Here is a 72,089-nt window from a genome sequence, read left to right as displayed (position 1 = left end):
TTAGTATGGTTTCTTATAATTATGAGAATGGAGTTGTTAATGTGTAGATTGTTGGTGTAGTTTATGAATTTGGAAGGAAAGGAAATGCGTTGTTATTGTGCTTGTCGAATTTGGAAGGTTTCGGGTGAAGTGGTATGTTGGTTGGGTTGTTTTGAATATTGTGTGAATTGTTTGAAGTGTTCTTGAATCATGTTAGAATGATTTCGGATTAATACTTGAATGTGAGATCATTGGTGTTAGCTTGACTATATGTGATTGAATTGAATATAAATGAAATGTCGTGGAATTGTGTGACAAGGGTTGTTAATGTTAGAATATATTTTGGATTGATTGTTGAAGTTGTTAGTATGATTGTTGGTATTGTTGTTGATAAATTGGCCGAGTTGAATTCTCAGATTGTTGGGTATTTTGTTATAGTTAGAACTTCCGCATTTATTTTAGTATTTATGGCATGCCTTATCTTGTTTATTTGATGCTTGAATGAATAATAACTGATTAACTTAGTTAATATAAAATCGGACTTTGTTAGATAGATGACTTTTGTGTTGGTTCGCCCACAAGATTTAGTTGGGTGTTAGTCATGGCGGGTTGGGTCGTGACAGTTTCATAGCAAGTTTCCCTTCTTTTATTCAGCCAACCAATTTCCATAAAACTATATCAAATTGCAAAAAATTCAGAGAAAAGAACTCAGAGGTGCATAGTCTTTATTGTAAGGTCAAAAGAGGAAAATGAGCACATGAAAATTTGTACAAAATCAGGATACACAAATTCACCTTTTCAGATTTTTATAAGTAAAGATAGGCAAAACTACAATCCAGTAGGATTTTCCTTTACTTAGAAGTCATGTTCTTACTCAGTAAGGTCTATTTATGCAAATTCCTGAAGAGGAACAAGTTACTTTTGAAGCCAAGGGCCAACTAAGTCATCTGGAGGGAAATTAAGTTATAAGGAGAAACAACTTCACACACAAAAAAAAAAAAAGAAAAAAAAAAGACAATAATTATCTTACAATCTTGAGGTTTCATAACCATTATGACACCAACTTACACCTTTTATGCTCTCTTTTGAAAACCAGATTCACTTCCAAAGACTACATAGCTTAGATAATTTTAAACAGTATGAAAATCCAAATGAAAAGGGATTTCCAATCTTGCTCTATTGCTTAGCTTTCAAGGTTTCAAATAAGCACAAATATAGGTCTATGTAGACTAATGGGATTCCATTTATCAGGAAAGATCCCAACTTCTTAACTAACTCACTTATACAATTTCTAGATTTTCAAGTTTTTACAAGATTCATAATAAATCCACTTTTCTTGTTCTTATTAAGCAACTTAGACAAGAAGAAAATCAACAAAGCCATCCAGTTTACACTTCTTAAAATAGCATGAACATTTAGATAGTTTTCAAAGTCCTAAGTTTACAGGCCAAGCTCTAACATGTTTTTGAAACCCTTTGAAATCTCTTTCCCTTTTACAGAAAACTGAGAATGCATAGTCCACAGATTAAGTCATTAAACACTTAGCAGAGTTTTGGTATCATGTTTTACCAGTTTAAATAGCAATAGAGTGTTAAGCTTTAAATCTTAAACCCAAACATTCAAGGTATTAGGCTGTGTTCACAAGAAGCTCGATTAATCCTAACAAGTGATTCCAACATTAATTTTGAAGGCAGAATCTCATCAAGCTGAGACAGTTTTCACACATAGAACAAATATATCACTAATGTTATACCCCGTATTTTTGCATATTCGGAAAACTCGAAATAATTACGATTTGTAAGGAATAAGGTCATATGTGGATTTGAACTTATATATGTATGTTGTTCATGAAAAATATTGGTGTGGAAGTGTGGAAGAAGGCCAAGGGCAAAAAATTGGAATTTTGGAAATTTGTTTCGGGAATTTTGAAATAAGAATTTGGACCAATGGGGCTCAAAAAAAAATAATGAAGAATTGAGGCCCAATTTGAGGGGGCTTGGCCGGCCACTTCATGGCCCAAGTCCATGGATTTTAATTAATCCATGTGATTAATTATATAAGAGAGGTTGGGTTCAAGAAACTTCAAGAAAGACAAAGTAAAAACAAGAACAAAAAAAAAAAAAAAAAGAGAGAGAAGAGAGAACAACAGCCAGGAGAGAAAAGAAAGAAAAAAAATTCCAAGTCTCCAATTTTGATCCAAAAATTATAACTTTCTTGTAATCTTACTAAGTTCAAGATTCTCTTCAAGGTGGTATAATTTTTAATCAAGAAAGTGCTTGTGTTGGCAAGGAGAATTCATTGGAAGAAGGTAAGAATTTCAAGTTTTCTTTCATGTTATGGAAGATTTATAAATGTGGTGATAAGTGGAATTGAATGAAAATCATGGAATTGGGGTGTATGTAGTGTGAGCCGTGTATATATGTATGTATATATATATATATATATATATATATATATATATATATATATGTGGCCGTGTACATGCATTGCTATGTAGTTAGGATGAGTTAAATTTTTATGTTGAATTCTAGTTGTAGATATGGTGTAATTCATATTAGAAATGAAAGTGGAATGAAATTTATGGAAGTTGGAAAAATAGATGTTGGCCGTGTGGTATGGGAATTGAAATGAAAATGAATTAACTTTGTTTGATATGTTAATTGTGTTGTTATGGCCTTGTGAAGTGGATGGAAGAATAATGGTTTAAGCTAATATGAAGAATTTGTTGTTAAGTTGTTGTCGTAAAGTATGTCGTTTTAGTATGATCTTATGAAATTAAGAAAATGAAGCGGTTAAGGTACAAATTATGATTAATGTTGATGAACTTGGAAGATGGAAATGTGTTATGAACTTGTATGTTAAAGATTAGGAGAATTGGATAAATTATGGCTTTGATGGAAAGTTTGCATGTTTTGTATATCTTGTGTATATCTTGTGTATATATTGTAGAAATGTTATGATATGCTTCCGAATGGCATTGTAATGACCTTGATTAATAATGAAGGTGAAAATATTGAGATGGAGTTGGAAATGTGAAGTTCGAAATGAGAGTTATTGTACTAGGTTGGAAGGAGGACTAGTTATGCCTTATTGCGTTTTGTAGTTGTTGTTGGTATTGTTGTTGGGTTGGTTGTTGCTATTCTGAGCCGAGTTATATTCTCGGGGTGTCGCATTTATAGGGGAAGTGCTGCCGAAATTTCGGTAGGCAATCATTGGTTAAGATTGAAATTTTAAGTCTCATGAATAGTAATTGGTAACTGTGACCAATTGCAGCTTTTGGACGAAATGAGAATTGAGATTGGACGAGCGTAAGGCACGACTAAGGTATGTAAAGTTTTTCCCTTCATTCTTAGGCATGTTTTAAACGTAACAGGCTCGGTCGCGAGCCTTAGATATGACTCAGTCTCTCGGAATCCGAAATTGAAATTGGCCTCATTTCATTCAGTAAGATTGAATTAGTTTCCTTACAAATTGTCGTCAAAATAACTTATGTGTATGAAACCTTCCCAACTGAAGTCGAATGGCTCCAAAACTCTCAGGAATAACTCTATAAGGTCTATGATTCATAACTTGAATTTACCACCTCGATTGACCCGAGGTGGGCCCGTAGATTCCGAGACCTCCTACTATTGCCTTATTTGTCTTATATCTATACAGTGCTTAAAGGAAACTTTGGATTATTGTTCTGTTTATCAAATAATAAATGTGAATAATCTGTATTATACTTTGATACGTGCTATGATTCTAGAAACATGATTTGATATAATGAATCGTGCCATCCCCAAAAAGGGCATACATGTACACTATGACTAACGTCCGTCTTCTTTCAAATGGTTTGTCATTTGAACTGTTCCATTCGTCAAAGAACGACCATTCTGACTATCCTGTTGAACCCCATGGTATATTTGTTATGTACGAACAATCTCAGAAATTCTGCTCGACATAATCCGTCACAAATTACGAAAGGTACATTCTATGATTTATGGTTTGGTTTGTCTAGTGAGTCTGGATTTATATGCATATGTTTCTGCACTACTCTGTTCGTGCAAGTTATAGTATGTCTTTTCACTGAGCCCGGGCCAGGACATGATCTCGTGCGCACTCCTCTGCATTACTCACCGAGTCCCTCGTACTTGCGGGCCGGGACACGTTATTTATATATGCTTATGATATGATGATATGGGGATGGCGGCCAGGATGACACATGATGATTATTCACCGAGACTCGCAGTAGAGGACCGGGACACGTTATGTATACACAGTACATGATTCTGACATGCATGATTTCACCACCGAGTCCCTTAACAAAGGGCCGGGACACGCTATTTGCATATATGGTATATGATTTTGTTATACATGATTTCATCCACCGAGTCCCTTATCAGAGGGCCGGGACACGTTATATGTGTTTATATGATGTTATATGATTTGGCATGCACCATCTATGCTTTGACATTACTTTTCTGAGGTCTCGGATAAGGTATTCACCTTTTGTACTTCGGACTCTGACTATAGCTCCGTCTGTTTTATTTTTGGATCTTCGACTCCGAGTATGATTCTGCTACCTATATCTTTGTACCTCCGGCTCTGACTGTGGTTCTGACAGTTATAATTCTGTACTTCTGTTCTTAACTATGATTTTATTTGTTACATTTCTGCTTTACATACTTGGTACATTTTCCGTACTGACCCCCTGTTCTTCGGGGGCTGCGCTACATGCCCGCAGGTACAGACGCTCCTTTTGATACGCCACCAGCTTAGGACACCTGTTCCGCTACTTGGGAGTGCTCCTGTTGATCCGGAGCTTATATTTTGGTATATATATCTTCTGTTGTTTTCATCTTCTGTACATATGGTCATTTGGGGTACGGCGGGGCCTTGTCCCGTCATATGATTCTGTTATGTCTGTTAGAGGCCTGTAGACATGTTTGTGGGTTGTGGGTTGTCACTGTTCTGGTAGGTATGTGTAAGATTGCGACTTAAATGACCCTGCTTGCTATGATAGCCTCAACGGCTTATGTATAATGTAAAAGTCTATGTGTGCACATATATTTTGTGCGATGTATGCTATATCCGTATGAACCTATATATGTCGAATTTGATTAGTAGGTTAGTACGCTAATTCTGTCAAGTAGGTAAGTATGGGTGCCCAGTTAGGACACCAGTCGCGGCCCACGGGGTTGGGTCGTGACAACTAAAATGAAAAAAGAAGACCAAAAAAGATCACATTTGGCTAAGTTAAAGGCCAAACGAAGTCCAATATCAAAAAATCCATTTCACTGTTTCATTAAAAAAGGTCTCAAACATAAAAAATTCAAAAAAAAAAAAAAGAAGGCACAGCACAGAACTGAGACTAATACCCTACTTTTTTAAACCTATTTCTTCACATTTTTAAACCTAACAGGTTTTAACACCTATTTAGTTATAATAAGCACACGTTTAATTAATTCCATATCCTAAATAATCAAAACATGGACAAGATCATCATTGTAAGTAAGAAATTATCAGTTATAACATTTTACATAATATATAAGCTAGAGTAGTAAATATTCAAAACTGAAAATAAACTTTGGGATTGGGAAAGGATTTACCTTCTGTAGGGGCAACCAAAAGATCAAAAGGAGGGGTTGGATCAAAACACTTCAAAACCAACACTTGTCCTTTTAAAAAAAACAAAGATTGGTTTTTTATTTTTGGCTGGTATATCAATAGTACAATATAGTATATTGGTATATTGTAGTATTTCTTGGTATAGTGATGGTATATTGATAGTATTTTTAGTAATAGAAGGCTTAAATTTTCAGAGAACCCTTTTCAAATCCTCCAAAAAATTTCTGAAAAAAGGTTCCCGCAAATGGCAACCAAACTCTTCTATTTATAGCACTAGAATAGGGTTTAGGGATAGAAATGGAATGAATTTCAGGCCAATAACCGAGTTTCCCCGCAATTCTTAAACCTTAATTCAAAAAATCTCAAAATTCAGTAAAAGACAAACAAATTTTCCAGCAAATTGTACTAATTCGTGCCATATCTAACAAAACTTCATATAAATCACATAAGACAACTATAATCTTACTAATTGTACCCTAAAATTTCAAATAAAAATCAGAAAAAAATAGGATAGTACGCCTCGTCACTAATAAAACAAAATGCTACATTCTTACGGTATAATAGTACTAGAATTGTACAAAACAAGATAAAATCCCCAAAGCAAGGTACTCAACTTTAACGGACTCATGGGAAATTATCCCTAGTTCTTTCATTTGTTGTGTGTAGTGCACAAGATGGCTAAGAGCTTCAATTCTCCGCCCATGGCAACCACATACATGAAGAAACCGAGCAACATTCCAATTCGAGTCAATTTCAAGATCAAAACAAATGAGTTATACAAAAATAAACATGGTAACCATAAGAAAACATGGTAGAGGACAGAAACCCTAAAAAATCTGGCGTACAACAGCCATGAAACACGACTAATTGGACTGATAAAGTAAACCCTAATGTCGTCGCCATTTCGCCTCAAAGAGGAGAAGAGGAGTCAGGCAACTGAAAACAAAAGAGTGGGGTGGAAGTTTAATAAACTCCCCCCCCCCCCCCCCCTTCAATTTTTAAGAAATTTAAATCAGCCCTCCTTCCAATTTAAATAAAATAATGATTAAGTAATATAAATAACATATATAACTAAAGAAAATAGTTATTTGTGTTAACTAAAATTTAAAACATTAGCTTCAAAACGAGCCTAATATTGATATAGTTCCAGAGGATATTTAAGAATGTGAAAAATGCGGTAAAAAATAAGTCATAATTCATACGTCGTCTTGATTAAAAAACATTCTGAGCTAAACGGAGCGGCATACCTATTTTCTTTCTGAATTATATTTATGAAAGTAAATAACTCGCAATTTCTTGTAATTGCTAATTTTTAGGAAAAAAATAACTAAACGTCAATCTTTGCAATTTTCTCGAGATTTTTAAATTTTTTAAGGGCATCCTTACTCCGTCTTGGACTCGAGAAAACTAAAATACGCATTTTATGAGGTTAAAATTTGGTGTCAACACCATGCCAAGAATCACTGAATCAACCTATGTGCTATACCCCATAAATGTGACATTACAAGGTCGATATACTCTATCTACAACCACAGTGTCTCCAATTGGAGTAGATACATGAATGGGGGCATCAAGAAGCTCACAAATCATATCAAGACCCATAGAGAAATATGTAGACACATAAGATTATGTAGAACCTGAATCAAACAACAAAGAAGCCCGGTAATCGACTGAGAGGTTACCTGTAATGACTGCATCTAAACCCTCGACCTTTTATCTACCAGGAAAGCTAGCCTGCGAACCTGCACGATCACCCTATCCTGTCTGAGCTCTTCCCCTACCCGGCTGATGTACACCTCTGCCTGACTAGGATCCGCCTCGGTTGTGCTTGGTGCCACTTCAGCCAGCTTTGTGGCTACCACGCCCAGTCTGAGTTCGGTCCCTACCATACAATCCTCCCCCTCTAGCTACTAAAACTAGAGCCCTGGAAGGCTGATACTGAGCACCCAGTCCACCCTGTCTAAGTGTGGGATAGTTCCTCTGGAAATGCCCAGCTCATCGCACTCAAAACATGCACAGTCTAGCGTAGGCCACTGAACAGAAACAAATTAAGCCGAATAACCACCATAGTCTGAAAATTGGGGTTGTGAACCGCTTGGCTAGCTAGAACAGTAACAACTGGTCCCTGATGGGCCTCTAGCAGAAACCTGCATAGCTGGCTGAATAGGACGTCCCAAATAAACCTGGGAACTCTGTCCTCAGCATAATGAACCACTGAAACTACCACCCTTGTGGGCCTTCTTCTATGCATACTTTATATAACCATCCTGCCTAACACCTTCAACGGTCGTAACATGATCCACCACCTCCTGGAAAGAAGAACCGGAAGCCATAAGCTGAAGAGTTGACAACTGAAGAGCAGTGTTCAACCCTTTCACAAATCACCTAACTCTCTTCTCCTCAGTAGGTAATAGCTGGAGAGCATAACGAGACGAATAATGGGGTTGGGCCTAATAAGCAGTAACTGACGAATTACCATGCTCAATGTTACAGAAATCATCATGTCTCCCATCCCTCAAAGTACGCGAAACGTACTTCTCCAAGAAGACTGAATAGAACTGAGTCCAAGTCAATGGAGGCAACCCAGCTGGTCTACACTCCACATAAGCCTTCAACCATACCTTGGCATCACCCGAGAGCTGGAAGGTCACAAACCCAACCCTATGCTTATCAACTGCCCCCAACTTATGGAGCCTGTCAGGACAATCAATATTAAACTCATAAGCATCCTGAGACTCAGTGCCATAGAAAACTTGAGGCTTCATCTTAGTAAACCTCCAAAATAAATCATGCTCCTCACGGGTAATCATCGACCCTTCCACTGGTCTAGAAAATACCTTAGGTCCTCAAGCCTCATCTAAACGTGAGGCCACAGCTGCGGCGTGCTGAGACCATTGACCACGGACTCTGTTTGGAGCTGGATCACCTAATCACATACCATGGCTAGCTGGAGCGGCTGTTAACACACCTGTCTCAGTCAAATCGTTCAATAGGTTCAACACTCGGCCCATAAAATCGGTCAACACTGGAGAAGCTACAACGTCTGGCTGAGTTGGTACCGCTGCAAACTCTACTGCCTCATCGTGAACTACCTGAGGCTCGAGGGATCCAGCGCGAGCCTGACCAGCTACGGAACCCTGCCCCTTGCTGGTGCTACTTCCCGGCCTCTACCTCAACCACCGCCTCTAACCCGACCTCTGCCATGAGCTGCCGCCCCAGCGGCCTACTCGAGTACCTCATCTACTGCTACCCTCGCATGACTCCTCACCATCTGTGAGAGAATAAAATGAAAAGTCAGATACCAATTTAAATCATCTAGATACCAATTGGAATCAAGTAGCACAAAAGAAAGAAAGAAAGAAAGAAAGAAAGAACTTGAATTTTCCTATTGTCCTATAGCCTCTCGAAGATAAGTATAGACGTCCGTACTGATCTGCAAGAATCTAATAGACATGTCCTTGTACAATGAGATCGAAGAACCTAGGGGTTAGATACCCACTTTGTCATGACCCAACCTATCGTGATGGTACCCACACTAACCCCCTGGAGGGCGAACCATCCCCTTAACCAAATTCTCATTCATTTAACCCATTTATAAATCAATAACTAGAATATAATCATAAAACTGTCTAGTCATGCCATAATAAAGTAAAAGTGTGGAATTCTAAACTATAACAACCCTAAGTATCCAACAGTCATCATACAAGGACTCTGAAACATAAAGCTGTCTAAAGAATAAATAAATCTTTGAAATCGCATAAGTTTCTAGAAATGAGATATACATCAATAAGGAAAGATCTTCAGGCAGCATGGCCTGTATAGGAGCTCACCCTCTGATCTAAACGGGAAATGGCCTTAGGCTAAAGGTGAGGTCTGGACGAAGTGTCTGGCACACAATTAGTACTCAAAAAGGATGTAGCACGGTAGTATCAGTACAAACACTATGTGCTAGTAGGCCGACTAAGATTAATATCATGCATACGTTCATAAAATCAATAGAATTGGCAGATAGGCACAACAGTACAACAATCAAATAGTATCAACAACAAGTCATCTGCCAATCACAAAAATAAGGTAAGACATAATGCAATGAAATGCAACCAATGATAGTATCTCAATCGTACATGCATGCTAATGGAAGTTTTCGCACAATAATCATGACCTGCAGAGGACCCATGATGTCCATGTACCACTCGCTTCAGAACTGACCTCGGATTTTAAGCCCATAACTAGGCCACATCCTCACCCCTTGTCAAATGTGCCTTATATATATATTTCTATATCTGATCACCAGATGAATCTCAACGTACTTCCAGTTCAACACTCATATGAAGCATGGTTAGTCAATAATATCAATGTCAAGGAATACAGGGCATCATGCCACAAGTCACAACAAGACTTAGATAAATCAACTCAACAACAACATAAATGTATAAGTCATCTAAATCAACAAGAAGTGTATATATGTCAATTCCTTCCTTCCCATATTACAACACATACACCTCGATTTCAGTACATAAAGTAATGGCGGCAAGCCCACATAATCAGCAATCATACCAACCTAAGTAATATCCAACCAGATGTCATGTCCAAAGACCTAATCATGGTTTCTCCCGTCAATTACACTACATATACAATTAACTAATCAAAGTATAACTCAAGTAAACCATAACCTACCTCATATGCAAAATTGGAACAATGCAAGCTACTCCATTAGAGCTTTCCCCTTTCGTAACGCCTCGGAACACTCAAAGTATAGCAGTATAAAGCTACTAGACCATCCAATCAACATAGAAATCAATATTGGGAAAGAATACCCCAAACCACCCATGACCATTCGAATGGGCGAAACCAGTATTTAAGGGTGAATTTATCCTACCCTCAGTCCAAACAATTAGAATCCTCCAACCTATAGGTTCCTAATCAATTTAACCCTTTCAAGTAAGATTGTAGGAAAAAATCTCAATTTTGTGTTGAACCCTAAGTCTCAATATATAATTTTCACAATAATTAAGGAGTTCCCATCTTATAAAGTGGTAACCTACACTTCTAGATGATAGAGCAGTAATAAAACCAACAATTCACAATTTATTCAAGTGTTTCCTGATTCTAGGGTTCTTGGACTTTCATCCATCATTAAAGAAGCTTAAACTAGTCATAGAGCTTAAAGGAGGAATGGAAGTGAACAAGATGATAGTTAGAACTTACCCTCAAAGAAGAGTCCACTAAAGCTTTAGAATAATTGCCCTTTTTCTCTCTTGAAAACTATTTTTTGAGTTATGTGACTAATGGTTCGTACTTAGCACTATTAAATTGGGTTTCTCCCTCCTATCGATCACTGCAGTGGTCACTAGGTGTGCTGTAGCTATCGCACTGAAGCGGCTAGACCCTCCACTGCGGCGGAGTTCATTAAATGCTCCCACTTGCTGTAGCGGTCAATACATCGTCGTATAGGTCCCGCTATAGAGGTCCACTATCCACCATGGCAGAAGCTCCCTAAACTCGATCTCCCACAAGGGTGGCCAAATTTCTACTGTGGTGAACCCCTTGTGGCGGCCCCTTTCCCGCTGCTGCGGTCACACCAGAACCAGAATCCTCTTATTTTTCACCAAGTTTTCCCAAAATCTCGACATCAATCTGAGGCCTTACATACATAAACCAGATCTATACACATATGTAAAAACACGCTACGGACTCACCCATTTCATTAGAGTTCCCACCAGAGGTCTAATTTTCTAAGTCAAACCCCAAATAGAATAAAACAAGTTCTCAACCAAGTGCACAAAATACAATCAAATGCCTTCGTTTTAGAATTCTAAATTTTTAAGTTTTCACTAGACTCGCTCCTAGTCTCGAAATTGAACCGATAGGGGTAAAATGGTCAAAACTCACATAACGACCTAGCGCGTCATTACAGAGAATTTACAGGGATAATTATGGGACTATAGACCATCATTTACGGTAAATGTTTTCTTATGGCTAATGTCCAAGTAAACGTTGCAGGATGTAGAGTGTAATGTAAAGTGAAACATACTGATGATATTCAGGTGCCACTATTGAGCCATAGAGCATCTTTAAGGATGAGCCATATTAATATAAAAATAAGTGAATCGGTATTCCTATATGATGTTTTCATTTTAGGGTCAAGCTCCTAATTTGGCATGAGGAGGTTAATATATCTAATTAAGGTGAATTTTATTGATGACTCTTTACTAATGTTGATGGGTGGTAGATCGTCACTTAGGATGAAATGAGACTGATGGTTTCGGAGGTGTGGCCAAAGGGATTATAGGTTGTTGTTTAAGATGAACATGTTGATAGTTTTATGTGATAAAAAATGAGATGTAGCAGCTCGCTTAAGGTAAACTACGATGATAGCGTCTAAATAGAGTTAAGAAAGGATATAAGGATACATAGGAGGAATCATATGGCTAGTATTCAAGTGATTGCTAAGGGATTATATATTGTACGTAGGATGAATTGTATAAATGGTTTAAGGATTACCGTCATCAGGGTTTTAGTTAAAAACATGAGGTGAATGGTATCCGAATATTTATGCCAAGCTTTCATGGGAATAAGATTGTCGACTAACAGGATGGTTTCTAAGTTATCGTTAATGGATTATAGTTCCTAATTTAGATGAATCATATAGATATCTTATGGTTTACCATTATGGGATTAGAGTATCCTACTTAAGATGGATTATGGTCCCTATCGAGGATGAATTATGGAAATAGCGTGCAAAAGGTCGTTACTTAAGTGGAATCATCTGACTAGCACGATTGTTAAAGGGTTATAGATTGTAAGGTAAGATGAATTCTGTAAAGAGCTCGAGGGGGTTCATCGATAGACTTTATATTCTATTAAGGTTTAATTATATGGTTGAGTTAGAGTATTGTTGATGTATTCTAGATGACCACTTCAGGTAAATAAGATTGACGGTGTTAGATGGTTGTTATTAACTTATTGACCTTAATTTAAAATGAACCAAGTGGGCAGTACTAAGGTTACCATTATTGAGGTGTAGAACGCCTTATAAAGATGAATCATAGTGACATATATGGACATATTTCTTTCCGTAAGAAGATTCTTTAACGACCCGTTAGGTCGTTATTGCATTTTTGACCATTTTCCCACCGTTGACCCATCCCCGAGCCTTATTATTACCATTTTGAGCTGTGGGGATAAGTGGCACAGTTCCCTAGGCATTGGAGTGAGTTTTGATATGACTTTCGGAAAATTTGACTTTTAAGTGAAAATCATTTAACTCATAGTTGAATCTCAGGTAAACGGAACTTTTTCAAATATCCATCGATTCCGAGAGGTCCACACAGTCATTTAGAACTTCTGTGTATATTCGGTTTGGTTCAAATGCACTCGGGTGCATTTTTGGACTTGGGTTGGAAAGTTAGTTTTGAGGTATCAGGGGTTGACTTGGTCAACGAGATATCTGATGGGAATTCCTAGGCCACGAGTGCGTTCGTAGCGAATTTTTATGTGAATATGCATATTTGGTTTGTGTTCGGGAGGTTCCGGGATAGTTTCGAGTGTCGATTCAAGGTTTGGAAGACACCAGAAAAATTCTGGTATCTGGTGACCGCAAAAGCAGTCGGGTGCCCTGAAAAGCGACGACGGGCAGTTTTTTGATTTAAATGCCTTTGGAAACCTTTATTTCCTTCAATTCCTTATATTACATTTCCTTAGAATCTTGGAGGCAATTTTAAGAGGGTTTGATGAGATTTCTCTTGAGGGTAAGTTCTGTAATCTCAATCTCTTTCATTACCTTTCCTAAATAAGAATTCATACTACTAACTCAATAGAACTTGGAGAATAAGCGAGGGTTTTTGGGTTTCTTTCTTGAATAAATTGTTATAAAACATTGAGTTGTTGGTGGACTAAGCTTGATTAAGTAAATAATTGAAGAGTAGTATGTCACGACCCAACCCCGTGGGCCGCGACCAGTGCCCTAGCTTGGCACCTATACGTACCCGATACCCAAATTAGCATATTATCAGAATAATAATATAGTAATAACATTAGTGGATGCTACAGAATTTAGCAGAAGAGCAGACTTGGCACACAGAAGCCGATAAGGCTATCATAAAACAAAACATCCCAAACATATGTACAGAACCCACACAGATGTATCCACAGACCTCTACAGAACATATCATAATCATAAGACGGGACAGGGCCCCGTCATACCCAGAACAAAGTACATATCCAGATAGCAGTGACAGACTGTACCAAAAGATGGGCTCTGAAGAAGAGAGCGCCCCAAAATAGCAGAAATGGGATCCTAAACGTGTGGATCAGTGAACCTGTCGTCTGTACCTGCGCGGCATGAAAACGCAGCCCCCGAAGGAAGGGGGTCAGTACGAAATATGTAAAGCGGAATCACAGAAGTCAAATCATAATGGTTACAGAAAATGAGTACAAAATCCAGAGTGTCAAATGCATATTTCCCAAAACAGACAGAATGTGTACAGAAACATATGTCATATCATATCCGACCCCTGCCACGGGACTCGGCAGATAGAACGTGGTCACCCTCCCGACACTGGTGCCACAATACAGAGGAATCAGAAAAAGGGGCGTGGCCCCGTATCATATAATGTCATATCAAAATGGCCATAACAGATCAGATCAGAATAGGCGGACATGGCACATCATACTCCACAGACCCATGTACGCGTATACCTGCCCCCTCACATCGGGACGCGGCGAACAATGCAGAGAATTACGCTTGACAACATATCCTGGCCCGGGCTCAGTGTGGGAAACATTGGGACATCCACGAATGGAGTAGTGAGAGACTAATGCAATTTAAAAATATCATAAATGTTTTCAAAGACTCGATGAAGCGTAGCAAAGACAAACAAATCAAATGGAGTCGGACGGAATCATAATAAATGTATTTCGGATATCATAATAAATTACAGAAGTATAACTTTCCCGAAGTCATTCCGAGTGTCAAAATAATTTATAATATTTAACAGAATATTTAAAATAATATTCGTTAAGCGATTAGTAGGGTAATTAAAACATTTCTTTCAAAAATCGCTTAAAAAGGAAGCTTTAGCATATTAGGGGAAAAACCGTAAATAGCGGGCCCGCCTTGGGACAAACAAGACGGCGGGCTCAAATTGTGCCCTCTAAGCATATAGTATCACCTAAAAAGGTTATACAGACATTCTATGACTTTCTGAATCATTTAGAGCAAAATTGCATAGTTTCAGAAAAAGCGTATCAAAATGGTTCAATTCTACTGAAGGAAAAACTGAAATTTTGTCTTGCGGATTCCGAGGGCCAAGAGGTCCTTCGAGGCCCGGATCCGACCCTAACACACTAGGGGCATGCCAAGGGAAGAATTGGGTTTGCTTTACATACCTTTCACGCTCCTTAAGCCTTTCCAAACTCACTTCCCGTTTCGTCAAAAAACTGCAATTGGTCAAGTTTACCAATTGTAAGCTATGAATACCAAAGTTCCAACTTAATGCATATTTGGCTACCGAAATTTCGGCAGCACTTCCCCTATACATATAGCACCCCGAGAATTCAACTCGGCTATAAATCATCAACAACAACCCAAACGACAACAACAATATCAACAATGAACATTAAAAACACAAATATCCTTCAACTAGTCATTTTTCTCACAAGTTGACATAATCTTCAATTCAACCCAAACTTTCGAACTAACATCATGATTTCACATCCATTATCACTCAAGATCATCACAATATAGATTTAGAGACATTTCATATCATTTTCCTTAAGATATACACTCGATATACATAATATACAACTTTCCGCCAAAATCATAACTTATGCAAAACACCAAATCTTTGGCATACAACTTCATAACAAGTTTCCAACTTCCAAATTCATCAATGATCATCTTAATTCACAACCAAACAACTTCATTTCCTTAATGTCGGAAAATCATACTAAAACGACATAAGTGTTTACATTCCAATTCAATACAAACTTATATCATTCTAACTTCATTTCCATGCCAAGCATTACAACAACACTCCAATACACTAAACAAACTTAATCCATTTCATTCCCAAGCCAAATATACCACACGGCCATATGCTTATTTTTCCATATCAACTAAATTCATCCAACTTTCAATTCCCATATGCATTTCATCACAATTACAACTAGAATATAACATAAATTCAACACAACTTGGCTATACAACATATATATACACACGGCTACAAGCCATATACCAAACCCACATTGCAAACTTCCATTTTTCCATACAATCAACACATTTCTATATACTACAACACAATCAAAACTTCATAACACAATAAAAAGGTAGAAATTCTTACCTTTTCTTCAAGTCTTCTTCACTTGAACTTGTGTTCACTTTGAGGAATCTAATGCTTCCCACTCCAAACCAACTATACCAAGATGCAAAGGAACCTTGACTTAGTAGGAAAACAACAAGAATTGAATTTTTAGAACAATATTTATGGTGGCTATTTTTGCACCTCAAACCCGAAATGGTCTTCTTTCTCTCCTTCTATTTTCTTTGTTGTTCTTATCTCTAATTTCTTAAGTCTTCTATGGTATATGTAGTTGAAGTGCTTGGTCACATGACCAAGCACATGACCAACTAAAATTGGGCTTAGATCATGGCCTAATGTGGCCGGCCATACACCCCTTTTTGGGCCTCACTTACAATTCAATTTTTGAGCCCAATAACTTATGGATCGTATTTTATAATTCCCGAAACTAATTTCCAAAATTCCAAAATTACCCTTAACCTTGTCCCACACTTTCATGACTCTATTCTTTCATGCATAACTCCTACGTTCAACAAAATATCAAATTTGACCTCGTATCTCAAGAATCCATTATTTATCAAATTTTTCCAAACGTGTGAAAACACGGGATATAACATCCTCCCCCCTTTTTAGAACATTCGTCCTCGAATGTAAAATTAATCTTATAGGGATGGAAAATACTTTGGGGGAGTTCATGCTTATAAACGACACATGTGACATACGATTGATATTGAAATGAAATTAAGCAGGAATTTAAGGTTACTTGTGGGCATAGGGAACAGATGAGGATATTTCTTCTTCATTTCCTCTTCGGCCTCCCATGTCATTTCCTCCCTATTCTCGTTCCGCCACAGTACCTTAACAGAGGCTACATCTTTATTCCGGAGCCTCCTTACCTGACGATCCAAAATAGATACGGGTTGCTCCTCGTACGATAGTTGCTCCGACACCTGAATATCATCCGCAGGGAAAATTCTGGAAGGGTCACCAATGCATCTGCGGAGCATAGAGACATGGAACACCGGATGTACCGCTTCCAAATCAGATGGCAAATCTAACTCATAGGCGACATTTCCAACCTTCCGAACAATCTGATAAGGCCCAATATAACGCGGACTGAGCTTACCCTTTCTGCCGAACCACATCACGCCTTTCATAGGCGATACCTTCAGAAATACCCAATCGCCTACCCGAAACTCCAACGGTCGACGCCGTTTATCCGCGTATGACTTCTGTCGACTCTGGGCTGCCAACAGTCGCTCTCGAATAAGTTTCACCTTGTCCACGGCCTGCTGGACCATATCTGGGCCAATCAACTCTGTCTCGCCAATATCAAACCAGCCGATCGGCGATCTGCACTTCCTGCCATATAAAGCCTCGTACGGAGCCATCTGGATGCTAGAATGGTAACTGTTATTATATGCAAACTCAATCAACGGCAAGTGATCATCCCAGCTGCCTCTGAAATCAATAACGCAGGCCCGCAACATATCCTCCAGCGTCTGTATAGTGCGCTCGGCCTGTCCGTCGCTCTGAGGATGAAAGGCTGTGCTCAGACTCACCTGAGTCCCTAGACCCTCCTGAAAAGACCTCCAGAAATGCGCCGTAAACTGGGCGCCTCTGTCAGAAATAATAGATAGAGGAACTCCGTGAAGCTTCACAATCTCTCTAATATAGAGCCTGGCATAATCCTCGGCGGAATAAGTAGTCTTGACGGGAAGAAAGTGGGCTGATTTCGTCAACCTATCCACAACGACCCAGATGGAATCATACTTCCGTAGAGTGCGAGGCAAACCTGTAATGAAGTCCATATTAATAACCTCCCACTTCCAAGTCGGGATTTCCATTTCCTGCAACAGTCCACCCGGCTTCTGATGCTCAATCTTGACCTGCTGGCAATTAGGACACTGGGCGACGAATTCTGCAATATCCCGCTTCATACCGTCCCACCAGTATAAGCATCGAAGATCATGGTACATCTTCGTAGACCCCGGATGGACCGAATAGCGAGCATAATGTGCCTCGCTCATGACCTGCTGCCGAAGGCCTGCAATATCAGGTACACACAACCTGCCTCTATATAACATAGTGCCGTCCGGTGAAAACTCGAACGGAGTCCTCTCCTTATCATAGGCTGTGTCCCTATACCGAGCTAAGACAGGATCCTCGAACTGATGCCGCTTAATATCGTCCCTGATGGATGACTCAGAAACCCCTCGAACAGAAATCCGTGTATCTCCAGAATCGGCCAGACGAACCCCGAGACTAGCCAACTGCTGAATATCACGTGCTATCTCTCTCCTGTCTGGCTGTAAGTCGGCCAAACTGCCCATAGACTTCCGACTGAGCGCATCAGCAACAACATTAGCCTTACCCGGATGATACAGAATATCCACGTCATAATCTTTCAGAAGCTCCAGCCACCTCCGCTGCCGCAAATTAAGCTCTATCTGTCTGAAAATATACTGGAGACTCTTATGATCAGTATAGATATCCACATGAACGCCATATAAATAGTGTCTCCATATCTTCAGAGCATGAATCACCGCTGTGAGCTCCAGATCGTGGGTAGGATAATTCTTCTCATGCTTTTTGAGCTGCCGGGAAGCATACGCTATAACTCTGCCGTGCTGCATCAATACACAGCCCAACCCCATGCCAGAAGCGTCACAATAAATAACATACCCGTCCGGTCCCTCTGGAAGAGTCAGAACTGGGGCTGTAGTCAGCTTCTCCTTCAGCAACTGGAAGCTCCGTTCACAAGCGTCAGACCACTGGAACTTAGCTCCCTTATGAGTCAGCCTTGTCAAAGGCGCTGAAATCGAAGCAAACTTATCCACAAACCTCCTGTAATAACCTGCTAACCCCAGGAAACTGCGTACCTCTGTGGGCGTCGTAGGTCTGGGCCAATTCTTCACGGCCTCAATCTTCTGTGTGTCCACCCGGACACCATCAGCTGCAATAACATGCCCCAAGAAAGCCACTGAAGACAGCCAGAATTCACACTTAGAAAATTTCGCATATAATTTCTGATGCCGGAGTACCCCTAATACCGATCTCAGATGATCTGCGTGCTCCGCCTCAGACCGAGAATAAACCAGGATATAATCAATGAATACAATTACGAACATATCCAAGAATGGCCTGAATACCCGGTTCATCAAATCCATGAATACTGCGGGGGCATTAGTAAGCCCAAAAGACATAACCCTGAACTCATAATGCCCATATCGGGTCCGGAAAGCTGTCTTAGGGATATCGGCCTCTCGTACTCGTACCTGGTGGTAGCCGGATCGAAGATCTATCTTCGAAAAATACTTAGCGCCCTGCAGCTGGTCAAACAAATCATCAATCCTGGGGAGGGGGTATTTATTCTTTATAGTTACCTTATTCAGCTGCCGATAATCAATACACATACGCAGCGACCCGTCCTTCTTACGCACAAATAATACCGGGGCTCCCCAAGGCGAAGTACTGGGTCTGATGAAGCCCTTATCCAACAAATCTTTCAGCTGCTCCTTCAACTCCTTTAACTCTGCAGGCGCCATTCTATACGGAGGAATAGAGATAGGCTAAGTGTCTGGGAGTAAGTCAATAGAGAAATCTATCTCCCGCTCTGTAGGAAGACCTGGAAGCTCGTCGGGGAAAACATCTGGAAACTCATTAATCACGGGGACTGACTGAAGTGTCGGCGTCTCGGCGTTCAAGTCTTGCACCCGAACCAGATGATAGATATAACCCTTTTTGATCATTTTCTTTGCCTTAAGGTATGAAATAAACTTACCTTTCGGCGATGCTGTATTACCAGCCCAATTTATAACTGGCTCCCCGGGAAACTGGAAGCGAACTACCTTATTCTGGCAGTCAACATTAGCGTAACAGGAAGCTAGCCAATCCATACCCATAATAACATCAAATTCAGTCATATCTAACTCTACCAGATCTGCCTTAGTGTCACGGTCACAAACAATCACAGAACAGTCTTTATAAACCTGTTTCGCTACAACAAAATCCCCTATCGGTGTGGCTACCTCAAATGGCTCTATAGGTTCAGACATAATACCAATTTCACTGGAAACAAGGGGTGAAATATATGATAAAGTCAAACCTGGATCAATTAGTGCATACACAGATCGAGAGAAGACCAATAAAGTACCTGTGACGACATTAGGAGATGCCTCCTGATCCTGGCGGCTGGCCAAAGCATAAATGCGGTTCGAAGGACCGCTAATACCAGAAGCTCCACCACGGCCCCTGCCGCGACCAGCTGGTGCTGGAAAACCCTACCCCGTAGGGCGCATAGCCACTGACGATGATGAAGACCCAGCGACTGATCCGGTAGGCTGCGCTGCACCACTCGAACTACCCTTATACGGGCAATCTCTCACAGAATGGCCCTGACGACCACAAGAAAAGCATGCACTGGTGGCTCTGTAGCACTCTCCCGGATGATATCTGCCACAAAGAGAACACTGAACCCTGGGTGGCCTCATTTGACCAGAAACCCTATCTGTCCGCGAACCTGAAGCCCTAGAGCTCTGGCCCGCTCCTGAATACCCTGGGCTATCGAACCTGCTACCTGTAGACTGGGGAGGCGCGCTCTGCGCCGGCTGAGATGAAAATCTGCTAGGCTGCTGCGGCTGTTGGGGCTGTCTGCCCCGAAAATCTCCAGATGACCTGGCCCTCTTGGGCTGTCTCCGATCCTGGCCCCTGTCAGGCTGATGTCCTCCTCTGCCCCGATCCTCCATGCCCTGGGCGTGGGCCTGAATACGGGCAATGTCCATACCGGGCTGAGCAGCCAATACTAAACAGCTATCAACAAAATACCGGTCCAGCCCCACAATATATCTGTGCATCCGATCCGCCATAGTAGCCACCACAGAAGGTGCATATCGGGCCAAGGAATCAAACTCCAAAATATAGTCCCGGACACTGCGGCCCTTCTGCCTCAATAATAAGAACCTATCAGCTCTGGCTCGTCGTAACTCTGGGGGCAGAAAATGTCCAAGAAATGCCTGAGAAAAATCGCCCCAAACTGCTGGAGGAGCGCCGTCCCCCCTGGATAGCCTCCATGACTCGTACCAGTTTGTCGCCACATCATATAACCGGTACGAAGCTAACGCGACTGACTCTGTCTCGGAAGCATTAATCAAATCTAGAGTGCGCCGCATCTTCCTGATAAACTCCTCAGGATCCTCCTCGGGCTTTGTCCCGAAGAACTCTGGAGGACTACAAGTCAAAAACTCACGGGCTCTCGAACTATCACGCCTGACTGCCCGGTCACCTCCCAGTCCATGCCCCTGAACCTGCCCTGCCACAAGTCTCGTCAGCAACTGGACTGCCTCCCTCATAGACTGATCCTCAGTGCCTGGTCGTGGAGCTGGAGGCTCAGGTACTGGAACTGCGGGAGCTGGCGGTGGAGCCGCCCCCCGATCTGCAGCTACGACTGCCCCTATCTCCTCCACGAGTGGCGGTGTAGAAGAACCCTCTGTCTGGGGCAAAGTCTCCGGAGCAATATGTGCCTGGGCCCTGGTAATCCTCTGGACCCGGCTAGTCTCTCCCAAGGCTGCTGACTTGGCCATTTGGGCCGCTGTTGCCTTTTTTGGAGGCATATCTGCAAATATAGCCACTCGTTAGGGAGGGGTCATCCTGATAACACAGCTCTATCGCACGATCTAAGACAGAAAGAAGGTTAGTATCCTAAATGCCCTGTAGCCTCCTGTTTATAGGTGTGGTTCACAACACACCGATAAACAAGACTCTACTAGACACGGTCTGTGGACAATCCGAGGACGAATCGCTCTGATACCACTTTTGTCACGACCCAACCCCGTGGGCCGCGACCAGTGCCCTAGCTGGGCACCTATACGTACCCGATACCCAAATTAGCATATTATCAGAAATAATAATATAGTAATAACATTAGTGGATGCTACAGAATTTAGCAAAAGAGCAGACTTGGCACACAGAAGCCGATAAGGCTATCATAAAACAAAACATCCCAAACATATGTACAGAACCCACACAGATGTATCCACAGACCTCTACAGAACATATCATAATCATAAGACGGGACAGGGCCCCGTCATACCCAGAACAAAGTACATATCCAGATAGCAGTGACAGACTGTACCAAAAGATGGGCTCTGAAGAAGAGAGCGCCCTAAAATAGCAGAAATGGGATCCTAAATGTGTGGATCAGTGAACCTGTCGTCTGTACCTGCGCGACATGAAAACGCAACCCCCGAAGGAAGGGGGTCAGTACGAAATATGTACTGAATATGTAAAGCGGAATCACAGAAGTCAAATCATAATGGTTACAGAAAATGAGTACAAAATCCAGAGTGTCAAATGCATATTTCCCAAAACAGACAGAATGTGTACAGAAACATATGTCATATCATATCCGGCCCCTGCCATGGGACTCGGCAGACAGAACGTGGTCACCCTCCCGACACTGGTGCCACAATACAGAGGAATCAGAAAAAGGGGCGTGGCCCCGTATCATATAATGTCATATCAAAATGGCCATAACAGATCAGATCAGAATAGGCGGACATGGCACATCATACTCCACAGACCCATGTACGCGTATACCTGCCCCCTCACATCGGGACGCGGCGAACAATGCAGAGAATTACGCTTGACAACATATCCTGGCCCGGGCTCAGTGTGGGAAACATTGGGACATCCACGAATGGAGTAGTGAGAGACTAATGCAATTTAAAAATATCATAAATGTTTTCAAAGACTCGATGAAGCGTAGCAAAGACAAACAAATCAAATGGAGTCAGACGGAATCATAATAAATGTATTTCGGATATCATAATAAATTACAGAAGTATAACTTTCCCGAAGTCATTCCGAGTGTCAAAATAATTTATAATATTTAACAGAATATTTAAAATAATATTCGTTAAGCGATTAGTAGGGTAATTAAAACATTTCTTTCAAAAATCGCTTAAAAAGGAAGCTTTAGCATATTAGGGGAAAAACCGTAAATAGCGGGCCCGCCTTGGGACAAACAAGACGGCGGGCTCAAATTGTGCCCTCTAAGCATATAGTATCACCTAAAAAGGTTATACAGACATTCTATGACTTTCTGAATCATTTAGAGCAAAATTGCATAGTTTCAGAAAAAGCGTATCAAAATGGTTCAATTCTACTGAAGGAAAAACTGAAATTTTGTCTTGCGGATTCCGAGGGCCAAGAGGTCCTTCGAGGCCCGGATCCGACCCTAACACACTAGGGGCATGCCAAGGGAAGAATTGGGTTTGCTTTACATACCTTTCACGCTCCTTAAGCCTTTCCAAACTCACTTCCCGTTTCGTCAAAAAACTGCAATTGGTCAAGTTTACCAATTGTAAGCTATGAATACCAAAGTTCCAACTTAATGCATATTTGGCTACCGAAATTTCGGCAGCACTTCCCCTATACATATAGCACCCCGAGAATTCAACTCGGCTATAAATCATCAACAACAACCCAAACGACAACAACAATATCAACAATGAACATTAAAAACACAAATATCCTTCAACTAGTCATTTTTCTCACAAGTTGACATAATCTTCAATTCAACCCAAACTTTCGAACTAACATCATGATTTCACATCCATTATCACTCAAGATCATCACAATATAGATTTAGAGACATTTCATATCATTTTCCTTAAGATATACACTCGATATACATAATATACAACTTTCCGCCAAAATCATAACTTATGCAAAACACCAAATCTTTGGCATACAACTTCATAACAAGTTTCCAACTTCCAAATTCATCAATAATCATCTTAATTCACAACCAAACAACTTCATTTCCTTAATGTCGGAAAATCATACTAAAACGACATAAGTGTTTACATTCCAATTCAATACAACCTTATATCATTCTAACTTCATTTCCATGCCAAGCATTACAACAACACTCCAATACACTAAACAAACTTAATCCATTTCATTCCCAAGCCAAATATACCACACGGCCATATGCTTATTTTTCCATATTAACTAAATTCATCCAACTTTCAATTCCCATATGCATTTCATCACAATTACAACTAGAATATAACATAAATTCAACACAACTTGGCTATACAACACATATATACACACAGCTACAAGCCATATACCAAACCCACATTGCAAACTTCCATTTTTCCATACAATCAACACATTTCTATATACTACAACACAATCAAAACTTCATAACACAATAAAAAGGTAGAAATTCTTACCTTTTCTTCAAGTCTTCTTCACTTGAACTTGTGTTCACTTTGAGGAATCTAATGCTTCCCACTCCAAACCAACTATACCAAGATGCAAAGGAACCTTGACTTAGTAGGAAAACAACAAGAATTGAATTTTTAGAACAATATGTATGGTGGCTATTTTTGCACCTCAAACCCGAAATGGTCTTCTTTCTCTCCTTCTATTTTCTTTGTTGTTCTTATCTCTAATTTCTTAAGTCTTCTATGGTATATGTAGTTGAAGTGCTTGGTCACATGACCAAGCACATGACCAACTAAAATTGGGCTTGGATCATGGCCTAATGTGGCCGGCCATACACCCCTTTTTGGGCCTCACTTACAATTCAATTTTTGAGCCCAATAACTTATGGATCGTATTTTATAATTCCCGAAACTAATTTCCAAAATTCTAAAATTACCCTTAACCTTGTCCCACACTTTCATGACTCTATTCTTTCATGCATAACTCCTACGTTCAACAAAATATCAAATTTGACCTCGTATCTCAAGAATCCATTATTTATCGAATTTTTCCAAACGTGTGAAAACACGGGATATAACATAGTAGCTATATAAACATGATTCCTTCATAATTATTGACCAATTTGTGAGATTTAAAGTTAGGGTTCATACCCAAATTTGGGGTTTTTGCCAAGAATCTGAATTTAAGTGATTTGTTAGTTCTCCTAGCTTATAACTGATGGGAGTTGATCACCGAGAATATTAATTTCATGTTGAGACCTATATTTTTCTTATTCGTTCTTTCTAGTTCATAAACCCCATTCCATAGGTTGGGATATGGGCCTTGAATAGAAGGTTTGAATGATGTTTCTTCTTGATTATAATTTCATGATTCGGATATATTTAGACTTCCATTATCTCGAGGCTCAAAGGAAGGGAAAGACTAAAGTTTGATTGTTGGAAACTTTGCAGTTATGCTCTCCAGGTAAGTTATGGTTTACCTTATGGTGAGACTTCGACTAGCAAAGCGTATGTTAAGATGATATTGTCAAAGAATGGATGTAAGCCTTCGGGTATGAAGTTGGGTTGGATATTGTCTTAGGTTGGGTCTTGCTGTATGATTTGGGGGCTAGCCACCCTATTGTGTTGTTGAGTTATCTTGATCTATTTACTTCTTAGCTCGTTGCCACGTTGAGATATTGGGTATTTGTGACTAGTGATATATCATGGCTATGACATTGCGGTACTTTGCTTTATTGATACTGAGGTTAGAATGGTGATTCCGTTGTGGCTTACTGTGTAACCTTACTACTGATATTACTTGTATGCCATGTGTGGTACTGTTTCAGATTGAATTGGTTGTCGATATTACATTTTATAGTATTCATACGCATTTCCATGATACATTAATATATGCATGGTTATGGAACTGATGAAGATAAGCGAGAGAGTCTAGCCTCCGAGGTCTTTGCCAGAGAGCGTAAAATAGAGATGAGTGTATATTGCATGAGGTTTCTTACCGGGAATGATTGAGTGTCCGATGCCCGAGGTCTTTGCCGGGATCATTAGAGTGTTCGATGCCCGAGGTCTTTGCTGGGATCGTGAAAGTGGTACATGGACTTCGCGGGTCCTCCATGGGTCATGATCGCCTAGACGTGGAGTTATTTCGTCCGGGACATATTGTCCAAAGATGCATTTGCATTGCATTCATCATATATGCATTATTGCATTGCATTGTACCTTTTTTGTTTCTGGCGATATGTTGTGATACTATTGTGATATACTAGCTCAGATTGATTATACTGAGACTTGACACAGTTGGGTTTAGATGCTATAACATAGGTTATGACTTGTATTTATTCGTTTAGGTGTTTATCTTGCTTGTTGTCTCTATATACATTAGCTAGTCTTAGTCGGCCTATGATACCTACCAGTACTTGTTGTTTGTACAGACCTGCACTTGCTGCATTCTTTTATGAATGCAGAGTACCAGGTTGGATCGACTTTTACTCCTCGTGGTTGATATTCAAGGATTGCTTATTCGAGTCTTTCAGGGTGAGCATAAGGGCTGTAATTGCTAGAAGACTCTTCTTTCTAGTATGTCTTTATTTCCATCCTTGGACATGATCTTGAGCTATTTATGTATTACTATTATTCAGACTTATAGTATTTAGTTAGATGCTCTTGTATAACCAGACCAGATACTAGGGTGTATTTCATTTACTTTCGTATTTTTTTTATATTATTATTGTAAGACTTATGTTATTCTATCTCCTTTCGCTTTACTTAAGTTTTTATGATTGTTGGGTTAAGGGTTCGTCTATCGAGGTGGGAAAGGTGGTGCCCGCACGACTTAGTGAAAATAAGTCGTGACAAGTTTGTATCAGAGCCAAAGGTTACCCGGTCTATAATACAAGAGTGTGTCTAGTAGAGTCTCGTGGATTGGTACGAAGAGCTCTATATTTATCTGTGAGATGCTATAAGACATTTGGGAAACTTTCAATTCTTTCATTCTCCCGTGCGACTTTATTCAAATTAGTATCTAGTCGATTCCAATTGGTATCTAGACTTTCTTATCTTGATCACCCACGCAGGGTGGAAACTCGTCCTTAAATTCTTATGCGAATGGTTAATCTATGACGTATTGTGGTATGGCAAGATATGTGTTATTCTGATTCGGACACGTGATCAAGTTCAGTCTCTAGTTATGGCCCAAGGATTCGATTGTGTGGAGTCTCTTAGACTTGTGTATTGTGGGAGTTCGTGAGAAATGCGAAAGATTTAAGAGGGTTACATGATCTCCGTGTTTCAGCGTTGGGTTGGTCGGAAGTGACAAAGTGCTTTGATGGCTTACCAATAGTGGGTTGCTCGATGATATGATCAGTTTGGGAAAAAATTCACTTTCATCAATGCCTTATAATGGTGTACGTGACACTGGTGTACCAATGGCGGGTCGATGATTCAACAGCAGTAGAGTATTAGACGTCGATAGCAGAGGACAAGGGTAAGTTCTGTAAAGACTATTGAATTGGTCAAACATATTGTGATCACGTGTAATAAAGAAAAGAAATTGACAATAAGGACATAAAGGAAGACTTTTGTGGATAGCGTGTAGCGAAGTGAGACTTCATAGAATATCTTAGACATAGGTACTTCCGTGAGATCGGGAAGGAAAAAATTATTATCTAACATGGCTGTCAGGATAAGGTTGCGACTGGTGCTAAGGGTCATACTTGTTATGGGCTTGTTGGTGTTAAAGGATTAATCAGCTATGAAGGGAATGTTATGGGCTCATCGGTTGATCGGTAAATTTTACTGGGTTGTAGACTTTTGAGTAGCTAGTAATCGGCGAATAGAAATGACTTCAATTATGGGCGAATGCGATGAGTTAATGACTTGAGGATTTATTGGGTGTTTCACTTATATTTGAGGAAAACTATGGATATTTTTTTGTGGTTCGTTTGGCATAGATGGATGATTAGTTTAGAGGATCGAGGGGATTTGAGTGGTTGTTGGTTGATAGTGACAAAAGTGATTTGAAATGAAATATGGGAACTGAAGGATTACGATGAGGCATCTTGCTATCGAGTTCATGGGATTAAGGTTCGTAAGACTTGAGGTGAGGTAATATGGGCACTTGAGTAGTGTTTGGATTGCGGGGGCATTATATTATGATGTACTGTAAAAGGGTAACCGATGAGGTTCATTAGTATCTTTGAGGTTAAGGGCAGAAAGGAACTCATTGAGACGAGAATTAGTGATATGAGAGCTTACTTGCAATTGTTCAGTCTAGAGTGAGCTTGAGAGTTTAAGGATGAGTTAGAACTTTGAATTGTGTCATGAGCTAATACGGCCAGGGATTGACTAATGGAACGATTATCAGTGTTGGGCCCGTTTAAAAGTTAGTACTTAGGAGGGTCAATTAGGTGTTGCACCTAATGTTGGACTAAGGTTGAGGGCCTTGTTCATTGTTAAAATTTGACTAGATCTCTCTACTAGTGGTGTTATTACTCGGCTTATGTGATTGAATATAAGGGATAGTCGTGTGAGTGGTTAGAGGTGTTCATATTCGATAAATGAGTTAAGAGGTGATTCTTTGAGGGCTAGCAACGTTAAGGATTTTGAGTAGGAGTTAGTAAACAAGGATTCGTGAAATGTGTTATATCCCGTATTTTGTACATCCGGATAATTCAAGGTAGTCGTGGTAAGTTAAGGGCAAGAATATTTTACAGAAATTATTTTAATGTACAAGTTGTTTATTAGTATGGAAATATTGAGAAAGGCTAAGGGTAAAAAGGGAAATTCACAAGGAAGTTCATGGTAATATTGTGGAAGGCTAGGGGCAAAATGGGAATTTCACAAAATATTCAAGAAGGTTCTTGAAAGGGTCACGTTGGCCGTGTGGTGTGTGGGTGTGGCCCCACTCCAACTCTTGGCCACTTGACTCAAGCCAACGGTGGGGACATGTGGCCACCCTTGTGTAGACTATACATATATATATATATATATATATAAGAGCTTACAAGCAAGACAAATTATTCATGAAACTTCAAGAAGAAAACTTGGAGAAAAAGAATAAGGGCCATTCGGCCATGGTTCCAAAAAATTGTGTCCATGGAATTGATCGAGAAAAATTATTCTCTTCTAGCAATCCAACCAATTGGAAGGTCCTCTTTAACATGGAGTGGTTGTTGGAGTAAGCAAAGCATCCATTGGGCAAGTTATGAACCCTAGCCGAGTGAAGGAATCAAAGGATAAAGGTAAGGTTTAATCGTCCCTTTCATGTGTTATGGATGATTTGTGAATGTTGTAGTATGTAGAAATGGGTGAAATTGATGAAATATGTATGTTTATGGTGTGGCCGAATAGGAGTGATGTTGGTAGGATGTGATGAATTGAGTTTATTTAGTATTTTGATTGTTGTTGTTGTGGATTCCATAATAAAAATGAAGATTTGATGGCTTGAAATGAAGTTATAATTGTTGAAGGATTGTTGAAGAAGTTAATGTGACATTAGTATGATTTCTTATAGTTATGAGAATGGAGTTGTTAATGTGTAGATTGTTGGTGTAGTTTATGAATTTTGAAGGAAAGCAAATGCGTTGTTATTGTTCTTGTCGAATTAGGAAGGTTTCGGGTGAAGTGGTATGTTGGTTGGGTTGTTTTGAATATTGTCTGAATTGTTTGAAGTGTTCTTGAATCATGTTAGAATGATTTCGGATTAATACTTGAATGTGAGGTCATTGGTGTTAGCTTGACTATATGTGATTGAATTGAATATAAATGAAATACCGTGGAATTGTGTGACAAGGGTTGTTAATGTTAGAATATATTTTGGATTGATTGTTGAAGTTGTTAGTATGATTGTTGGTATTGTTGTTGATAAATTGGCCGAGTTGAATTCTCGGATTGTTGATTGATGATTTGGCCGAGTTGGATTCTCGGGGATGGTTGTTTTTACAGGAGAAATGCTGCCGAAATTTCGATGAGTTTATTTGAAAAACTAAGACAAGTGTGTGACGATGTGTTTAATGATTGTGTAAATCTTCTTGAATGTAGACTAGCGATAGCGAGCTTGGACAATTAAGCGTAGCTAATAGGACGTGAAGCAGGTATGTAAGGCTTACCCTTTCCTTCTTTTGGCATGATCCTTGTGAAACAAACAGACAAAGTATATATATGATTTCAAAGAAACTCCTATTCTTAGAGCCACTAGGATGGCTAACGTTCTTGACTTCCGAAAATTGTTTTGTTATGTCTTGATACGCGTATGGTTCCAAAAGTTTTATTTTGATTTGGTCCGTAGTGATATTCAAAAGGAACTTGGTACGACTATTGCTTTGAATTTCAAAAATAGCTTCTGAAACGTTCAAAGAGGTTTCTGTAGTAAAATGTCCCTAACTTTCGTAAACTAACTCGGATTGATTTGAAACGTGTTTATGAACCTCAAGTGTCGATCTATAAAAGGAATCGCAACACTGTCAGGCTCCAGAGGGGGAAAGTTTATTAGCTCGGGGCTAGAGTTCAAAATTTATCGGCACATCAGAAGGATACCTGAAAGTGATAAAAACAAATCGACAATAAGTATACCAGGAGGCAAACATGAGGATAGGGGAGCAGCCTATAGCCACACTGGATCGTCAAGTGAAGATTACGTACCGAAGAAGTGGCTTTCGTTAAGGCATTGTGACGAAACAATAACAGAGAAGAGATGGCCTGGGAAGGACAAGGATAATAAGTTGGCGCAGTGGACTAGAAAACCCATGACACGGAATGAGGACTCATGTAAAGACCGAGGAGTTCGATTATAAAGGAAATAGGTGAAAGATAAGGAATGAGTATGAAGAAAAAAGGACAACTACAAGAGGAACCCTCCTGAAGTATTATAGCACACCATGAGGCCAGTTGAACATTCGAGGACGAATGTTCTAAAGGGGGGGAGGATGTTATATCCCGTATTTTGTACATCCGGATAATTCAAGGTAGTGGTGGTAAGTTAAGGGCAAGACTATTTTCCGGAAATTATTTTAATGTACATGTTGTTTATTAGTATGGAAATGTTGAGAAAGGCTAAGGGTAAAAAGGGAAATTCACAAGGAGGTTCATGGTAATATTGTGGAAGGATAGGGGCAAAATGGGAATTTCACAAAATATTCAAGAAGGTTCTTGGAAGGGCCATGTTGGCCGTGTGGTGTGTGGGTGTGGCCCCACTCCAAGTCTTGGCCACTTGACTCAAGCCAAGGGTGGGGACATGTGGCCACCCTTGTGTGGACTATACATATATATATATATATATATAAGAGCTTACAAGCAAGACAAATTATTCATGAAACTTCAAGAAGAAAACTTGGAGAAACAAAATAAGGGCCATTCGGCCATGGTTCCAAAAAATTGTGTCCATGGAATTGATCAAGAAAAATTATTCTCTTCTAGCAATCCAACCAATTGGAAGGTCCTCTTTAACATGGAGTGGTTGTTGGAGCAAGCAAAGCATCCATTGGGCAAGTTATGAACCCTAGCCGAGTGAAGGAATCAAAGGATAAAGGTAAGGTTTAATCGTCCATTTCATGTGTTATGGATGATTTGTGAATGTTGTAGTATGTAGAAATGGGTGAAATTGATGAAATATGTATGTTTATGGTGTGGCCGAATAGGAGTGATGTTGGTAGGATGTGACGAATTGAGTTTATTTAGTATTTTGATTGTTGTTGTTGTGGATTCCATAATAAAAATGAAGATTTGATGGCTTGAAATGAAGTTATAATTGTTGAAGGATTGTTGAAGAAGTTAATGTGACATTAGTATGATTTCTTATAGTTATGAGAATGGAGTTGTTAATGTGTAGATTGTTGGTGTAGTTTATGAATTTTGAAGGAAAGCAAATGCGTTGTTATTGTTCTTGTCGAATTAGGAAGGTTTCGGGTGAAGTGGTATGTTGGTTGGGTTGTTTTGAATATTGTGTGAATTGTTTGAAGTGTTCTTGAATCATGTTAGAATGATTTCGGATTAATACTTGAATGTGAGGTCATTGGTGTTAGCTTGACTATATGTGATTGAATTGAATATAAATGAAATGCCGTGGAATTGTGTGACAAGGGTTGTTAATGTTAGAATATATTTTGGATTGATTGTTGAAGTTGTTAGTATGGTTGTTGGTATTGTTGTTGATAAATTGGCCGAGTTGAATTCTCGGATTGTTGATTGATGATTTGGCCGAGTTGGATTCTCGGGGATGGTTGTATTTACAGGGGAAATGTTGCCGAAATTTCGGCAGATTATAAATGAGTTTATTTGAAAAACTAAGACAAGTGTGTGACGATGTGTTTAATGATTGTGTAAATCTTCTTGAATGTAGACTAGCGATAGCGAGCTTGGACAATTAAGCGTAACTAATAGGACGTGAAGCAGGTATGTAAGGCTTACCCTTTCCTTCTTTTGGCATGATCCTTGTGAAACAAACAGACAAAGTATATATATGATTTCAAAGAAACTCCTATTCTTAGAGCCACTAGGATGGCTAACGTTCTTGACTTCCGAAAATTGTTTTGCTATGTCTTGATACGCGTATGGTTCCAAAAGTTTTATTTTGATTTGGTCCGTAGTGATATTCAAAAGGAACTTGGTACGACTATTGCTTTGAATTTCAAAAATAGCTTCTGAAACGTTCAAAGAGGTTTCTGTAGTAAAATGTCCCTAACTTTCGTAAACTAACTCGGATTGATTTGAAACGTGTTTATGAACCTCAAGTGTCGATCTATAAAAGGAATCGCAACATTGTCAGGCTCCAGAGGGGGAAAGTTTATTAGCTCGGGGCTAGAGTTCAAAATTTATCGGCACATCAGAAGGATACCTGAAAGTGATAAAAACAAATCGACAATAAGTATACCAGGAGGCAAACATGAGGATAGGGGAGCAGCCTATAGCCACACTGGATCGTCAAGTGAAGATTACGTACCGAAGAAGTGGCTTTCGTTAAGGCATTGTGACGAAACAATAACAGAGAAGAGATGGCCTGGGAAGGACAAGGATAATAAGTTGGCGCAGTGGACTAGAAAACCCATGACACGGAATGAGGACTCATGTAAAGACCGAGGAGTTCGATTATAAAGGAAATAGGTGAAAGATAAGGAATGAGTATGAAGAAAAAAGGACAACTACAAGAGGAACCCTCCTGAAGTATTATAGCACACCATGAGGCCAGTTGAACATTCGAGGACGAATGTTCTAAAGGGGGGGAGGATGTTATATCCCGTATTTTGTACATCCGGATAATTCAAGGTAGTGGTGGTAAGTTAAGGGCAAGACTATTTTCCGGAAATTATTTTAATGTACATGTTGTTTATTAGTATGGAAATGTTGAGAAAGGCTAAGGGTAAAAAGGGAAATTCACAAGGAGGTTCATGGTAATATTGTGGAAGGATAGGGGCAAAATGGGAATTTCACAAAATATTCAAGAAGGTTCTTGGAAGGGCCATGTTGGCCGTGTGGTGTGTGGGTGTGGCCCCACTCCAAGTCTTGGCCACTTGACTCAAGCCAAGGGTGGGGACATGTGGCCACCCTTGTGTGGACTATACATATATATATATATATATAAGAGCTTACAAGCAAGACAAATTATTCATGAAACTTCAAGAAGAAAACTTGGAGAAACAAAATAAGGGCCATTCGGCCATGGTTCCAAAAAATTGTGTCCATGGAATTGATCAAGAAAAATTATTCTCTTCTAGCAATCCAACCAATTGGAAGGTCCTCTTTAACATGGAGTGGTTGTTGGAGCAAGCAAAGCATCCATTGGGCAAGTTATGAACCCTAGCCGAGTGAAGGAATCAAAGGATAAAGGTAAGGTTTAATCGTCCATTTCATGTGTTATGGATGATTTGTGAATGTTGTAGTATGTAGAAATGGGTGAAATTGATGAAATATGTATGTTTATGGTGTGGCCGAATAGGAGTGATGTTGGTAGGATGTGACGAATTGAGTTTATTTAGTATTTTGATTGTTGTTGTTGTGGATTCCATAATAAAAATGAAGATTTGATGGCTTGAAATGAAGTTATAATTGTTGAAGGATTGTTGAAGAAGTTAATGTGACATTAGTATGATTTCTTATAGTTATGAGAATGGAGTTGTTAATGTGTAGATTGTTGGTGTAGTTTATGAATTTTGAAGGAAAGCAAATGCGTTGTTATTGTTCTTGTCGAATTAGGAAGGTTTCGGGTGAAGTGGTATGTTGGTTGGGTTGTTTTGAATATTGTGTGAATTGTTTGAAGTGTTCTTGAATCATGTTAGAATGATTTCGGATTAATACTTGAATGTGAGGTCATTGGTGTTAGCTTGACTATATGTGATTGAATTGAATATAAATGAAATGCCGTGGAATTGTGTGACAAGGGTTGTTAATGTTAGAATATATTTTGGATTGATTGTTGAAGTTGTTAGTATGGTTGTTGGTATTGTTGTTGATAAATTGGCCGAGTTGAATTCTCGGATTGTTGATTGATGATTTGGCCGAGTTGGATTCTCGGGGATGGTTGTATTTACAGGGGAAATGTTGCCGAAATTTCGGCAGATTATAAATGAGTTTATTTGAAAAACTAAGACAAGTGTGTGACGATGTGTTTAATGATTGTGTAAATCTTCTTGAATGTAGACTAGCGATAGCGAGCTTGGACAATTAAGCGTAGCTAATAGGACGTGAAGCAGGTATGTAAGGCTTACCCTTTCCTTCTTTTGGCATGATCCTTGTGAAACAAACTGTCACACCCCGACCTCGCTAGGGTGTGATGGGCACCCGACCCTTACTTAGGGCCGAGCGAACCCTCAGACTCTCGCTGCACATAAAATCACGTCAACTCTTTTTTTTTCTTTAAAACAAATAATAAAGTACATAGCAAAACTTTTCTTTCAGAAATATTCTTTCTCGTGGCTTTCAAGCCGAACAAACTTGTGATCATACAAAATTCATTACGTACACAGACCGACAACCAATACCCACGACACTGTCTGCAAAGTCTCTAATAAGATCCCAAAAGCATAACATACAGAATCTGACTCGGCAGCACTCCGGGAAAAAATGGAGCTTGCCATCTGCACTGGAACATCTTCCATCTGTCCTCAACTCAACTGGGAGTACCTGCGCGGCATGAAACGCAGCCCCCGAAGAACAGGGGGTCAGTACGGAAATGTACCGAGTATGTAAAGCGGAAATATAACAATATAAGCAAAACCGAGCCAGAAGTATAGAAATAGAACAGGTAGTATCGGATCCAAGTCCGAAACGGAAATACAGAGTGTGTGGCCAGGACCACGATATATATCATAAGCACGGGGTGTAGCCGTCTGAATCGTGATATGAAACAGAGGTACAAAGCCTAACTGGCAGGATCATCGTGCGGATCGGGGCACAGAGTGCTACTGACATACCCGCAACTGAAGCTAGGGGTGTAGAACTATAGCCGACTGAAGCATAGTCCGGCTCAATCATGCAGAAGCAACACCAACAGAATCATTCTCCGAATCCGCTGTCCAGAAATGTAACAGGCAGAACCATGCATGCAGAATCATAAACTTACACAAGCACAGGTAGTATATATTTACCTCAGGTTTCGGCCCTTTAGCGAGGGGCGCAGTGCACTGGGGTGTGCACGAATAACCAGGTCACCACAGGGTCGCCTCTAGTGCACAAGTCATACCCAAGAGGTTCCAGCAGGCAAATACGACAGTTAGAATGTCAAAATGCTTTACTTTCTTTTGAAAAACATTTTTGTTTCACACATATAAAGGAATCAACGCACAATTTCCGCGGCCATAAGTCCAGCGGTCGCTACCACGCATACCGCCGCCAAGTACCCAGCGGTCACTATCACACGTACCGCGGCCAAGGGTCCAGCGGTTATAATCACACATACCGCGACCAAAAGTCCAGCGGTTACAATCACACATACCGCGACCGAAAGTCCAGCGGTTACAATCACACATACCGCGGTCGAGGGTCCAGCGGTCACAATCACACATTTGACATACCGTGGTCAAGGGTCCAGCGGTCTATGTCAGGCACAATCACAAGTGCGGCAGACGCGGTCAAGGGTCCAGCAGTCAATGCCACACGTCCGGCATGACGCGGTCAAGGGTCCAGCTGTCAATGTCGGACACGCCGCGGTCGAGGGTCCAGCGGCCAATATTACATATGCGCATATTCACATAACCGGCCCGGGACTCGGTAAAACAGAAAACAACCATACAGAATGCCAAATTATCACTTTCCCAACATAATCACACACGCCAGGATCATACATCACACAAGATTCAGGTATACCAAAATCGTATATCAGTAAGTACGGGAGGTAAGTAGTTTATCCAAAATATCAGGGTAATATTTTCAAAACGTTTTAGATGTCAAAAAAATATTTTATAAAGCTCATAAAGGTGGTCATAGCACCTATCGTATAGTAAACAACATAATAACCAGGAGCTACCTGCGAGCTCCGGACACGAGTACATTGGCTAAAGCCATACAGAATTTATATCAGGGTTTCTGTCCCCATAATTGTTTCCATGAACATTAAATCAATTCAGGTTCGTTAAAATAACTCTCGTTTAGTAGTCGGAACAATAGCCATAAGTTTCCTCGACTTATCGTATGGGAATAAGACAGACAGAACAATAAGAGAGGCATCGGGGAATAGCGGGCCCACCTCGGGCCAAGTCGAGGCGGCGGACAAGAATCACGCCCATTAGACTCTACGGAGTCATCCAGGAAGGTTTCATAGTGATCGGGTTACATTTGTACAAGTTATGGAGGTTTAACCACTTTTCTAGCAAAATGCGCCTTTTGAAATTCAATTGAATTGAATGAATAGTATAAAAAATCAACTTGAGTTTCTATGAGCAGAATCGCCCCCGAGGCTCCGATCTTGACCTAGTACATCTAGGACATGCCAAAGAACAAAGGGGAAGACTTTACATACCTCGATTGCGCCTTACGCTCGCTTGGCTTCAATTCCAATTTCGTCCAGAATCTACAAATGGTCATGTTTACCAATTGTCAATTTCAAGCTTTTCGAGAATCTAAGCTTAATCACATAATTGCCTACCGAAATTTCGGCAGCATTTCCCCTATATATATTACATCCCCGAGACTTAGCTCGGCTTAATATATCAATACAGCAACCCAACAACAACATCACTAACAACAACAAGCATTACAAAACACATAGTATGGCATAACTAGCCCTGTTTTCCACATGGTCCAACAACTTCCACTTCAACTTCACAAACCCAAACAAGTATCAACATTTCCATATTCATCATTAATCAAGACCATTACAATGTGATTTGGAAGTATTTCATATCATTTCTATACAATATTCACATGATATACAAAATATACAAATTTTCCACCAAACCATAATCCATCCAAAACTTCAAATCTTCAACATACATATTCATAACATATTTCCACCTTCCAATTTCATCAACCATAATCATAATTCACATCTTAACAACTTCATTTCCATAATATTATAAAATCATATTAAAATGACATAATCTTCTACAATCAATTTCAATGCCAACGGACGAATTTATATCGCTATTTTCCCGTTCTATTCCGTTGAAACTTTAAATAAACTTGTTGGCAATGAAAAAGAGCCTTAATCATACCTTAAGTGCACAGCTACCACGTCCACCCTCTTATTTTTAGCTCAAATCGAAGGCAACGCGACGTAGAACACTTTTCTCTTCATGGGCTTCGGGATTCGGGGCTCAGATTTTGATCAAACTTTATTTATCTCTCTAAGTCTTTCCTCCCTCTCTCTCTATAGAATTTTCTGGATCTTTTCTGATCTGAAAATGTGGAGGAGGAGGCTGAAACCTCCCTTAAATAACAAGGAAATGGGCCTGACCCGGATTGGAATCGGGTTGGGCCCATTTCACTGCCCAGCTTGACCTTTCCGCCTTAAAATGTTCATATCTCCTTATCCCGATGTCACCTATAGGCCCACGACCTACCGTTGGAAAGCTATTTCAATTATCTAAAACTTGTACGTCTGGGCGTTTTCCCAAATTCCAGACTTATAATGCCGTTTTTGCCCCTCCAAGTCAGGTCATCCGAAAACGTTTTCTTAAAAAATTCGTTTGGAGGGCTTCCACTTTGATTTGGCCCCAAGGCCCTTCACAAGTTGTGTTTTACTTTACACATGCGATTCATATAACTTGTCACGTGTCCCAAAAAAAATATTGACGTGTGGGCCCTCAGTTAATAATATGACGTTCAAAAATACGGGATATAACACAAACAGACAAAGTATATATATGATTTCAAAGAAACTCCTATTCTTAGAGCCACTAGGATGGCTAACGTTCTTGACTTCCGAAAATTGTTTTGCTATGTCTTGATACGCTTATGGTTCCAAAAGTTTTATTTTGATTTGGTCCGTAGTGATATTCAAAAGGAACTTGGTACGACTATTGCTTTGAATTTCAAAAATAGCTTCTGAAACGTTCAAAGAGGTTTCTGTAGTAAAATGTCCCTAACTTTCGTATACTAACTCGGATTGACTTGAAACGTGTTTATGAACCTCAAGTGTCGATCTATAAAAGGAATCGCAACACTGTCAGGCTCCAGAGGGGGAAAGTTTATTAGCTCGGGGCTAGAGTTCAAAATTTATCGGCACATCAGAAGGATACCTGAAAGTGATAAAAACAAATCGACAATAAGTATACCAGGAGGCAAACATTAGGATAGGGAAGCAGCCTATAGCCACACTGGATCGTCAAGTGAAAATTACGTACCGAAGAAGTGGCTTTCGTTAAGGCATTGTGACGAAACAATAACAGAGAAGAGATGGCCTGGGAAGGACAAGGATAATAAGTTGGCGCAGTGGACTAGAAAACCCATGACACGGAATGAGGACTCATGTAAAGACCGAGGAGTTCGATTATAAAGGAAATAGGTGAAAGATAAGGAATGAGTATGAAGAAAAAAGGACAACTACAAGAGGAACCCTCCTGAAGTATTATAGCACACCATGAGGCCAGTTGAACATTCGAGGACGAATGTTCTAAAGGGGGGGAGGATGTTATATCCAGTATTTTGTACATCCGGATAATTCAAGGTAGTGGTGGTAAGTTAAGGGCAAGACTATTTTCCGGAAATTATTTTAATGTACATGTTGTTTATTAGTATGGAAATATTGAGAAAGGCTAAGGGTAAAAAGGGAAATTCACAAGGAGGTTCATGGTAATATTGTGGAAGGATAGGGGCAAAATGGGAATTTCACAAAATATTCAAGAAGGTTCTTGGAAGGGCCATGTTGGCCGTGTGGTGTGTGGGTGTGGCCCCACTCCAAGTCTTGGCCACTTGACTCAAGCCAAGGGTGGGGACATGTGGCCACCCTTGTGTGGACTATACATATATATATATATATATATATATATATATATATATATATAAGAGCTTACAAGCAAGACAAATTATTCATGAAACTTCAAGAAGAAAAACATGGAGAAAAAAAATAAGGGTCATTCGGCCATGGTTCCAAAAAATTGTGTCCATGGAATTGATCAAGAAAAATTATTTTCTTCTAGCAATCCAACCAATTGGAAGGTCCTCTTTAACATGGAGTGGTTGTTGGAGCAAGCAAAGCATCCATTGGGCAAGTTATGAACCCTAGCCGAGTGAAGGAATCAAAGGATAAAGGTAAGGTTTAATCGTCCCTTTCATGTGTTATGGATGATTTGTGAATGTTGTAGTATGTAGAAATGGGTGAAATTGATGAAATATGTATGTTTATGGTGTGGCCGAATAGGAGTGATGTTGGTAGGATGTGACGAATTGAGTTTATTTAGTATTTTGATTGTTGTTGTTGTGGATTCCATAATAAAAATGAAGATTTGATGGCCTGAAATGAAGTTATAATTGTTGAAGGATTGTTGAAGAAGTTAATGTGACATTAGTATGATTTCTTATAGTTATGAGAATGGAGTTGTTAATGTGTAGATTGTTGGTGTAGTTTATGAATTTTGAAGGAAAGGAAATGCGTTGTTATTGTTCTTGTCGAATTAGGAAGGTTTCGGGTGAAGTGGTATGTTGGTTGGGTTTTTTAGAATATTGTGTGAATTGTTTGAAGTGTTCTTGAATCATAGAATGATTTCGGATTAATACTTGAATGTGAGGTCATTGGTGTTAGCTTGACTATATGTGATTGAATTGAATATAAATGAAATACCGTGGAATTGTGTGACAAGGGTTGTTAATGTTAGAATATATTTTGGATTGATTGTTGAAGTTGTTAGTATGATTGTTGGTATTGTTGTTGATAAATTGGCCGAGTTGAATTCTCAGATTGTTGATTGATGATTTGGCCGAGTTGGATTCTCGGGGATGGTTGTTTTTACAGGAGAAATGCTGCCGAATTTTCGATGAGTTTATTTGAAAAACTAAGACAAGTGTGTGACGATGTGTTTAATGATTGTGTAAATCTTCTTGAATGAAGACTAGCGATAGCGAGCTTGGACAATTAAGCGTAGCTAATAGGTCGTGGAGCAGGTATGTAAAGCTTACCCTCTCCTTCTTTTGGCATGATCGTTGTGAAACTACAGACAAAGTATATATCTGATTTCAAAGAAACTTCTATTCTTAGAGCCACTAGGATGGCTAACGTTCTTGACTTCCGAAAATTGTTTTGCTATGTCTTGATACGCGTTTATGGTTCCAAAAGTTTTATTTTGATTTGGTCCATAGTGATATTCAAAAGGTACTTGGTACGACTATTGCTTTGAATTTCAAAAATAGCTTCTGAAACGTTCAAAGAGGTTTCTGTAGTAAAATGTCCCTAACTTTCATATACTAACTCGGATTGACTTGAAACGTGTTTATGAACCTCAAGTGTCGATCTATGTACTTAATCATCGAGTCTTAAAATTTGTTTTAAATGGCATATAGTTTCTCACTACTCTGCTCGTCCATGTGTCATTTCCTCTTTCACCGAGTCCCGGGCCGGTATGTATCGTGCGTATGGTTCACCGAGTCCCTTGCTTGAGGGCCGGGTTCCATATATATAAATTCCGGAGTATGATGTGTCCGGTTCCCGGGTACCGTGTATATGTTATGGAGTATGATGTGTCCGGTTTCCCGGGTCCCTTGCTAGAGGGCCGGGTACCGTGTATATGTTATGATGTGTTATGTGTTACGGAGATGTTACGGAGATATGAGATCTTCTGGAGTATGATGTGTTATTGCGCCAAAGACAGGAGTGGCGACCATGTTCCTGTGACCTATGCATGATTTTGATATGCATCATTTGTGTTTCAAAAGTAAGCATTTTGATATTCTGGATAAGCTACTTACCTTCTGTACTTCTTCTGACATATGACTTCGACATACGTGATTTGTGTTTGGAAAATAAGCTTTTTGGTATTCTGAATAATGTACTTACCTTTTGTACTGCTTGTTTCGATTATGGTTCTGTTTTCTGTATTCCATGCCTTACATACTCAGTACATATTCCGTACTGACCCCCTTTCTTCGGGGGCTGCGTTTCATGCCGCGCAGGTACACCCAGATGAGTAGAAGCCATTATAGAAGATGTTCCAGCGGAATTGGCAAGTTCCATTTGCTCCTGGAGCGTTGCCGAGTCAGAGTATTCATGCTATGGTATCTTGGTCGATGTTAGAGACTTTGCAGACAGAGTCGTGGGTTTAGAATGTCAGTCTTGTAAGCGGCTTCACCAGCCGATGTGTCTTTATATATTATGTTACAGATTCCATATGATTACAGATTTTGTTTGACCTGAGAACAACGGAAAGAATGTTTCTGAAAGCTCTTATTATGTATTTCGTTTTATCTGAGCTAGGAGTCCAAGCGAGTATGTGTGTAATAAGAGTCAGCGGGTTCGCTCGGCTCCGAATATGGGGTCGAGTTCCCATCACACCCTAGCAAGGTTAGGTGTGACAAAGTGGTATCAGAGCAGGTCGTCCTAGGGGTTGTCTACAAAGTCGTGTCCAGTAGAATCCTGTTTATGGGTGTGAAACCGGCCACATTTATAAATAGGAGGCTGCGGGGCATCTAGGGATTGTTGACCTTCTTTCTGTCTTAGATCATGCGATAGAGCCAAGCCATAGGAAATGAGATTCCTTACATAAGCCTTACATACGACGGAAGAAGGTGAGTGGCGATATGGAAAGTCACAGGGGTAAGTGTTGATATTTTGTTCTTTTACCTGAAACTGGAAGCACTGGATGGCTGAACTGTGTCATATAGCCATATGTTCTGTGAGGTATTGCCGATATTTGCTGTGTACAGATTTTGAATAGTAAGAATGGTAAAGGAGATTCTGCCAGAATTGATGGGTACGCCTAACTGGAAGAAGCGTGGAAAGGAAATATCGTAAATAGACAATAAGTGGGATGTGATATTTTAGAGGAGCTACGGATTTGAGCATGGCGCAAAAAAATGATTGTGAGAAAGACGATTAGCAGTCTGAATGATTAAAATGGGTTATCTTCAAGTGTAGTAGGAGCAAGGTCTCTTGGGGGATTCAGTGAAAGTCGACAAATGGGTCCTGCTGTAGATTATTATATAAGAGTGGCGAGCAGAAGCCCAAGGAGATGGATAATCGAGTATTTATAAGAAATGGCGACGAAGGTGTGTTCCCTACCATCGGGAATCTAGGATTCTAGGACGAAGGGTAGTTATACACATAAGTGAAAGGTGAATATTGAGGATTGAAAGGGTAAAATAGTAATTGTAAAGGGAAGGACGTGTTACGAAAATATCTCGGAATCTGTAAGGCTTCGACTTGCTCCAGATCATGTAATGAAGGTCATGCGGAAAGGTGGACGCGATTATATCAGCATTAATGCACCGGATTTCATCAGAGTTTCAGGGTTAAGCGTGCTAAGGTGAGAGAAATCTCAGGATGGGTGACCCCCTGGGAAGTTTGCAAGAAATCCTATAGATTTAGACATAAGAGACAAATGACAAGCTAGAGTGACCTAAGGGGAACTAGAGTGTACGAAACGGTAGGAGACCATAAGAGGTCGTGTAGGACGAGGCAGATTGGACTGGTGAAGAGACAGGGAGTGACTCACAGCTCTGGAATTAGGATAAGCTTTAATAGCGTTTGGAGGTATTTTGTGGGCGAGTTGGTAGTAATTATATATATATATATATTTATATATATATATATATATATATATGAATGCGTATGATATTCGATATGTGATTGTATCGGCGGGCATGTGATGTGTGTCCCAGCAACCGGTGCTACGGTATGGAAGGCATCAATCGAGTAAGGGTACCGAAGTTCAAGTGACAGCAAAAATAAATGGTACAAGTGTTACAAGGTAAGCTAATGTTATTTTCACTACAGGTTAAGATTGGATAGTTCTAATACAACGATATTTGGAAAAGAAAGAAAGTGAGTAAATGGAAGGCAAGGAGATCAAAATGTCGGAAAAAGGTGAAAGGTAAGAAACCTCGGTGAGTGAAACCCCCGAGAGAAACTACTGGAAAAGCATGAGACTATTTGGATAAAAATTCAAAGGTAGGCACGTGAAAAGGATAAAGTATGGTAATATGGAACAAAAGAGGAATGTGTGGAGTTCAAAAACCGATTTCAATGAGTGGGGCTAAAGGAATAGTGACTACGACAAGGAACGTGAAGTAAGAGAAATAATGATTAAGCCTTGTGACGATGTTAGAAGACTTCGGCCCTTGAAAGGTATGGAAAGACGAAAAAGAAGGCAGCGGAATTGGATACCCTTATAAGTATTCTAGTTAAACACAAGAGTGTAAGTATCAAGAAAATAGAGAGGCCAGACTATACGATGACGGAACCCCAGCCTTAAGAAGAAAGTGAAGGGCGGTAGGTAATTATCGTAGACAAGGATACTCGGAGACTGTTGGCGTATAAGGAGCCCCTTAAAAAGAGGGGAAAAACATATTATATTGGACTTAAAAGGAATCGCAACACTGTCAGGCTCCAGAGAGGGAAAGTTTATTAGCTCGGGGCCAGAGTTCAAAATATATCGGCACATCAGAAGGATACCTGAAAGTGATAAAAACAAATCGACAATAAGTATACCATGAGGCAGACATGAGGATAGAGTAGCAGCCTATAGCCACACTAGATCGTCAAGTGAAGATTACGTACCGAAGAAGTGGCTTTCGTTAAGGCATTGTGACGAAACAATAACAGAGAAGAGATGGCCTGGGAAGGACAAGGATAATAAGTTGGCGCAGTGGACTAGAAAACCCATGACACGGAATGAGGACTCATGTAAAGACCAAGGAGTTCGATTATAAAGGAAATAGGTGAAAGATAAGGAATGAGTATGAAGAAAAGGACAACTACAAGAGGAACCCTCCTGATGTATTATAGCACCCCATGAGGCCAGTTGAACATTCGAGGACGAATGTTCTAAAGGGGGGGGGGGGGGAGGATGTTATATCCCGTATTGTGTACATCCGGATAATTAAAGGTAGTCGTGGTAAGTTAAGGGAAAGACTATTTTCAAGAAATTATTTTAATGTACAAGTTGTTTATTAGTATGGAAATATTGAGAAAGGCTAAGGGTAAAAAGGGAAATTCACAAGGAGGTTCATGGTAATATTGTGGAAGGCTAGGGGCATAATGCGAATTTCACAAAATATTCAAGAAGTTTCTTGAAAGGGCCATGTTGGCCGTGTGGTGTGTGGGTGTGGCCCCACTCCAAGTCTTGGCCACTTGACTCAAGCCAAGGGTGGGGACATGTGGCCACCCTTGTGTGGACTATACATATATATATATATATATAAGAGCTTACAAGCAAGACAAATTATTCATGAAACTTCAAGAAGAAAACTTGGAGAAAAAAAATAAGGGCCATTCGGCCATGGTTTCAAAAAATTGTGTCCATGGAATTGATCAAGAAAAATTATTCTCTTCTAGCAATCCAACCAATTGGAAGGCCCTCTTTAACATTGAGTGGTTGTTGGAGCAAGCAAAGCATCCATTGGGCAAGTTATGAACCCTAGCCGAGTGAAGGAATCAAAGGATAAAGGTAAGGTTTAATCTTCCCTTTCATGTGTTATGGATGATTTGTGAATGTTGTAGTATGTAGAAATGGCTGAAATTAATGAAATATGTATGTGTATGGTGTGGCCGAATAGGAGTGATGTTGGTAGGATGTGATGAATTGAGTTTATTTAGTATTTTGATTGTTGTTGTTGTGGATTCCATAATAAAAATGAAGATTTGATGGCTTGAAATGAAGTTTTAATTGTTGAAGGATTGTTGAAGAAGTTAATGGGACATTAGTATGGTTTCTTATAATTATGAGAATGGAGTTGTTAATGTGTAGATTGTTGGTGTAGTTTATGAATTTGGAAGGAAAGCAAATGCGTTGTTATTGTTCTTGTCGAATTTGGAAGGTTTCGGGTGAAGTGGTATGTTGGTTGAGTTGTTTTGAATATTGTGTGAATTGTTTGAAGTGTTCTTGAATCATGTTAGAATGATTTTGGATTAATACTTGAATGTGAGATCATTGGTGTTAGCTTGACAATATGTGATTGAATTGAATATAAATGAAATGCCGTGGAATTGTGTGACAAGGGTTGTTAATGTTAGAATATATTTTGGATTGATTGTTGAAGTTGTTAGTATGATTGTTGGTATTGTTGTTGATAAATTGGCCGAGTTGAATTCTCGGATTGTTGATTGATGATTTGGCCGAGTTGGATTCTCGGGGATGGTTGTATTTACAGGGGAAATGCTGCCGAAATTTCGGCAGATTATAAATGAGTTTATTTGAAAAACTAAGACAAGTGTGTGACGATGTGTTTAATGATTGTGTAAATCTTCTTGAATGTAGACTAGCGATAGCGAGCTTGGACAATTAAGCGTAGCTAATAGGACGTGGAGCAGGTATGTAAAGCTTACCCTTTCCTTCTTTTGGCATGATCCTTGTGAAACAACAGACAAAGTATATATATGATTTCAAAGAAACTCCTATTCTTAGAGCCACTAGGATGGCTAACGTTCTTGACTTCCGAAAATTGTTTTGCTATGTCTTGATACGCGTGTATGGTTCCAAAATTTTATTTTGATTTGGTCCATAGTGATATTCAAAAGGTACTTCGTACGACTATTGCTTTGAATTTCAAAAATAGCTTCTGAAACGTTCAAAGAGGTTTCTGTAGTAAAATGTCCCTAACTTTCGTATACTAACTCGGATTGACTTGAAACGTGTTTATGAACCTCAAGTGTCGATCTATGTACTTAATCATCAAGTTTTAAAATTTGTTTTAAATGACATATAGTTTCTCACTACTCTGCTCGTGCATGTGTCATTGCCTCTTTCACCGAGTCCCGGGCCGGTATGTCTCGTGCGTATGGTTCACCGAGTCCCTTGCTTGAGGGTCGGGTTCCATATATATAAATTCTGGAGTATGATGTGTCCGGTTCGCGGGTACCGTGTATATGTTATGGAGTATGATGTGTCCGGTTTCCCGGGTCCCTTGCTAGAGGGTCGGGTACCGTGTATATGTCATGATGTGTTATGTGTTACGGAGATGTTACGGTGATATGAGATCTTCTAGAGTATGATGTGTTATGGCGCCAAAGATAGGAGTGGCGACCATGTTCCTGTGACCTATGCATGATTTTGATATGCATCATTTGTGTTTCAAAAGTAAGCATTTTGATATTCTGGATAAGCTACTTACCTTCTGTACTTCTTCTGACATATGACTTCGGCATACGTGATTTGTGTTTGGAAAATAAGCTTTTTGGTATTCTGAATAATGTACTTACCTTTTTTACTGCTTGTTTCGATTATGGTTCTGTTTTCTGTATTCCATGCCTTACATACTCAGTACATATTTCGTACTGACCCCTTTCTTCGGGGGCTGCGTTTCATGCCGCAAGGTACACCCAGATGATTAGAAGCCATTATAGAAGATGTTCCAGCGGAATTGGCAAGCTCCATTTGGTCCTGTAGCGTTGCCGAGTCAGAGTATTCATGCTATGGTATCTTGGTCGATGTTAGAGACTTTGTAGACAGAGTCGTGGGTAAAGAATGTCAGTCTTTTAAGCGGCTTCACCAGCCGATGTGTCTTTATATATTATGTTACAGATTCCATATGATTACAGATTTTGTTTGACCTTAGAACGACGAAAATAATGTTTCTGAAAGCTCTTATTATGTATTTCGTTTTATCAGAGCTAGGAGTCCAAGAGAGTATGTGTGTAATAAGAGTCAGCGGGTTCGCTCGGCTCCGAATATGGGGTCGGGTGCCCATCACACCCTAGCAAGGTTAGGGTGTGACAAAATGGTAGGTCAACAATGGGTTAACTGAGTTAAGTTCGGGATAACATTTTGTAGATTGAGTAAGACAATTCAGGCAACGAAGATTCAGTTGGGTATATGAGGATACGTGTAAGACTATTATATGATACGCTAGATTTTGAGAGTGTTCAATTTAGAGTTGTAAGCGTTAAGAAACTTTAATATGCAGAGTGTGTGGTATGATCCTATCTCCAGGATTGATTCGACTGGATTTCAAAACTTATGATTGCGCGGTTTGATTGAGTGGATTTGAGGATTTGATTACGGTATCGGTGATCGTGAATTGATTAGAAATCGGGAAATTGACGAGTCGATAAAAGGTATAGTTCATCGAGAGTCGGCAAGAATAAGGTATATCTTGGGATTACTTGAGTCTATTTAGATTGTGTGAGCTTAAGGGAGGAAGTCTACAGAAATGGACTAAGTGATATGAGGAAAATTCTGTGAGGTTCGTGATCGGCAACTAGTTATAAGCATATTTCAGTGAACCAACATGTTGAGGTTTATAAGAAGTGGCTTGGTTGTACACCGTTGTATAAGTCTCATAACATTTTACAGTGGATGAGTTAGTGTGCTTTAAGAGAAATGATTTGTGGAATCCCTATCATGTGAGGACTAGAGTTATATTTTCGAGTGCGACCATATTCGTGGTAGTGTATTATGTTGCAAATAATATTGAATGGATAGTCTAGGTAAGCGCTTTTGGTTATTAAAGACTTAGGGGTAGTTGTGTGAGATTTAGAACGACAGTATAAGATTAGATCCTTTCGAAAAATTTATGGGCATATAGAGGTGATACAATGAGAGGTTCGATGGTTAAATGATTATTATATATGAGGCTTCAGGTTTTGTGTCAAAACGTTCGGAGTTGTATCGGATTTGCGTATCGGGTAAAGGTTGAGAAACATGAAGATTGAAATCATAAGATATAGTCTTCGGTGCCAAGTTGACAGCTTGGATATGACTCAACTTGTGGAGTTGAAGGTGACATACATGATTTGTTATGTGTGAGGAAAAGATTAGAATGGGCCGCCAAAGATATGCGATAGTACTGTGATTGGTTTCGGAACATCGGAGTCAGTTCAAATGGCTATTGGTGGTATTCGTGAGTTGTACATTTATTCAGGGTGACATTGTTCGAGTTAAGCTTAATGGCCTATGCATATTTTTTCCCAAGAAGATATTTAAGGATTCGATACATTTTGGCTCAGATTTGAGGTATGACAGATTTACTGGGCTTTTTCAGGATTTTGTAGTGGATTTAATGATAATTTATGACAACAGTTACATGGACAGAATAATGGTTTACAACGACCTTAGTACAGATTCGAGGAGGTGCTATTGTCCGAGAGGTCTTTATAGTGACCAGTCGAGTTCCGACAGACTTTGCTCGGATAGATATTCAGTGGTATGGCTCCTGTATTTTGATTTGAAGGTTTATGAAGACTTGGAACTAGCCAAGTTGGCTGTCAGTAAGATCAATTTTGATGGGATTACGTAGAGAACTTAGATGAATCAAGGATTCTTATTGGCGAGAGTAAGTCATGGTTTCAGGCTATGGTGTGTATGTTCATGTGTTTCTAAGAAATCGCGGTGCGAGTAAAGGCATTAGAAGATGTGGGAGAAAGAGGTAGCGGAATCAGAGTATTTTATCGGTTTAGAATATGCTATGGTTTTTGGCCATGTTTCAGAGGATTGGGTGGGTTTGGGAAGGTGTTTGTGGGGCCTATTGATTGCGTTCAGAGTTACGATTTTATCAAATCAGAGAATTCAAGCAAAGCAATTTGTTTATTTGAGGATCAGTTGCGAGAGAAATTCGAATGCGGAGATATGAGAATTGGAGCTTGAGCTAAGTTTAGGGAGTAGTGACTGGTAAAGTGAGCGATCAAGTTTTTCTGAATGTTACAATCAACCAGGGTGTCATGCGATGTGGGAAGGAGGGCAAGTGAGCCTGAGGGGTATTGGTCTGTTTGAGACTATTCGTTGTATTGATCTTGTGTGCCATGATTTAGTTTTTCACTAGGCCGATCAGGTGTTCATCCAGTCTTCCATGTTTCTATGTTGAAGAAGTGTCATTCTAATGGCTCCTATATATTTCGTTGGGATTCAGTTTGTTCGATGAGAATCTTTTCTATTACAAGAAGTCTGATATGTGTTCGAGATGTCCCCAGTTGTTGCGGGCACATGTATCTATCCCCATTCTCCTCCTTGTCGCTCGAGGACGAGCGATATTTTAAGTAGTAACTGATGCAACGACCCGTTCGGTCGTTATTGCATTTTTTCCCCATTTTGCAACCGTTGACCTGTCCCAGCGCCTTATTAGTACCATTTTGACTCGCGGGGATAGGTGACACAGTTCCCTAGGCATTGGAGTGAGTTTGGATGTGACTTTTGGAAAATTTGGAAGACACCAGAAAAATTCTGGTGTCTGGTGACCGATAAAGCGGTCCGGTGACCGCAAAAGCGGCCGACAGGCAGTTTTCTTATTTAAATGCGTTTGGAAACCCTTATTTCCTTCAATCCCTTATATTACATTTCCTTAGCATCTTGGAGGCGGTTTGAAGAGGATTTGGTCAGATTTCTCTTGAGGGTAAGTTCTCTAATCTCAATCTCTTTCATTACCTTTCCTTAGTAAGAATTTATGCTAGTAACTCCATAGAACTTGGAGAATAAGAGAGGGGTTTTGGGTTTCTTTCTTCAATAAGTTGTTAATTAGAAAACGTTGAGTTGTTGGTGGATTAAGCTTGATTAAGCATGGAATTGATAAGTAGTAGCTATATAAACATGATTCCTTCATTATTACTGACCAATTTGTGAGATTTAAAGTTAGGGTTCATACCCAAATTTGGGAGTTTTGCCTAGAATCTGAATTTAAGTGATTTCTTAGTTCTCCTAGCTTAAAATTGATGGGAATTGATCACCTAGAAAATTAATTTCATATTGAGACCTATTGATTCCTTATTCCTTCTTTCGAGTTCATAAACCCCATTCCATAGGTTGGGATTTGGGTGTTAAATAGAAGTAAGGTTTGAATGATGTTTCTTCTTGATTCTAATTTCATGATTCGGATATGTTTAGACTTCCATTATCTCGAGGCTCAAAGGAAGGGAAAGACTAAGGTTTGATTGTTGGAGACTTTGCGGTTCAGCTCTCCAGGTAGGTTATAGTTTAGCTTATGGTGACACTTCGACTAGCGAAGTGTATGTTTAGATGATGTTGTTAGAGAATGCATGTATGCCTTTGGGTAAGAAGTTGGGTTGAATATTGTCTTTGGTTGGGACTTGTTGTATGATTTGGGGGCTAGCCACCCCGCTGTGTTGTTGACTTATCTTGATCTATTTACTTGTTGGCTCGTTGCCACATTGAGACATTGTGTATTTGGGACTAGTGATATATCATGGCTATGACATTGCGATACTTTGCTTGATTGATACTGAGGTGAGAATAGTGATTCCATTGGGGCTTATTGTGTAGCCTTACTATTGATATTACTTTTGTGCCATGTGTGGTACTATTTCAGATTGAATTGGTTGTTGATATTGCATTGCAGCGTATTCATACGCATTTCCATGATACATTTATATATGCATGGTTATGGTACTGACGATGACTGAGGTATTTGCCGAGATCGTGATAGTGGTACATGGACTTCGCGGATCCCCTGTTATATCCCGTATTTTATACATTCGGATATTCCGAGACATGGCAAGTTAAGGACAAGACCATTTTCAAGAATTATTTTAATGTACAAGTTGTTATGAATATTATTTATGAACATTATTAGTATGGAAATATTGGGAAAGGCCAAGGGTAAAAAGGGAAATTTACAAAAGGGTCCATGGTAATATTGTGGAAGGCTAGGGGCAAAATGGGAATTTCACAAAATGTTCAAGAAAAATTCTTGAAGAAGGCCACTTGGCCGTGTGGCATGTATGTATACATATACATATAATTGTGAAAGAGAGATGACAAAAATACAATAATTAGTCATCTTTTATTTTAATTTTTAAGAAACCTCAAGAAAAATAGAGAAGGGACATGTGTCCACTCTTCTATTTGTTTGGAGTAATTATATATATGGACAAGTCATGCATAGCAAGACACAATTCTCTCCCACAAGCATTCAAGAAATTTCAAGAAAAAAAATAGGGCACCATTCGGCCAAGGCTAGCCAAGCCTAGGGCCATGAAGAATTGATCAAGAAAAATATTCTTCTTCTAGTATTCCAACCAAGTTGAAGGCCCTTATTAACATGGAGTAGTTGTTGGAACAAGCAAAGCATCCCTTTGGTCAACTCACAAGCCTAGCCGAATGAAGGAGTCCAAGTATAAAGGTGGGGTTGACCTTCTCTTTCATGTGTTATGGATGATTTGTGCATGTTGTAATATGAAGAAATGGATGAAACTCATGAATTATGTGTGTCTTGGTTGTAGCCGAATAGAGGTGGTGTGGTGTAAGATATGATGAATTGATTTTATTTAGTAATTTGATTGTTGTAGTATGTGGAATTGGATGAAATTCATGAAATATGTGGGTGTGTGGTGGTGGCCATATAGGGGCTGCCCTAGTTGGGTACGTTGAGATGATTTTACGTAGTATTTTAGTTGTTGCTGTTATGGATTATGTGATGTAAAATGAAAGTGTAATGGCTTGAAATGAAGTTGTAATCGTTGTGGTGTCGTTGTGGAAGCTAATGTAACACTAGCATGAATTCTTATGTTTGTATAAATGAAGTTGTTAATGTAAAATGTTGGTGGAATTCATGAAATTGGAAGTGAGACATTTGTTTGGAAGATTGTAAGTTGGGTTGTTATTGTCCTTGTTGGAATTGGAAGGTGTCGGGTGGAGTAGTATGTTGATTGAGTCGTTTTGAATGTTATGTGAATTGAATTGAATATAAATGAAATGTCGTTAAATTGTATGACAAAGGTTGTTAATGTTAGAATGCGTCTTGAATTGGTTGTTGATGTTGTTGGTATGATTGATGGTATTGTTGTTGATAGTTTGGCCGAGTTGAATTCTCGGATTGTTGATTGATGATTTGGGCAGAGTTAGATTCTCGGGGATGGTGTAGTTACAGGGGAGATGCTGCCGAAATTTCGGCAGATCATAAGTGAATTTATTTGAAAGACTAAGACAAGTGTGTATGGTAATGAATCTAATGATTGCGTCAATCTTCTTGAATGTAGAATAGCGGTAGCGAGCTTGGGAAATTAAGCGTAGCTAATAGGACGTGGAACAGGTATGTAAGGCTTACCCTTTCTTTCTTTTGGCATGATCTGTATGAAATGAGCAAATGACTTATATGTATGACTTCAAAGAAATTCCTACTCTTAGAGCCACTAGGATGGCAACGTTCTTGATTTCAATACGTAGTTTCATATTGTTTGATGCGTATCTATGATTTCCGAAGTTCTATTTGATACGTTCCCGAGTCTGTCTACGATTCTCACGTACTTCTGGATATGAGTATGTTTAATATGTTCGAGCCTACTATATGATTGAACAATGAGATGTGCATAAAGAGTTTGGTTCCTAAAAGAGTTATGTAAGTTCCAATGAATCTTTGACATGTTCTGATACGTATATATGGCTCCAAAAGATATATTTGATTTGACCCATACGATACCCGAAAGGTACTTGATATGATTTTTGTTTCGGTTTTCCAAAATAAATGGCTTCTGAAAAGTTCGTAGAAAGTTCTGTACTTCAAACGTTCATAACTTTTTCATACTAACTCGGATTAGCTCAAAACATGGTTATGATCTTATTCTATGTCCTCTTAACGCTGTTATTCGTTGCTAGTCTCATATTATGGTAATCGTTCCTTCAAGGTGAGACAAAGTCATGATGATTGTTCCATAATATATTCGGAGGTTACCGACCTTACGTCACTCCAATAGATACACGACTTTCCTTGAGCTCTCATGCATGCTTTATAATTATGTATGTATTTTAATAACACCGTGCCTACATGGCCGGGCAGTATAACACCGCGCCGTCCAATAGGCGGCCGGGAAGACACACCACTGTAGTGGGCAGTTTATGATTACCCCAGACGCGGGAGGCCTGGACGCGGGCTAATGATGATCACACCGTGCCTAAATGGCCGGGCAGCATTACACCGTACCTATATGGTCAGGCAGTTTATTTGCAAATATTTACATGTTTTTTTTTTAAAGAAAGCTAGCATGCATGGCATCCGCCCTAAGAGGCACTCAGATGTACAGGTTACTCTCTTACCTCGTGATATGCGCTATATTTCCATTCTGTTATTATTCATATTTATATTCCTCACTATGTTACTATTCATGCCTTACATACTCAGTACATTGCTCGTACTGACCCCCTCTTCTTCGGGGGTTGCGTTTCATGCCGCGCAGGTACACCCAGATGAGTAGAAGTCAATATAGAAGATGTTCCAGCGGCGTTGGCAAGCTCCACTTGCTCCTGGAGTGCTGCCGAGTCAGAGTATAAGTGTTATGATTTCTGATAAATGTTAGAGACTTTGCAGACAGAGTCGTGGGTATTTGAAGTCAGTCTGTAAGCGGCTCCATCAGCCGGTGTGTCATTTTGTGTTATGTTATAAAGTCCATGTGGTTACAGCTTTTATGTGATTAAAGAAAGATGAAAAGAATATTCTGAAAGCATTTACTATGAATTTCATTTGTATTTGATTTAAAAGTCCAAAGCGATCATGTGTGTAATAAGAGTCTGCGGGTTCGCTCGGCCCTAACTAAGGGTCGGGTGCCCATCGCACCCTGGTAAGGTTAGGGTGTGACATCCCCCATGGGTCATGATCGTCGAGATGTGGAGTTATTCCGTCCGGGACATGTTGTATAAAGGTGCATTTGCATTGCATTCATGATACATACATTATTTCATTGCATTGTACCTTTTGGTTATATGTTGTGACACTATTGTGATATACTAGCTCGGATTGATTATACTGATACTTGACACAGTTGGGTTTAGATGCTCTAACATAGGTTATGAATTGTATTGTGGATATGGATTCGTGTTGACTTGTACTTGTTGGTTTAGGTGTTTATCTTGCTTGTTGTCTCTATATACATTAGCTAGTCTTAGTCGACCTACGATACGTAGCAGTACTTGTTGTTTGTACTGACCTGCACTTGCTGCATTCTTTAATAAATGCAGAGTACTAGGTAGGATCGACTTCTACTCCTCGTGGCTGATATTCGAGGATTTTTTATTCTAGTCTTTTAGAGTGGGCATGAGGACGTTCGCTGCCCGAAGACTCTTCTTTCTATTATGTTTTTCTTTCCATCCCGAGACATGATCTTAGGGCAATTTATGTATTACTATTATTTAGACTTATAGTATTTAGTTAGATGCTCTTGTATGACCAGACAAGATACTGGGGTGTACTTTATTTACTTCTGCATTTTCTCATATTATTATCGTATGACTTACGTTATTTTATCTGCTTTTGCTTCACTTATGTTTTTATGATTGTTGGGTTAAGGGTTCACCTACCGAGGTGGGAAAGGTAGGTGCTTGCACGACTTAGTTAAAATGTGTCGTGAAAGATTCAAAGGACTAGATTACAAGTTCGGGGAAGTATCAAATATGGTTTGTAGAACAGTAAGTGCATATGTTTAGATCGTATTCATCTTCTCCGACAAGAAGTATTATCATATGTTCCGTTCTTTAGATGTGTTCCAAAGAATGAGCATCACAAGTCTTCTACTTTTAGACAGTTATTCCCTATATGAGATGTTATTTATCAATTTTTTATAAGTGATTCAACTCTCATTATTATGGAGTTCATATGTTACAAGGGTCTTAGATCTATCATAAGAGCAGAAAGTATGTTAAGACACCTTCTTTCTCTCTTTTGGCATGATTTCGAATGAACGAAATGTAAATGAACGATACTCATATATGGTTTACGGGTGTTACACCCAGTACTTCAGAAGAAACACTTGTCAAATTTAAGCGTAGGTATGTTGAACTATGGTTAAGTAAGACAATACAAGGAGTGAAGCATTATTACGTATATTTTACAAGTATAGGATGTATACTGGAAGGTCTTACAAGGAAGTGTGTGGAAGAAATTGAGTAGCATGACTTTGGAGAAAAGATGGGCAAGGACTCGTATGATGATTTTGGTCCAAATTGAGGAAAGGATATCTCCTGGTATATGAGGAGTTTTCAAGTAAAACAAAAGCGTAAAATAAAGTTCGTCGAGTCTAGTTTCCAACGCAACAAACCGCTCGTCGGTACAACACTGGAGTAGAGAATTATGGACGTTACAAGTTAAGCTGACAGAGCTGAAATGCGTGCTACAGTGACCTGACCCGACTTTTGAACCTTATAAAAGGGACAAAACCCCATATTTTTCACCTAAAATCCGATTTTAAAGCTCAGCAACATAAAAGGGCAATTATGTCATAAAAGGTTGAGGGTTTGCGTGATTTTCAAGTGGTGGAGTATTAATCGAAGCTCGGACAACGCATAGATGTTATTCTAGTATGATTTTGAGTGGATTCACGGTGGATATTGAAGATATCGCTAATTTAAAAAAAATAAGGTATGAATCTCTCTTTATTAATATTACTTTTGGTTTATTTACGAAGATAGAGTGATTAAATGGTGGTATAATGAAGTTGTTGGTTGAGAAATTGGACAAAACAACGCGTGGGATGTTTTTTGGAATATTTTGGTATTGATGATGATGTTGTTGATGTTGGTGCTGTTGTAGTTGTTTTTTGTTGGTATTCTGATTTCGGGCTAGGGATATAAATAGGGGAGATACTGCCCGAATTTTGGCAAATTTTAAGAGGATTTAATTTGAAGGCTTAAGACAAGCATACGATAATGAGCCTAACAATAGTATGAATGGTTTTATATGTATATTACGAATGATCTTATGTAGATTGCAAGACAGAAAGTATGTTTGAAATGTCGAGAAGTAAGCTTCAAAGTATGTTAAGGTTGTTCCTTCTTTTTATTGGCATGATTCCGACTGTTGAGGCATCTTTGACTATCCGCACAAATATGTGCTACTCACGAAGATTATACTTGGGTTACCATAACCCTATTGTAGAACTTCTCTCTATTTAAGAGCTAGCATAAGAACAATTGAGTTATATGAAACAATTGACTGCCAGGAGGTATAACTAGCGTATAGGTTACCTATAGGCTATCATGTTACCTTTAAGTTATCATTATATGTTTTTATGTGCTTGGCCTTTGAGCCATGGAGTTGTTGCCTGGCCTATGAGCCATGGAGTTGTTGCATGGCCTATGAGCCGTGGAGTTTTTACCCGACCTATGGGTCGTGGAGTTGTTACCCGACCTACGGGTCGTGGAGTTAATTATACCTGACCTACGGGTCATGGAGTTGCTTATACTTGACCTATGAGTCATGGAGTTGATTGTACCTGGCCTATGAGTCACGAAGTTATATCTATAGAGTGATGTTATCTTGCCTTCGAATAGAGGCAACCCAAGTAGAGTACCTCCAGATGCTTTCATGAAATATCCAGAGTATAGTTTGTTATTTCATTTCAGTTGTTATCTTGCCTTACATATTCAGTACATTATTCGCACTGACGTCCCTTTGTCTGGGGGCGCTGCGTTCATGCCCGCCGGTTCAGGTAGTCGGACAGATGATTCAGCACATTAGGCCTTCCACTCAGCCGCAGTCAGTGCACTCCACTTGGTCCAGAGCTACAGTCCCTTTGGTGGTATGCTATTTTGACATGTATATATGGGTGTGACAGGGCCTTGTCCTGTCGTTTCTGCAGTTCGTGTTCCCTAGAGGTCTGTCGACAGTTGTATGTAGCTGGGATATTCTGTAGCCATGTTGGCGCTCAGTTTTGTTGTTCAGCTTACATAGCAGCCTCGTCGGCTTGCTCAGTTGTGTATATATATTTTAGGTGTGTGTGTGTAGGTGCCCAGTTCAGACGAGATATATAGCATTTGTTTATATATTGGCCCCGCCGGCTGGTTAATATTGTCGGTGTGCAGGTAGGCCTTAGCAGATTTTCAGATTTAGAGTGGTTTGCTCGGGGCCTAGTTTGTCACCGAGTACCGGTCACGCCATTCCAAATTTTAGGCGTGACAAACTTGGTATCAGAGCAGTTCTGTCATAGGGTTGTCTACAGACCGTGTCCAGTAGAGTCTTGTTTATGGGTGTGAAGCGCGCCACTTTTATAAATGGGAAGCTACAGGGCATTTAGGATGGTTACTCTTCTTTCTTATCTTAGATCGTGCTGCAGAGCTAAGCCATAGGATATGAAGTCCCTGATTCTAACCCTAAATATTTTGGGTTGTGGATGAGCAGTTAATTATACAGCTTGGGGAAATTGATGAGAATTGAAGTTTGTTGACCCGAAAGGTGTGTTCCTACTTTATTGATATTGATGTATATGGACGACTAGTACATGAGTGGGATGCCACATGTATTTGTGATTGCCCGAAGAGACATTGGATGTGTTTCTGGGTTGTGTGATGGGTTGAGGTAGTAAGAATTATAGAGGAAACTCTACCAAAATTTTTACAAATTGAATTATTTGAATGTCTATGCCATAGAGAAAGTGTAAAGGGAAATGTCATAACGAGACGTTTGGTAAGCTATGAGTGAATAAACAATTATGAGACACTTTTAAAGAGGAGTATTAGGATGATTCTAATTTGATTTAAGGGATGAACCAAGGAGGAAAAGTGATTAGTAGCTAGAGAAATTGGAATGAGTTGCATTTGAGATTTTAGAGGATTGAGACTTATTGAAGATATAAGGAAAGTTGACGGTAAGAACTCAAGTATAGTATTACGATTCATGGATTGACAAGTAAGAGATAACGAAGGGATATTGATATGGAAAAAGGAAGTTAATGAGAAGGGGAAGGTTTTATTTGATGGTAGACACATGTACTCTTTTTATTGAACTTCCCTATATGATGTAAGTTTGCTTTGGGATTCAGAAGTCACATGTTATTTAACTTCAAGGGGATTCTGAGTATTCGATAGTTGGTACTATTCTGAGAGTCATTATGACCAAATTACTTCTGATATTAACGACGACCTCGGATCCAGGCATGAGAAATTGTTATGTAAGTTAGATTACAATTATGATTGCCTTCTACGTTGCTCATAAAATTCCTAACATGCGATGATGCTGGCCGATTAAAGAAATGAAGATCATACCAATTTCAGGCATAGGTCGTGCGTGTATAGTTGATCCATATAAGAAGGTTTCACCTTGATTTTTCAGACGGATGTTGTGAAGGTCACATGTCGACAGAAAAATAAGGGCGATGTTGGCATATGAAAATGTCACGACCCAACCCCGTGGGCCGCGACTGGTGCCCTACAGGGACACCCCAAACAAACTCACACCCATATCATCGTAATCAGACTCGTCCAAACACAACATACGATATTCAGACTCAACATCGTAATCAGACATCTACCGAATACTAATCCTAAGCAGTCGCCCGTACAGATCAAACAAATCGCAAATCAGAAAAGAGGCGGAATGTACTTCGCCAAATTTTCACACACACACATCCGAAGGGTGGCGGAATGTACATCGCCCCCAAAAGCATACGCATACATACAAAATCAGAGGCCGACTTGGCCATAGTAGTGTACGGGCCGCTTAAGAACACAAAACAGACTCACATACGAACACACCGGACCCACGACCCACAAATCTGACTACAGGCCTCTAGACAAAACAGAACATAAGACATATGAACATAGGACGGGACAGGGCCCCGCCGTACCCACTCATCCAAGTATACAGAATACAGACACAACAAAAGATATGTACCAAAAGTAGGCTCCGGATCAAGGGGAGCTCTCCAACACAGCAGACTGAGTAGCCTAAATCGGAGGACCACCCAGACGAGCTTCTGTACCTGCGGGCATGAAACACAGCCCCCGAAGAAACGGGGGTCAGTACGGGAGAAGTACTGAGTATGTAAAGCAGAGGGTACAGAAATCACAAACACAGCGGGAGTCAGAAGGAACAAACACACCGTTATCGCAACAAAGCAAACCTGTGCGGGAGGCGAACGTACAAATGCAAATCAAATCATGTATAGGGTTTAGGAACGTGGTCACCCCCCGACGCTGGTGCCACAACACATCATAGCTCCAGAAGTTTTCAAATCTCCGTACAATCTCCAGACACATCATACCACACACACATCATATCATCAGAACATATCAAATGCCATATCACATCATAACTCCATAAACGGTGACCGGCCCTATGGCGAGGCCTCGGAAACCGTAACACATCATAACTCCCGAATATAACATAGTGCGCACGATCACAAAGTCGGCCCGGGTACCGACGAACGAAGTCATAGCAGACAGCACGAACAGAGTAGTGCAGAAACCATATGCATATCAAAAATAGTTTACCGAACTCAACATATAATTTACATATAAGTATACACTGACACCAAGAGGCTCGAAGTAGGAATCGGATTGATAAAAGTAGGCATATAGAGGTTACGAAGTGCCGAGCTGTCAAATTCGTAAGAAAACTGGTCATGAGTCACTCTTTCGGAATTCTCACATCATCCAAAGTACAGAACGTGCATTGATGGCACAGGAAGTTTCCAACGCATCCTTGGGTCATAAACAAACAGTCGCAGATTAAAACAGACACAAACGAATCAAACCAACCGAATAAGGGGAGCCTCGGGGCTCGCGGGCCCACCTCGGGGCAAATTGAGGCGGCGGACACAAATCGCAGATTTTTGGCTTCATATAGTCATTTACAAAAGTTTCGAAGAGTTTCGGACTCAACAGCACAAGCTATGGAGGTACGAGTGTTCTTTTACCAAAATGGGACCAAAAGGTTTCGATCGCGCTGAATGAATAGTGCTCGAACTTGAACCTCGATTTCCGAGAGCAGAGTTATTCCCGAGATTCCGAAATTTACCTAGTAGGTCTAGGACATGCCAAAAGAATAAGAGGTAGGCTTTACATACCTGGTTGGCGCCTTACGCTCCTCAAATCGAAATTCCCGTTTCGTCCAGAAGCTGCAAATGGTCACTTTTACCAGTTACTATTCATGAGAGTTGACATTTTCATTTTTGGGCTATACTTGGCTACCGAAATTTCGGCAGCATTTCCCCTATATATCCAACGCCCCCGAGACTTAGCTCGGCTCAAAATACAACAACAACAACAACCCAAACATCATTATACATTACAAACCACACTAGATTCGAAATTTCACCTTAATACATAAGTTGGTAATCCTATTTCCAAACTTCACAATTTCAAATCATACCCACATTATTGTATTCATTCATTCAAGATTATTTCACTACATAACAAACAAGTTCCAAAACATATACAAACATCCCCAAAGTTCACTACTTTCAAATTTTCATTCAAAACACCAAAAGTTACGACGAGCGTTCTAACTTGCGTCGTTTCATTCCAAATTCGTTATTATCAACCATAAACCTTATTTAAGGTCTTTAGTGTCATAAATATACTATGATATACACCAATATCCCAAAGGTATACATTTTTTCCGATAACGTCCGAAATCATTTTCTAACACCAATTCAATTCTCCAAACATTCATTTACGATACAAAGGTCATGACAACACAACTAACAACCTTAAACAAAATCAATTCACACTTGTTCTCCTATCTGAAGGCACACGGCCAAACACACTCTTTTCACACACACACGCCACACACAAACACAACCCCATCCCATAACCTTTACACTAATTCAATCACTAACACATATGTATCCCTTTCATAACATAAAAACATTGAAATCTTACCTCTTTCTTTAAATTCCGATTCGCCGCAAACGTCGTCCTCTCGTCAAACTAATTGTATCACCACGAAGAGCACCTCGAACTCATCAATTATTTCAAAAGAGACTATGTGATTGGATTAAAAACAAGCCACAAATTTTTTTCTCTTTTTTTTTTTTTCGGCCGAATGGGTTTTCTTGTTGGAGTCAAAGTTCAATTGGTTTTTCTTGCTAAATCAAGATAATGCATTGATATATATCCACAATTGGTCATGTGCATAGCACATGACCAAAAAAGATGGGCTTGGACTTGCTCCATTTGGGCCGGCCACTTCACTTTCTTTGGGCCTCATTTTGTATTCCATTTTCTTGGCCCAATTCATGTTATGTCCCGTTTTGTAATTCCCGAAACTAATTTCCGAAATTCCAAATTTTTCCCTCGGCCTTCCCCGAGGTCTTAACATTTATGACTCCATAACCAACATGTTCATATTCACCAAAATCAAAATATTTCCTCAACGCACACAAGTCTTCTTTATTTCTTGATTTCCCGCTATACAAAAATACGGGACATAACATTCCTCCCCCCTTAAGAACATTCGTCCTCGAATGTTGAATCAAACTCATGGGTGTCGTACTACTCCGGGAGGGTTCTCTTGATAGTTGTCCTTTATTGATTTCTCTGACATGTCTTCTTTACCAATACTAGGGTAGATTTTTCACATCACTGACTCAAATACCTTCATAGTACCTATTCTCATACTCCACGTAATCACCGAACTCTGCATTATATTCTTGTAAGGGACGGACGCTTTCCAGACACCATCGTCAGTATCATCTCCTTTTCACCCTTCTGAGTTTATTTACCACATCGTCGTAATCTCACTCTACTTCCTATCAGACACTTCATACCGAACAGATTCAGAACTAAAACTAGACGGATTCATAATCGGAGGCAGACATACTCAACTATGGCGGACGGATTCGTAGTCAACATCGAAGGTACGAAAGCATATCAGACACATCTGAGATCGGAGTCAGACGTACAAAGGCGTATCAAACGAATTCGTAGGCAGAATCAGACACACAGAGATATACCAAACAGATTCACAGTCGAAGTCAGACGTACGGACTCACATCGAACAAACCCAAAATCAGAATCAAAGATACGGAATTGTTTCATACAGAGTCGTGATCAGACAAACCGAAACATATCAAACACACGCGCGGTCAAAATCAAACGCACCGAAGCATATCAGACAGATTTATATCCAAAGTCAGACATACAGAGGTGTGCCAGACAGAAACGGATTCAGAATCAAACGCACAAAAGGTTCATCGGACGGGAACCTAGTCGAACGCAGAGGTACAGAGGTGTACTAGGTAGAGCCTCATCGGAATCGGAAATGCAGAAGCACCACAGATAGATTGTCAATTTAGGATCAAATCATTCACATTAAGGCTCCAATAATTCATGAGAATTTCCTCTTTATTTGCAAACTCACTCATCGGTCGTCACACAATTTACCTTGCGTCTTACGTATCAACTCTTTCAAAGATTCTATCCATTCACACTGCTCACCTTTCATTTATCTCAACATCAATTGCCGGGGCTCGGCTCTTACCCCGCATAGGCACAAGATAAAAATCATACGCACACACATACACATACACACGCTCACTCATACCTTACTGGCGAACATCTCTGGCTGTTATTCAAATTCGTTCAATTTCCCAAGCGGTGTCATACCCTTTTCCTTTTTGCCCATTTAGTCTGCCTCGTTCCGCGCGGCTCTCGCGAGGGCACTAATTATTCCACACACATTCTATTTATCCTTGGTTACCCCAAATTCTCATTTACATTAATCCTACTTACACTTGTGCAAAATTTTGCATTACTTCCCAGGGGGTCACCCATCCCTGAATTGCTCTGGCTTGAGCACGCTTAACCCCGAATCTTTTACGTATTTTGACGCGTTAGGGTTGATATAATTTCGTCAATTGCCCCGCACTACCTTTGTCACGCAATTTTAGGCCAAACGGGGTCTTAGCAAATTTTTCGGAAATTTTTCGTAGCGGGTCCCACTTTGTCCCAAAGAAGTCGTTTGCTTTTCTGGCTGTGTGGTCTATCGTTCTAGCCTTCCAACTCCCATATATTTTCCTCACACACGTACAGATAACTGCCTCGGATATTTTCATTAATTCAGATTCTTACCCTACCTTTACTGACACACACAAAAGAATATCGCATAATACCGAGGTACAAACCTATCATTGCACATATTTATTCAGAGAAGGGGGTAGTAATATACCTGGGTCTGTGTCTGGGGGTGCCTCTGGGTCCCGACGACCAGTCAAAGCATAGATGCGGTTCGGAGGACCGCTAGAATCTGAACCCCCACCACGGCCTCTACCGCGGCCCGCTGGTGCTGGCATACCTCGCCCCGTAGAGCGCGTGGCCAGAGGTGTAGATGACGAACCAGCAGCGGACCTCATCGGCGGTGCTGCGCTACCGGAACCACCTGCCCACGGGCAATCCCGCATGATATGGCCCTAGCGGCCGCAAGCAAAACAGGCCCCCGTGGCCCTGAAGCACTCACCTGGGTGCGATCTCCCACAATACGAACACTGGGGTATGGGTGGCCTAGACTGACTGGGACCCCTGCTCGCCTGAGGACCTGGGGCTCTGGAACTCGGGTCTGCCCTGGACGGTCCTGCTCCATCAAACTTCTTACCAACAAACTGTGTGTCCCGGCCTGACGAAGGAAAGTACCCACTGGACTGATGCTGAGGCTGCCCGCCCCGGGAATCTCCAGAATACCCTGCTGATCTGGCCCTCTTGGGCCGTCTCCCATCATACTCTCTACTGGGTCGATCTGCTCGGTGCCGGTTCTCCATCCCCTGGGCGTAGGCCTGTAGACGGGCAATGTCCATATCTGTCTGCAATGACACCGCCATACAACCGTCAATCAAGTAACGATCTAGCCCCATAACATATCTATGCATCCGATCTGTCATATCTGCCACCACGGCAGGGGCATACCGGGCCAGGGAATCAAACTCCAAATTATATTCACGGACGCTCCGACCCCTCTGCTGTAGATGCAAAAACCGATCAGCTCGCTCCCGTCGTAACTCTGGGGGCAGAAAGTGGCGGGTGAAAGCAGTCACAAACTGATCCCACATAGCTGGAGGAGCGCCCTCACCCCGGGATAGCTCCCAAGTCTCATACCAATGCGCGGCAACATCCCGAAGTCTATGCGAAGCTAGCTCAACCGACTCGGTCTATGACGCCCTGACCAAGTCTAATGCACGCCGCATCCCCCGAATGAAGTCATGGGGGTCCTCGTCGGGCTTAGACCCGAAAAACTCTGGAGGGCCGCATAACAAGAACTCCCGAACTCTCAGTCTTTCCCGCCTGTCCTCATCATCATCGTCCCTCCGCCCGCGTCTGCGAGCCTGGCCGGCTACAATCGTGGTCAACAACTGTACGGCCTCCCTCAGGGTCCTATCCTCCGCCCCTGGCTGAGAAGCTGGAGTCTCAGGAGCGGGTACATGGACCTCTGGAGCTGCAGAGGGTCCCGCTCCAGGCCGTACTAATGGGGGTGTAGCAGACCCCTCAGAATGAGGTGTAACCTCAGGCAAATCATAAACACGAGCCCGAGTAGCCCGTTGTGCCTGACTGGTCTCTCCCACCTTCGCCTTGCCCTTCTGGGCCGCCGTTGCCTTCTTCGGAGGCATCACTGCAAACACAACAACGGGTCAGATCAGAATGACCCTAATAACACAGCTCTATCGCACGATCTAAGATTTCAAAGAAAAGGCAACACAACATCCTAGATGTCCTGTAGCTTCCTGTTTATAGATGTGGTGCACAACACATCGATAAACAAGACTCTACTAGACACGGCCTGTAGACATTCCGAGGACAAACCGCTCTGATACCACTTTTGTCACGACCCAACCCCGTGGGCCGCGACTGGTGCCCTACAGGGACACCCCAAACAAACTCACACCCATATCATCGTAATCAGACTCGTCCAAACACAACATACGATATTCAGACTCAACATCGTAATCAGACATCTACCGAATACTAATCCTAAGCAGTCGCCCGTACAGATCAAACAAATCGCAAATCAGAAAAGAGGCGGAATGTACTTCGCCAAATTTTCACACACACACATCCGAAGGGTGGCGGAATGTACATCGCCCCCAAAAGCATACGCATACATACAAAATCAGAGGCCGACTTGGCCATAGTAGTGTACGGGCCGCTTAAGAACACAAAACAGACTCACATACGAACACACCGGACCCACGACCCACAAATCTGACTACAGGCCTCTAGACAAAACAGAACATAAGACATATGAACATAGGACGGGACAGGGCCCCGCCGTACCCACTCATCCAAGTATACAGAATACAGACACAACAAAAGATATGTACCAAAAGTAGGCTCCGGATCAAGGGGAGCTCTCCAACACAGCAGACTGAGTAGCCTAAATCGGAGGACCACCCAGACGAGCTTCTGTACCTGCGGGCATGAAACACAGCCCCCGAAGAAACGGGGGTCAGTACGGGAGAAGTACTGAGTATGTAAAGCAGAGGGTACAGAAATCACAAACACAGCGGGAGTCAGAAGGAACAAACACACCGTTATCGCAACAAAGCAAACCTGTGCGGGAGGCGAACGTACAAATGCAAATCAAATCATGTATAGGGTTTAGGAACGTGGTCACCCCCCGACGCTGGTGCCACAACACATCATAGCTCCAGAAGTTTTCAAATCTCCGTACAATCTCCAGACACATCATACCACACACACATCATATCATCAGAACATATCAAATGCCATATCACATCATAACTCCATAAACGGTGACCGGCCCTATGGCGAGGCCTCGGAAACCGTAACACATCATAACTCCCGAATATAACATAGTGCGCACGATCACAAAGTCGGCCCGGGTACCGACGAACGAAGTCATAGCAGACAGCACGAACAGAGTAGTGCAGAAACCATATGCATATCAAAAATAGTTTACCGAACTCAACATATAATTTACATATAAGTATACACTGACACCAAGAGGCTCGAAGTAGGAATCGGATTGATAAAAGTAGGCATATAGAGGTTACGAAGTGCCGAGCTGTCAAATTCGTAAGAAAACTGCTCATGAGTCACTCTTTCGGAATTCTCACATCATCCAAAGTACAGAACGTGCATTGATGGCACAGGAAGTTTCCAACGCATCCTTGGGTCATAAACAAACAGTCGCAGATTAAAATAGACACAAACGAATCAAACCAACCGAATAAGGGGAGCCTCGGGGCTCGCGGGCCCACCTCGGGGCAAATTGAGGCGGCGGACACAAATCGCAGATTTTTGGCTTCATATAGTCATTTACAAAAGTTTCGAAGAGTTTCGGACTCAACAGCACAAGCTATGGAGGTACGAGTGTTCTTTTACCCAAATGGGACCAAAAGGTTTCGATCGCGCTGAATGAATAGTGCTCGAACTTGAACCTCGATTTCCGAGAGCAGAGTTATTCCCGAGATTCCGAAATTTACCTAGTAGGTCTAGGACATGCCAAAAGAATAAGAGGTAGGCTTTACATACCTGGTTGGCGCCTTACGCTCCTCAAATCGAAATTCCCGTTTCGTCCAGAAGCTGCAAATGGTCACTTTTACCAGTTACTATTCATGAGAGTTGACATTTTCATTTTTGGGCTATACTTGGCTACCGAAATTTCGGCAGCATTTCCCCTATATATCCAACGCCCCCGAGACTTAGCTCGGCTCAAAATACAACAACAACAACAACCCAAACATCATTATACATTACAAACCACACTAGATTCGAAATTTCACCTTAATACATAAGTTGGTAATCCTATTTCCAAACTTCACAATTTCAACTAATACCCACATTATTGTATTCATTCATTCAAGATTATTTCACTACATAACAAACAAGTTCCAAACCATATACAAACATCCCCAAAGTTCACTACTTTCAAATTTTCATTCAAAACACCAAAAGTTACGACGAGCGTTCTAACTTGCGTCGTTTCATTCCAAATTCGTTATTATCAACCATAAACCTTATTTAAGGTCTTTAGTGTCATAAATATACTATGATATACACCAATATCCCAAAGGTATACATTTTTTCCGATAACGTCCGAAATCATTTTCTAACACCAATTCAATTCTCCAAACATTCATTTACGATACAAAGGTCATGACAACACAACTAACAACCTTAAACAAAATCAATTCACACTTGTTCTCCTATCTTAAGGCACACGGCCAAACACACTCTTTTCACACACACACGCCACACACAAACACAACCCCATCCCATAACCTTTACACTAATTCAATCACTAACACATATGTATCCCTTTCATAACATAAAAACATTGAAATCTTACCTCTTTCTTTAAATTCCGATTCGCCGCAAACGTCGTCCTCTCGTCAAACTAATTGTATCACCACGAAGAGCACCTCGAACTCATCAATTATTTCAAAAGAGACTATGTGATTGGATTAAAAACAAGCCACAAATTTTTTTCTCTTTTTTTTTTTTTCGGCCGAATGGGTTTTCTTGTTGGAGTCAAAGTTCAATTGGTTTTTCTTGCTAAATCAAGATAATGCATTGATATATATCCACAATTGGTCATGTGCATAGCACATGACCAAAAAAGATGGGCTTGGACTTGCTCCATTTGGGCCGGCCACTTCACTTTCTTTGGGCCTCATTTTGTATTCCATTTTCTTGGCCCAATTCATGTTATGTCCCGTTTTGTAATTCCCGAAACTAATTTCCGAAATTCCAAATTTTTCCCTCGGCCTTCCCCGAGGTCTTAACATTTATGACTCCATAACCAACATGTTCATATTCACCAAAATCAAAATATTTCCTCAACGCACACAAGTCTTCTTTATTTCTTGATTTCCCGCTATACAAAAATACGGGACATAACAGAAAAAGTGGAGTTGGTGTTAGAGTGGAGATTATTCAATAAGGCTATATCGCCAGAAACTCATAATCAGGACTTAGAAAAATATGCTAAGACGTCCTACAAATTCAGATGTGCGAAAGATATGAAAATTCATAATAGCCTAGGGAAATTAGGAGCATATGAGCTTTACGATTAGAATTTCAAAATGATTGTAAGGTAGGAGTCTGGCTAGTAGGTCAAAAACACAGGAAATATAATAAGTCACAGACTTAGGACAGAGTTAAAAAACAAAGGGAGTATTTTGTAAGTAAGATATTGAGAAGAGATGTAAACGGTAATTCATGTGTGGCCACATTAAAAGTCACGTGTGACCTTATGATTGGTCTTGCAATATGCTAAAGGTATTGATTGAGCTGGGTATTGAAATTAAGGCGGCAACTGCTACAGGGCAGATTGATACTGTTTCTTCGAATGTTAACGTTGGATGGTCATGATGCAACAATATCAAGGAGAAGGAAAATATGTGTACATAAGAGTAAGAAGATTGTGATGTCATGAGAAGAAGAGAAGAGTAAGTAAGGGAAGTATGTTGCTAGTAAGGGTCAAATAAAGTTTTCGAGGAAAGGTTTAAGGCGGCGGTAGAGGCGAAGGGATATTCGGATAAAAAATTTTAAAAGTAAATAAGAAGGAGGGGTAGAGTATGGCAACACGTGGTAAAGGGCGAATGCGAAGATCCCGAAAATAGATCTCGATAAATAGGATTGAAGTATACGATGGATATTGATGTAACCTGAGAAAGCATGATCAGATTTTATGGAAGATTAATAAGATAAGAAGTTTGGCCAAGAGGTAAAACATATATTTCATGGGAGAAGAGTTTTGATAGGGAGTATAGAGATTTGATTATAAAGTAAATAAGATGAATATACGAGAGGTATGTATGATTATGAACAAGTCATCAAAAGGAAAGATAAGGAAGGGATGAAAGGAGGAAAAAAAGGATATATTTTATAAGTATTTATGAGTAGGACAAGGATTGACAAGATATCGGAAAAACTATGACCCCTGACTATGGTACAACCACTTAGTAAAGACGAACTACGGAACAGTATGAGCTAGGCAAATGAAATAGCGGGTCGCGGGAAATAGATGCGATCGTACATTGACTTACGATGGTATTGAAAGAAGAAACCAGATTTGGTTGGCTAAAAGAGAAGGTTAGTGTAAGAGAGGGAACAGACAAAAGCCTTAAATCGCCAAGTTAAACAGAGAAAAGAAGTATCTAAGAACATCAGATATCTATGCAACTGATAAACTCAAACAACAAATAGGGTATGCCATACTATGGGGAAGACTTATTAGGTAAAAATTAAGAGAAGGCCAATAGTCAACGAAGAACCTCAAAGGAGGTAATAGAGAAATGACGCGTCTGATTGGAACAAAGCTGGCGACAATGAACTCTCATAGAACAAGCAAAATAATGGTTTTTATTGAAAGGAAATGTCTATGATTAAAAACTGCAGACAAAGGAAAGAGTGAAATGATTTGAATTCGCTGCGTGATAAAGAGCCTTGTTCGCATTTTGGAAAATTTCCAAATTATCCCTAATTTATCAGCCAGATTAAGGGATTAGCAACGTTAAGAATAAATTGAAAGAAAAGGATCCTTGAAGAAGAGATTTGAGATATTCTTGGAATAGGCACAGTAATTACTGATAGCCAGACCGAGCATAAGAAGATTTATCAAGAACAAGAGAGGATTATGTAAAGTATACGGATGAAAGGAAATTTCGGCGTGAATTAGCTGGAAGATAAAATACCACAAGGATCGATTCAGTAGCTACAGGAAAGCAAAGGATACTACATTACCAGTTTCTAAAGTTATCCTTAAGGGGGGAAGAATAAGTTAAATCCCAAGAAGATGAGGGCACAAAACATCTGTGAAGCGTAAGATGGATACATGCAGATTAAAATAAACAAGAATTTCTGGTATATTAGGATAAAAGGGAAGATAAGACCAAAATTTGATAAAAGTATATGATAAGTATTGGATAAACGAGTATATGAGGATGTTAACGATAGAAGTTGAAGAGATAATGAGGATGATAAAGTATGACGAGCTAGTCGGCAGATGAGTGATACGAAAAAGAGATGACTGTGAGTACGAACAAAAATTTTAGCCACAAAAGGAGGAAAATAATATCCAAGAATTGATTGGGCAAGGAATTCAGTGAACCTAGGAATACACCCATTGATAGCACATCAACAGTAGTCAAGAAACACCAAAGGATTCGTGAAACCATGCATATAGAGTCTACATATACGTGAGGATGATGAGCTAGTAATTGCACAAGGGAGAACTATATATGTTAAGAAGAAACCATGTTATTGCTCATACAAAGGAACCAAGGAATCCAAGGAAGATTAATCGTCAGAAATTGAGGCGCTCCATTATATGGAATTATCGAGTGCTACTGAAATGCCACAGATTCAGTGTAAGAAAACCCAAAAGAAGTAAGGAATATTAACTAGTGGAGCAGAATCAATTAGCGCCGACACAACTGAATGGTATGCAGACAAGAGATAGAGTAACACTGTAGTAAGAGAGGATTGCCGCTCCAACAAATCGATATAGCGTCATCAGTCTACAAATTATGGTTACGACTTATTAACTTAAGATGTATAGCCTCAAAGGCAACGCGAAGAGGATCATAAGTTGCGAATAAGTTTTGTTCTGAATGAGCGAATATGACTGCATGTAAATTAAATACCAGCAAATGCCGGTGAGAAAATTGACATCAACGTCAAAAAGAACTCTCCTTCAACTTTCAAGGACGAATGTTCCTAAGGGGGGAAGGATGTTACACCCCGTACTTCAGAAGAAGCACTTGTCAAATTTAAGCATAGGTATGTTGAACTGTGGTTGAGTAAGACAACTTTGGAATATAAGGAGCGAAGCATTATTACGTATATTTTAGGAGTAAAAGATGTATATAAGGAATACTGGAAGGTCTTACAAGGAAGTGAGTGGAAGAAATTGAGTAGCATGACTTTGGAGAAAAGATGGGCAAGGATTCGTAGGATGGTTTTGGTCCCATTTGAGGAAAGGATATCTCATGGTATATGAGGAGTTTGGAAGTAAAACAAAAGCCTAAAATAAAGTTCGTCGAGTCTAGTTTCCAACACAATAAACCGCTCGTCGGTACAACATTGGAGTATAGAATTATGGACCTTACAAGTTAGGCTGATAGAGAAGAAATGGGTACAGTAATTGCTACAGTAACCGATATGCTACAGTGCCCCCGACCCGACTTTTGAACCATATAAAATGGGAAAAACCCCATATTTTTCACCCAAAATCAGATTTTAAGGCTCAGCAACATAAAGGGCAATTATGTCATAAATGGTTGAGGGTTTGCATGATTTTCAAGTGGTGGAGTATTAATCGAAGCTCGGATAACACATAGATGTGATTCTAGTATCATTTTCCGTTGGATTCACGATTGATATTGAAGATAGAGTGATTAAATGGTTGTATAATGAAGTTGTTGGTTGAGAAATTGGACAAACAACATGTGGGATGTTTTTTGGAATATTTTGGTATTGATGATGATGTTGTTGATGTTGGTGCTGTTGTAGTTGTTGTTTTGTTGGTATTGTGATTTCCGGCTAGGGATATAAACAGGGGAGATGCTGCCCGAATTTCGGCAAATTTTAAGAGAATTTAATTTGAAGGCTTAAGACAAGCATATGATAATGAGCCTAACAATAGTATGAATGGTTTTGTATGTAGATTACGAGACTACGAATGATCTTATATAGATTGCAAGACAGAAAGAAAGTTGCAAAAAAGTCGAGAAGTAAGCTTCCAGGTATGTTAAGGTTGTTCCTTCTTGTTATTGGCATGATTCCTACTGTTGAGGCATCTTTGACTATCCGCACAAATATGTGCTACTCACGAAGATTATACTTGGGTTACCATAACCCTATTGTACTACTTCTCTCTAGTTAAGAGCTAGCATAAGAACAATTGAGTTATGACACAATTGACTGCCAGGAGGTATAACTAGCGTATAGGTTACCTATATGCTATCATGTTACCTTTAAGTTATCATTATATGTTTGTATATGCCTAGCCTATGAGCCATGGAGTTGGTGCATGGCCTATGAGCCGTGGAGTTGTTTCCTGGCATATGAGCTGTGGAGTTGTTACCCGACCTATGGGTCATGGAGTTTTTACCTGACCTACGGGCCGTGGAGTTGTTACCCGACCCACGGGTCGTGGAGTTGTTACCTGACCTATGGGTCGTGGAGTTGTTACCTGACCTACGGGTCGTGGAGTTGTTACCTGACCTACGGGTCGTGGAGTTGCTTATACCTGACCTACGGGTCATGGAGTTGATTAT

Source organism: Lycium barbarum, chromosome 6 (genome assembly GCF_019175385.1).
Source record: "Lycium barbarum isolate Lr01 chromosome 6, ASM1917538v2, whole genome shotgun sequence".
NCBI classification, from domain to species: domain Eukaryota; kingdom Viridiplantae; phylum Streptophyta; class Magnoliopsida; order Solanales; family Solanaceae; genus Lycium; species Lycium barbarum.
The sequence above is the reverse complement of the archived record's forward strand: the minus strand, read 5'-3'. Positions refer to the sequence as shown.